Source organism: Wolffia australiana, chromosome 1, assembly GCF_029677425.1.
Source record: "Wolffia australiana isolate 7733 chromosome 1, ASM2967742v1".
Classification (NCBI taxonomy): domain Eukaryota; kingdom Viridiplantae; phylum Streptophyta; class Magnoliopsida; order Alismatales; family Araceae; genus Wolffia; species Wolffia australiana.
In genome coordinates this window covers 20073402-20144631 of record NC_135835.1, presented here as the reverse complement: position 1 = coordinate 20144631, position 71230 = coordinate 20073402, and the positions used below count along the sequence as shown (strand labels likewise).

The 71230-nt window shown below is 42.4% G+C and overlaps 5 protein-coding genes across 6 annotated transcripts; 2 read left to right on the top strand and 3 right to left on the bottom strand.

Moving 5' to 3' along the window:
* Positions 1-11531: 11531 nt before the first annotated feature.
* ABCC4 (multidrug resistance-associated protein 4) lies at positions 11532-19077 on the bottom strand. The gene is made up of 10 exons (XM_078583604.1): positions 16401-19077; positions 15616-15936; positions 14819-15529; positions 14578-14742; positions 14191-14485; positions 13596-13810; positions 13219-13524; positions 13083-13146; positions 12742-12981; positions 11532-11925 (listed from the first exon to the last, which is right to left on the bottom strand). Exons 1-10 carry the CDS (start codon positions 18444-18446, stop codon positions 11825-11827), a joined length of 4464 nt encoding a protein of 1487 aa, XP_078439730.1. The 5' UTR covers positions 18447-19077; the 3' UTR covers positions 11532-11824.
* Positions 19078-36959: 17882 nt separating this feature from the next.
* LOC144709914 (nucleolar-like protein) lies at positions 36960-37837 on the top strand. Its single transcript, XM_078583592.1, has 3 exons — positions 36960-37342; positions 37407-37528; positions 37611-37837. Exons 1-3 carry the CDS (start codon positions 36997-36999, stop codon positions 37722-37724), a joined length of 582 nt encoding a protein of 193 aa, XP_078439718.1. The 5' UTR covers positions 36960-36996; the 3' UTR covers positions 37725-37837.
* Positions 37838-40236: 2399 nt separating this feature from the next.
* Positions 40237-56314, bottom strand: KINESIN-13A (P-loop containing nucleoside triphosphate hydrolases superfamily protein). Of its 2 annotated transcripts, XM_078583580.1 has the most exons (14): positions 56172-56314; positions 55671-56061; positions 55229-55263; positions 55042-55163; positions 48280-48459; positions 47315-47419; positions 42884-42961; positions 42732-42813; positions 42186-42348; positions 41728-42054; positions 41092-41310; positions 40835-41021; positions 40707-40772; positions 40237-40627 (listed from the first exon to the last, which is right to left on the bottom strand). In XM_078583580.1, exons 2-14 carry the CDS (start codon positions 55766-55768, stop codon positions 40445-40447), a joined length of 1845 nt encoding a protein of 614 aa, XP_078439706.1. In that variant the 5' UTR covers positions 55769-56061; positions 56172-56314; the 3' UTR covers positions 40237-40444. The 2 variants fall into 2 exon arrangements, with proteins under 2 accessions (XP_078439706.1, XP_078439701.1); XM_078583575.1 differs by having other exon boundaries at positions 55042-55263.
* Positions 56315-64445: 8131 nt separating this feature from the next.
* Positions 64446-65963, top strand: LOC144709894 (Adenine nucleotide alpha hydrolases-like superfamily protein). Its single transcript, XM_078583548.1, has 4 exons — positions 64446-64697; positions 64832-64926; positions 65210-65331; positions 65773-65963. Exons 1-4 carry the CDS (start codon positions 64454-64456, stop codon positions 65852-65854), a joined length of 543 nt encoding a protein of 180 aa, XP_078439674.1. The 5' UTR covers positions 64446-64453; the 3' UTR covers positions 65855-65963.
* A 67-nt stretch (positions 65964-66030) lies between these two features.
* Positions 66031-68878, bottom strand: LOC144709897 (translationally-controlled tumor protein homolog). The gene is made up of 5 exons (XM_078583562.1): positions 68735-68878; positions 68031-68104; positions 67813-67941; positions 67589-67746; positions 66031-66266 (listed from the first exon to the last, which is right to left on the bottom strand). The coding sequence occupies exons 1-5, from the start codon at positions 68760-68762 to the stop codon at positions 66149-66151; spliced, it is 507 nt and encodes a 168-aa protein (XP_078439688.1). The 5' UTR covers positions 68763-68878; the 3' UTR covers positions 66031-66148.
* Positions 68879-71230: the final 2352 nt, after the last annotated feature.

The following is a 71230-nucleotide window of genomic DNA, read 5'->3' as shown; positions in this document are numbered from 1 at the left end:
ATTGCTTGCGTACTACTCATTGAGATGAATCTTCATCATTATTTGTTGTCTGATGCTCTCTTTTTAGTCATATATCTACAAAATCGGCCTCCTGCTCCACTTGGGCGAAAAATTCCACTTCATCATCTTTTGGAGACTCTCACGTTTCACCCTATCATTCCTTATGTTACTCATGTTTAGCCCTCCGATCTTCAAAAATAATATGTCCTGGTAGAGCTTTTCTCCTGTTTTCTCTTATGCTTATAACTCGAGCTTAAAGTCGTGAATTCAAATTAAGAGCAGTTATTTCGGGTGTGTTCCCTGAATCTTCATTTTTATCCTTACCCCAAACGTCTTTGGATGCATTGTTTTTGTCTAAGATGACTCAAAGGGTCTTTTTGGGCTACTTACAAGCCCAAAAGGTTGTCGGGTCTATTTTCCTAATATTTGACACAACATGACATAATGATATTGGACGTCGTCAATGACGACGTTCGACGGATAATTCCCTAAGGAGATGTAACTATGTGATGACGTGAATCCTACATGGAAGTACGTGCATGCCCTGACTCATGGGGAAATTCGTCGAGTTCTGAGGTCCGGGGTGGGTGACCGATGACGATGAAGGTGACCTCCTGACCCTCGTGAGAGTGACGACGACGACTACAATATCAAACAAAGGAGTTCCGTTGACACTCACACGTAACGAACGGGCTCGGCCCATACCTAAGAATTCACTCGTGAAGTAGTTTTCTAGATATATAATGTCTCACCTATTTATAACCCGAGCGCGGTAGAGTGCAATCCTAAATATACTGAAAGACGTAATGTAACGAACAAGCAGGGAGACGACGTACCTCGTCAGTGACGGTGTTCGTCGTTAGTGTCTTCGTCTGTGCACTGATTGACGCAGGCCGATAGGCGGAGGCGTGCCGAGGACGGATGATGACTTGCAAATTAACATCATTAATTGATGAATTTTACATTATATTTATGTGTTTTGATGACTATATTTGCATGTTATCATATAAAAATAAAGATAAATGACTTATACTTTGATTTTATTATTATTTCTAATTTTTTATCATTTTTTACATGGAATTTAGCCTCATTTCCATGAAGAAATATTTTTTATAGGGCTTTAAATACTTGGCTAAAGGTTTGTAAGGGCTTTCATAATTTTTCTGGAATTTTCCCATATTTTCATATAATTTTTTGACCAATATTTAGCCAAGAAATGATTTTTTATTTAAATAATACATTTGCTATTTATTTAGCATCTTTATAATATATATATATATATAAAGGGGTATCCACGTCATTTGCCCAAAATTTGGGCAAATACGTGGATGTGTCTTTAATATATATATATATATATATATACATTATTAAAATAAAAGTCGGTAAAGTTTTTTTTAATTATTACCTTGTTGGTTAGCTGCGTGCATTAAATGCACACGGCAACCGACACGCATGTGCATGGCATATGCTAATTGTTTTTAAGTTGTTAGCGCGTGCATTTAATGCACACGCTAACCGACATATTTTTTAAAAAGAAATCAACGCTCAATGGCGTCGATTCTCCGCGTGCATTTAATGCACGCGGAAATCAACACTGTAAAACGTAAACGACAAACGATAAGCTTACCACTATTTTTTTTTAAAACGACGCGGTCAAAAATTGCATCTCAACGGGAAAAAAATAATATATAAAATCTTTTGTTTTTTTTATATATAAAAATAGGACGACGTGCCATTCTCTCAACCACTCAAAAGGGTGAATTATTTAACAATGATTGCGCGCCGATGACGCGGACAATCACGTGTCAGAACATGATCCGGGAAGGCGTAAAATGAGAAAAGCATCCGGCAACCAATAAGAAAGCGCCATTTCCAAGCTTCTTGGAGGAGAGATAAATTAATCCAACGGTAGACATTAAGCGCCAATAAAATGACGATATCTTGAGATCTAACCGTCTGATCAAGCTGAAATTTTGAGGGCATGTTCGTCTTTTCTCCCTCTACAATCTAGATGGTTGGATCTTTAAATGAAGGTCTGGAAATGGGCGAAAATGACTTTTTGAATCTCGCTCCAAGGATTTGGCCAGGAAGGACACAAGGGATGCTTTGGAAGTCGACAGTTCTTGATTCTGCACTCAAAGTTGAAAGTTTCTGATTTGTATTTCAATCTTCTTCTCGAACAATTCTAAAACACCAAGGCATGGGCGAAATGTACATGCCCTAGAAGTTGGTTTTGAATGAAATTAGCACTGCATTTTGATTCAATTTAGAACATCTTTGCATCATTAGATTTTTAATTTAGGGTCGGATTTCATCTTTTCCCCAAATTCTTCACTTTCTCTCTCTAGGTTAATTTGTCTAGTTTCTCACTCCATATTTTGATTTTTATTGTTTAGGAATTTAATTTAATATATAAAAAACCAAAAAATAAAATTTGATTCGAAAATTCATCCATCTTGAAGTCCAATTTAAAAGTCCCTTTCTTGATTATTTAATTCCCAATTTTAATTCATAAAAATTGTCTTAAAATTTTATAATAATTGGGAAATTAATAATCTGAATTAATCTGATCTTAAAATTGAAATATTTCTATCTTGAGCTTTCTGACCAAAATATTTAAACTAAAAATTAAGTCTTACTTTATTTTGATTAATTAAAAACATTATTAAGCATAATTAAGATTTATTAATTACAAAATTAATTCATCTTTGAATTAATTCATTGAAATTGGAAAAAATTCTTATTTGTTGCCTCCCTATGGTTCGACCCCTTACTTGCTCTATATTCTATATTTTGTGATTAAGGGAAATTATAAATTTTTTTGTATAAGTCAAAACGCTAAATCAGCGACATATTTACACGCATTTTTAGGCTTATCAACAGACACGGCTTGGCTCGACTAGTGGTGGCGACGCGGCGTAGGAGCGTTAGTCGGGGCAGAGGCAAGGAGGAGAGAGAGAGATGGAGGTTCAACAGCGGTGGCACGAGCGAGGAACCAAGACTCCAATGCGTGACCTAGTTGGAGGTCAATGTAGTTGTAGCGCACTGAGTACGCAAATGCAATGGTAACCTTAGGGTCGTAGTGGCACTATTACCAAGGGTGGTCGGAGTGATAGTGTAGGTCTCCAGCGAAGGCAACAACAATGTCGATTGGCCGTAGAGGCAGCTATGTCAACGGGCACCCTGTTCGATGTAGTGCGGAAGCCTGTGTCAGCAACTGCGCGGTTGTCGTCAACGACCGCCACATGCAAAAAACGTCCAACACAGTTCAGTGATCGACCATGTAGCGGCTCGCGTATCGCGAGTCACAAATTTGTCTCAGAGCCTCCTTGGCAGTCGTGGATCAAGATGACCAGCCACTGATAGATTCACCGATATTCGCCGCACGCACGTTCAACCCAGAATGCACCCAGAAGTATCTACGAATTAGTCGAATCCCTCTTAGGAGCACTAGACCAACACACCGATCACACGAATGAAGGGTCACCGGCTTGTCGGCATTGATGAAGAAGAGCTGACGGCGGAGATGGAGCCGGCTTGGGACTAGAGCACGCAGTAGGCCACCCGTTGTCGGGCGGTTCCTGAAGTTGTAGTTGCCAAAAGGCATTTCATCAAACGTCAATGGTCAGCGGAGAGTGTAGCTGATACCTGACCAGGTGCAACTAGGGCGACTGTCACCGTTGGCAGTGTTGCGGGCAGGACAGATCCGTCGATCACTCAAACGGTCAGCGCACGCAATTTGCTGCACGCATCATTCGGGTCAAACGATTGGACTGATGAAAATATATGTGGCCGGCAAGCCAATCACACATTCCACATCTCGTTCCATATTCATTAATACAACATATTCATTATAGTGCACATGTGATGCTTATAATGAATTCCATGAATACAAAGTCAGACTTAGTGAATTATGATGGCATCGTAATACGGAGATCACTAGTCTTTAAGCACGTGTTCTAAACATTCCTATTCAAAGGATACTCGAGAAGGACATCGAAGTATCCGGATAGGATAGCACTATCTAACCTCACTCATAATCCCATAGCTATTAATGTGGAGACACTAAAGGATAGATAGTGGGTGCTCTTTAGTGGAAAGAGTTCACTGAATTGATCCGTACGAATCCTTGAATGGTATTATACTGAACTGTCAATCAGGTTGATTCACGTCACGGTTGTGTAAGTGGTCCTTGGACCTGAGACAACAAAGATGTCTTGTGGACAGACGATTGTACTTTGACTATGGCCAACGAGTCTCTAATCATGGGATTCTAAACGGTCTTAGTTCTTGTACATCAAGAAGTTCACGAAGATAATTGAGTGGTCAAGATGGGATCATCCACCCTTAGTATAAGAGGTTGCAGCTCAAGGAAGACGATGCGATGAAGTCCTTGGCCAAGGCAGTGAAATATCAGAGAAGAGTTCTCCGATAATTTCCTAATGCATCAATACGAAATCGGATGACTGATTAGGGTTTGACAGTTGACCATACCCTAAGTCATCAAGGAGCATCAAGTGGATGAGGGATTATACGTACACGGTAATTGATGATGAACAGTTTCCATGAGTGAGTCGATACACACTCCTTTGTATCTTCTTGAACATGAGGTGTAGCTTGGCAACCCATGTGTTGGAGACTCGACCTATCGATTGGGTTAAATCGATCCAACATTAATTAATCTATATGATGATATAGTTAATTAATTTGGAAGGCCACTAAAGCTTATTGGGCCACTAGAGTCGTTAATTAGACTGATACATGGGCCTAGAGGGTCACACTTAAGTTTTGGGGGTTTTTATGAAAATACCCATTTAGTATAAATAGGGGAAGGCCCTGAACAAAATTCACCTAGGCCATAATTTTTCAGGGGCCTTTCCCCTTCTTCTCCCTTCTCCCCACAACCCCTCTCGATGTTCGATGCGACTAGGACGGCATAACGACGACGGTGGAGGTGGAATGGGGCTCGTCAATGAGAAGGAGGAGATTGGACGTGCTGAGGATCGCGTGGATATGTCTAGAGGCTGCACATGTGAGCAACTCGACTCGTCTCGCTCCGAGATCCAAGAAATCACAGATGCGATCCGTGGAAAGGTACTTCGTTCCATGGTTTTAATGATGCAATTTTGATTCCGTTCAAACAGTGGAGATCGTTGAAGGGATGTTTCGTGCCCGCAAGGGTACCCGCTCCCTTCAGGAGTTCTATGCCACACTGCGCTCTCTCCTCAACCAACTTGAAATCTATCAGCCCTACACGCCAGATCTCACCGTGCAGCGTCGCTATCGCGAGGAGACAGCAGTTGGACTATTTTTGGCGAGCATCGACCCCACCCTCGGTGCTCAGATTCGGGGCCCTATTCTGAGTTCGATCACTCTTCCGACGTTGGGCGAGACCTTCTCCACCGCTCTGAGGGTTAGCTCTCCGGGGCCCGTCCCCACCCCTCTCTTGACCGACTCCACCGCCCTTTCCTCGGAGACCCGCCCTCGCGGGCGCGTCTCTGATAACGGTGGTCACGGTCGAGAAAAGGGACGCGGGAGCGATGGCAAACTCTACCCCCCCTGCGTTCATTGCCAGAAGTTTGGCCATCGCTCCGACAAATGCTGGCTGAAGTTTGGTAAGCCAGACCAGGTTGCCCACTCCAGCACGACGGACTCCGCCTCGACCTCGGACCTCCTCACTATCTCCCGGGAGGAATTAGCCCGCATGCTTGCCACCCGCGCTCCGACGGATACCTCGAGCACCTCGGGCTCTCATACTTCTCACCTTGCGTCGACCTCCACTTCAGGTACCGCTCTACTTGCATCTTCTTCGGGTCCCTGGATTATCGACTCGGGAGCCTCTACACACATGTCAGGTACCTCCTCTCTCAAATTTCCAGCCTTCCTCACCCTGAGATGGTCACCATTGCGGATGGTCGTGTTTGTCCCGTTCGGGGCAAAGGCCGTTCCCTACCGACCCCCTCCCTTCCCCTTTCAGATGTTCTATACGTACCCAATTTTCCCGTTAACCTCCTCTCTATCTCTGCTATCACAAAATCCCTATTTTGCTCAGATCTTTTCCCTTACCACTGTACCTTTCAGGACTTGCGGACGGGAAAGAGGATTGGTTTGGGACGTGAGACCGGCCGGGGTATCTACGAGCTTGTCCCTGATCTCCCTTCGACTGGTTTTTGTTGTCTTCTCTCCCAGTCGGACACTTCTCTACAATGGCATCGTCGTTTGGGCCATCCTGGTATTACCAAACTTCGACAGGCCCTTCCGTGGCTAACATTATCTCCTTTTGAGTGTGAGTCTTGCCAGTTAGGCAAGCATTTTCGTTCTTCTTATTCCCGCCGTGACTCTATTCTGTGTACGAAACCATTTGATCTCGTACATTGTGATGTTTGGGGACCGTCTCATGTCTCCTCCCCTTCCCACTTTCGCTACTACATCGTCTTCGTCGATGATTTTTCTCATCTATCATGGGTGTACCTTCTCCATGATCGCACTGACGTTGTGTCCTCCGTTCGTCAGTTCCTCCAAGAGATCTCCACTCAATACTCCTCTACCCCCAAAATTCTTCGCACGGATAATGCCTTGGAGTTTGTTCAGTCCGCCCTCCAGGACCTTTGCTCCTCTCGCGGCATTATCCACCAGACCACTTGCCCCTACACCTCCCAGCAGAACGGTGTCGCTGAGCGGAAACACCGTCATCTTCTGGATATGACCCGCACCCTCCTCATCGAGATGGGTGTCCCACACTATCTCTGGGCGGATTCCCTCCTCACCTCTGCCTATCTTCTTAACCGCTTACCTTCCTCTCCTCTAGGTGGTGAAGTCCCTCTCCGTCGCCTACACCCCGATCGTGAGCTTTTTACACTGCCTCCTCGGACGTTTGGGTGCGTGGCCTTCGTCCATGACCACTCCCCAAATCTGTCCAAACTAGCTCCTCGCTCCCTCAAAGGCGTCTTCGTTGGCTACTCTCGTACTCAAAAAGATTATCGTGTATACCTTCCTGATCAGCGCAGATATCTTGTATCGGCCGACGTCACCTTCTTTGAGACCATTCGCTACTTCACCACCACCCCGTCTGTGTCCACCCCTACACCTACTTCGTCTACTCTGACACCCTCGTCTCCTTCTTCCGTTGCTCCTCCGCCTATCTTGGACGTAATACTTGCGTCACCCTCCTCCTCCCCCTCTTCTCCTCGCTTGGGACCGCTCGCTCCATCAGTACTTACCCAAGAGCCGGACTCCGTCGAGCCACCAGGCGGGTCCTCGCCCACGTCCGCAAGTTCGGCGCCCCTTGCATCGGCACCGACAGACCTACATCTCCCCATTGCTCTACGGAAAGGTACTCGCTCTTGTACCCTTCACCCTATCTCTAAATACGTACACTATGACCGTCTTCACCCCACCTATCGTGCCTTCGCCCTCTCCCTCACATCCGAGTCGATACCGAGGACCCATGTGGAGGACCTGCGCAGTCCCCACTGGAAGGCGGCTATGGATGCGGAATATGCGGCCCTCACCGAGCGTCAGACTTGGATACTTGTTCCTCGTTCGCGCAATACGAATATCGTCACCTGCAGATGGATATTCACGGTGAAGTATCACGCCGATGGCACGGTTGATCGATACAAGGCCCGTCTCGTGGCACGCGGCTTCACCCAGACCTACGTCATCGACTACAAGGAGAAGTTTTCTCCTGTGGTACGTTTGAACTCCATTCGAGTTCTTCTTTCTATTGCAGTGAATCAGGGGTGGCCCCTCCATCAGTTGGATGTTTCCAACGCCTTTTTATACGGGGAGCTTACCGAGCGGGTGTTCATGGAGCAACTGCCCGGATATATCACTCCAGGCTCGGCCGGCAAGGTATGTCATCTACAGCGTGCTTTGTACGGCCTCAAGCAAAGTCTGCGTGCATGGTTTGCCAAGTTCAGCAAACTTGTGCTTGCCTTGGGCCTCACCCCATGCACGGTGGACCCTACTGTGTTTCGTCGGCACGGATCCACTGGCACGGTCATCCTTGCGGTCTACGTGGATGATATCTTACTTACGTGCAGTGATCATGCGGGTCTTGCTCAAGTGAAAGATTATCTCCATCAGCACCTGACCATCCGGGACTTGGGTACGCCCAAGTACTTTCTCGGCATAGAGTTTGCACATCAGCCGGGTAAGCTGATCCTGAATCAGCGAAAGTACATCCTGGATATGCTGGAGGAAGCGGGGTTACTCGGGTGCAAACCCCGAAGTTCCCCGATCGACAGCAAACCTTGCTTCTGGGATTCTACTTCTCCCCTACTTACTGATGTTGAGCCTTACCGACGCTTAGTTGGGAAGCTTATTTACCTCACTGTTACACGCCCCGACATTGCATATCCAGTGGCACTACTCAGTCAGTTCATGCATGCTCCCCAGGACATACATTGGCACGCTGCCCTCCGCGTGCTTGCCTACTTGAAGCATGCCCTGGGCCGGGGGCTACTCTACCAGCGCCATGGCCATTTGCGTGTGGAGGCCTACTCGGATGCAGGCTTCGCGGGCGATCGGGGGGATCGGAAGTCCACTTCGGGCTTCTGCACCTTTGTTGGTGGGGACCTCGTTACGTGGCGGAGTCAGAAGCAGCGGGTCGTCTCCCTATCTAGTGCCGAAGCTGAGTACCGCGCTATGACGCACGCCTCTTCGGAGCTTCTGTGGATACGCTCTCTCCTTCGCGAGCTTGATTTTCCTGTGCAGGAGGCTATGCCAATGTATTGTGACAATCAAGCCGCTATCTTCATCGCCAGCAATCCCACCTTCCATGAGCGGACGAAGCACATTGAGATCGACTGTCATGCGATTCGTGATCGTGTGCTCGCGGGACTCATCACTACTCCCCATGTGGGATCATCGGACCAGTTGGCGGACATCTTCACCAAAGGACTGAGCACCACCTCCTATGACGTCATCTCTCGCAAGCTGGGCATGTTTGATGTCTACGCTCCAGCTTGAGGGGGAGTGTGAGTGAATATACCCCCCTTCAGGGGGATTACTGTAATACTCTCTCTCTCTCTCTTGTAGGGTTCTCTCCTCCTCTACATAAGGAGGAACCCCCCCACTCCTTTTATACTCTTGAGATTATACCATTCTACCTTTCCACAGGTGAAATCTGAAAACGACGAATAACTGCAACAAATAATTTCCAGATCTCATAACATGTTGCACCCATCATGCCCTTCTATAGGGCCATGATGGGCCCTTACAAAGAGTTCAACAAGAAGGGGTCCAATAAGAAATCCCTTTTACAACATAATTAAAAGAACTAGAGAAATTATTGACGCGAAAGTAAAACGATATGGACGGATACAGCGATGCGTATACGAGAACACAACGATATGGACGACGAAACAAAAACATGATAAATTGGTGAATGAAATGGGCACGAGCGGCGAGGAATTTGAGTCAGTCATTGGCGTGGTCGTGCTTCTCTCCCGGGGTGTTAAACCCGGGTTTCTTCACCGTGTCCTTGGCGTGCCAGTCAAGCGAGATGCGAGTCAACAGGAGTCAATGAATACGATGATGATGGGTTTCAAAGACTCGACGGCAATCTCGGGTGGCCATTATCCATCACATAAACTGTTATATTTTTCATGAGGAGAGTCCCTTCTTCTCTCTAGCTTTGACTCCTTGATCCGCCGCATTGTCACCATTTTTTTTACACCTTTGGTGGTCATTGCAGATCCCTTACCTAATATTCCTACTTATCTAGATTCTCCCTCATCTACTCTCCTTAGGCACCTCAGGCTCCATTCCCATCTGAATCCTCTACATTGAGATCCTATTTTAATCATACGTTGATGAGCCCCCTCTAGTCACCACTTCTGACATTAAGGTTGATGATGTTTATCTTCCTATTGCCTTCCCCAAAGCAACGTATGCATGCACCAAATATCCCACTTATCACTTTGTTTCTTACTACCACTCTTTTCATTCCTTTCTTACCTTTGCATTTTTTGTGGCCTCCAAGTCAATTCCACAGTCATGTGAAGAGGATGGATAGGTGCCTGAGTGGAAGGTGAGTATGGAATTTGAGGTGGATGCCTTGGTGTCTCAGCAACCTTGGACACTCGTATCTTGTTCACACTATGCCAACATCATCACATTCAAGTGTGGCTTCACACTGAAGTATAACCCAGATGGATCCATTGCATGACACAATGCTCCCTTAGTTGCTCATGGGTTCACACATGCCTATGATATAGACTACACTCATAAATTCTCTGTAGTGGTCTGACTAAACTCCATTGTTGTTGCCTTTATCAAAAAATTTAAAGCTTAAACATCTTTGCGGCCCCATTTTTTGTTAACTTGAAGTCTCAAAATAATCCAGTCCTTTGAAAATTTCTCACACTAATTTGAATGATGACCACACATTGATGACCATTATAATGCCTAGATAAAATCAGGTTTACAATCACTTATGACACTATTATTTTTGGAGGAAGCCATTTACTTATTTAACGATAAAAATTATGCTGGCATTAAAATTTTGATCATCTTTTTGGATTGATCACTTTAAAATACTGTTTCTTAAGTTATTAAACATCCTGCTTTAAAGTTGCATCAAAACATACTGCCTCCATATCAAATATATAAATCAGTATGATTTGAAAAATATACCTCGACGAAAATAATAGCTTAATAAGTCATGTTAACTCATATATATCATGATTCTCATTTTGATTTGATGCATAGTTTGTCTACTTTTTTTTAGTTATCAAGATATATATATACACACTTCTTGTTTTGATATAGAGGCATCAATACATATAGTATTTAGTATTTTTAGTGTCTTTATCCAGTGCACTCATGCATTTGATTACCGTAACATGCAACACTAATATGGTTTCCTCCACACTTTATGGTTTCACTATATTGATTATCAAGCAACAAAGATTGCTGTCGTGCAAATTCCATGCGTCCAATAAGGCCCTTGTTTATTATATCTAATTGTTGATGTAGTGAAACTTGAAAAAATTTGGATTCAATATAATTATAGTTGTTATTTATTCCAATTAACACATAATGAATGATCAAGATAAATAATTTGAAACAAAATGAAGTATTATTTGAACAAACATTTTTATAAATTTGATTACGTTTCTACGTTGGATTCGTTTTATTGATAAATATCATCGTGACACAATTGTTTAAGATAAAAACTGTGCTGTCATTTCTTTAAAGCTTGATCTTTACCAATTCAGATTAGATTTATCGATTTCATGTTAGTTCAGCATTAGTGAACACCTACTTCTTATCGCATGCTACGGTTGGAGTCCATTTCAAGATATGAGAAGTAACCATGAATGCGCAGTAAAATAAAACAATTGAATATTTATTCATTTGCACAAGGTTACTGTTCATCGCTGTGAAATACTCGAGATCTTGAGCAGTACATCGCTGTGAAATATATTAGAGCTTGCAAAACAGTACACGCCGTATCAAATGATCTTCGACAGCGAACATAAATTTCCGAGGAAAATGGGACTTTGGCGTCTGGAAAGCAGAAATGCAAGACGAAAACAAAAGAACAATCTTTACATATCTCTACCAGAGATATACAGAGAAAAAGAAGGGAAATAATAAGGTTCTTATGGTCAATTCTGAGTCGACGCCAGAGGATCTTGAGCAGCGGTTACTACTAGTCTCACGAATTTCTAATCTCTGGATTCCAAAATAGTCCGGCCCAACCGCATCCATTGGCCGAGTCTCTAACAGAGCGTTTACAGCCCCGGATGAGCATAAACGGGAGACCAATTGTCGGCTATTGTCTCACAGAACGAAGTAATGTTTGCTTCAACGACTAGATACCGGAGGATCGGTTAGCGTACTCCTGCACCAAGGCTCCAAAGAGCGATGGGCGCTCTATCAAGCTCGCCGGTGTGTCAAATTCCGCCGCTAATCCTGCGTTGAGGAAAAAAACCCATTTGTCATTTACTCTGAAATCTCTCTCTCTCTCTCTCTCTGTCTCTTTCCCTCTTCCTCTCTCTTTCCCTCTTCCTCTCTCTTTCTCTCTCTCTCTCTTCTTCTTTCTTTCTCTCTTCCTCTCTCTCTCTCTCTCTCTTCCTCTCTCTTTATCTTTGTCTCCTTGCTCTTTCCCTCTTCCTCTCTCTTTCTCTCTCTCTCTCTCTCTCTTCCTCTCTCTTTATCTTTGTCTCCTTGCTCTTTCCCTCTTCCTCTCTCTTTATCTTTGTCTCCTTGCTCTTTCCCTCTTCCTCTCTCTTTCTCTCTCTCTCTCTCTTCTTCTTTCTCTCTCTCTTCCTCTCTCTGTCTCCCTTGCTCTTTCTCTCTTCCCCTCTCTGTCTCCCTCTCTCTCTCTCTCTTCCTCTCTCTCTCTGTCTCCCTTTCTCTTTCTCTCTCTCTCTCTCCCTTGCTCTCTCTCTCTCCCCCTCTCTCTCTCCCTCTCTCTCTCTCTCTCTCTCTTCTTCTCTCTCTCTCTGTCTCCCTTTCTCTCTCTCTCTCTCTCTCTTCCTCTTTCTTTCTCTCTGTCTCCCTTTCTCTCTCTCTTTCGCTCTTCCTCTCTCTGTCTCCCTTACTCTTTCGCTCTCTCTCTCTCTTGCTCTCTTCCTCTCTGTTTCCCTTTCTATCTCTCTGTCTCCCTTTCTCTTTCACTCTCTCTGTCTCCCTTTCTCTTTCTCTCTCTCTCTCTCTCTTCCTCTCTCTGTCTCCCTTTCTCTTTTTCTTTCTCTCTCCGACTTCTGAAGGGGCTGTGAAACGTACCAGCGTCGATGACGAGGACTCGGTCGCAGTCCATGACGGTGGGTATCCTGTGAGCGATACTGATAATTGTGCAGGCGGCGAAGTCCTCCCTGATGATCTTCTGGATCATCGCATCAGTCTGGGAATCAACCGAGGCAGTGGCCTCGTCCATGAACAAAATCCGGCTGCGCTTAAGCATCACTCTGCCCAGACAGAAGAGTTGCCTCTGACCCACGCTCCAGTTCTCTCCGCTATCGACCACTGGAAAACAACAAATAAGCCCGGTTACCCGAATCAATAAATTGAAGATTCACATCGGAGCTATAGATAAATCTTTATCAGGCCAGGACTGCTTATAATACCCATGGCATCGAGTTTCTCAGGCTTGGCGGCGACAACATCCTTAAGCTGGCATCTTTCCAAGCTCTGCAGAACCAGAACAACCATGAAAATGTTAATCTGGTAACACGGACAAGCTGCTATTCTTTCTCTTCGTACCGTCCAGATCTCGTCATCGGAGTGAGCGCCCGTTGGGTCGATGTTGCTCCGCACCGTTCCTTCAAAGAGAACAGGCTCCTGCGGAATTATTCCGAAACTCGAGCGTAGATCGTGCAAACCCAGCGATGAAATGTCGATTCCGTCGATGATTATCTTCCCCTCGCAAGGCTCAACCACGCGGAACAACGCTTGAATTAGCGTAGACTTTCCACTCCCAGTACGGCCAACAACTCCGATCTTCTCTCCGGCTCCGATTCTCAGCGAGATCCCTTTAAGAACCATTGGAGTGTTGGGTCGATATCTCACCTGAGAAATGGCTCTGAGTTTCAGCGAGGTTTTTACGCAGACCCATTTGGCTGAAGGAAATTATTCTTTACCTTAAGGTTTCTCAGTTCGATGTTGCCCTTTGCTGGCCAGGTCGTGGAGGGCAAGCAGCCCTTTATTCTCCAGGCGGCTTCTGAGGGGATGTTAGTGAACTGCTTGATCCTTTCCACAGACACCATCCTGTTCTCCACCATGCAGCTGATCCATATTGCGAAGAAAAGCGTCGTGTTGAGAGACAACCCGTATGACAGAGACAAGCCCACGTACTCTGCATCATCATTGGTGCACCATAAAACAAAATCAGTCGTATTGAATCAGAACAGTGAATGTATTAATAACTCGGTTAAGCCTTCCGTATCTGTCCATAATCCGTCATTAATTTGGGTTTTAGTTTAGATATAGATAGTGTGTTTGTGAATGGTTGAGTGCGAGAGAAATAGATAGATAGATTAGATAAATAGATAGACAGATAGAGAGAGAGAGAGAAGGGGATAGAGAGAGAGGAGAGAGAGAGGGGGGAAGAGAGATAGAGAAAGGGAGAGAGAGAGGGGGAGAGAGGGGGGGAGAGAGGGAGGGGGGGAGAGAGAGAGAGAGAGAGAGAGAGAGAGAGAGAGAGAGAGAGAGAGAGAGAGCTTTGGGTAGGGGTACCTGGCTTGACAATGTTACTGGGTAGTATGACCATGAAGAAAGCGGAGAAGCAGAGGATGAAGCTTCCCAGAAGCTCCAAACGGAAACCGAGCCATTCGTTTGAACCGTTGTTGTGGAAATCCATTGTCAGATTGCAGTCAACTCTCTTGAGGTTTTCCTCACAGAAGCTCTCCTCCTTCCCGAAGCACCGGATGGTGGCAACGCCGGAGACGCTCTCCGAGAAGTGATGGATGACGGGGGCCTTGGTGATAGAGTCCAAGCGGGTCAGCTCGCGAGCCGAGGTTAAGTAGTAACCCTGGAGAAACATTCACCGTTAGCTAATTCATCATGCCTTCAATTTTCGCAAATGGTTAAACAGTTGTTAATCGGGATGAGAGAGTACATTACCCTTAACCAGAAATTCAGCACTGCCAATGGGATGATGATTATGATCGTCGGCCATGCGACCTGGCAAGTGATTACCAGGATGCTGAGCACGGTCATGAACATGGCCACAGTCAAGGTCAGGAAAAATGGAAGAAAAAGGTCGATGATGGTTTGATCCGACGACGCCTGAAGCAAAAAAAGAAGCAATTGTTAGTATCCAGAAATCTAGATTTCAGCGAGTCGATATCGCCTGAAAGCTTACTCGGCTCAGAATCCTCCCCGAAGGCGTGGTGTCGAAGAAGGACATGGGCGCGTGGAGTATGCTGTTGATGATCTGTCGGAAGAAGATCTGCGCCGTCGAGAGCCCGAGAGACGTGATAATGAACGTCCTCATCCCGACGAGGACGATGGAGACGCCTGCAATGGCAGCGTAGACGCGGATGAAGACGGAGGGACTGAAGAAACTCTCGTTCTCCGAAGAGGTCGTAAAGGCCAGCCAATAGTCTCCAGCAACAAGGGAGAGCTGCCACACGACGGAGGCGACGAGCACGGCGACAACTCCCCACCATCCCCACGCTTCTGTAGAGTAAGTCTTGTACACGCCCAAGCCGATGCGGCCCGTTTCTCTCTGCTCCTCCTCTATGAGCTTGGCCGTGCCTTTACTCTTCTTCTCATTGTCCGCGGTGCCGTTTTGGGCGTGGTTCTCCTCTGTCTGGCGTTTCTCTGTCGGCATTACCTCCGAGCCATTACCGGCGCCGGAGGCGGCGCCTTGTTCGACGAGCTCCATGGAGTTATCGTGGGCGGCAACAAGCGCGCCGAAGTCTGTGCCAATATCCAGTAGCTGATTGTACTTCCCTGACTGCACTATCTCTCCATCTCTCATGACCAAGATGAGATCAGCATTGTGGAGGAAATCCACCTGATGGGTCACCAGTACCACCGTCTTCCCTTTCAGCGCTCCTCTCACGCATTCCTGCACCAAAAATCTCCCATCAATCTTAAATCGATAGATAGACGATTCAGCGGAGATGGATGACAAGGACGAGAATGGAGCTTGACCTTGAAGATGAAGGAGCCGGTCTGGGCGTCGACGGCGCTGAAAACGTCGTCGAGGAGATAGACGTCGCAGTCCTGATAAACGGCCCGAGCGAGCTGAATGCGCTGCTTCTGCCCCCCGCTGAGGTTGATACCCCGCTCGCCGATCTCAGTCTGATCCCCAAACTCCATCATCTCCAGGTCTTTCTCCAAGCAACAGACCCGAATCACCTCCTCGTACCTTGCTACGTCCAATAGCGCCCCAAACAGAACGTTCTCCTGTATCGTCCCGTTCTGTATCCATGCCGTCTGTGGCACGTATGCCGTCGTTCCACACATTCTCACCTGCCCATCACCGGAGATTTAGATTGATAGATAGATAGTTCCGTGAGTATATAGATTTAAAGATAGCTAGACAGAAATCAAGTTAGGTAGACACTAGACAGAGGGATTTGAAGATAGAAAGATCGTTGAATAGGTAGATAATATAGATTAAGAAAACGATTGATAGATAGGTTCCCAGATATACTTAAACATAAATGGAGGGAGATAGATAGATGGATAGATAGATCGAGAGATGGAGAGAGATTGATAGATAGATAGATAGATAGATAGATAGATAGTTGGATAGATAGATGGAAAGATGGATTGAGAGAGAGATAGATTGATAGATAGACATTTGGATAGATAGATAGACAGATATTTGGATAGACAGATAGATAGATGGATAGATGGACAGACATGTGAATAGATTGATTGACTGAAAGAGAGTTGGCGCAATTTAGTGGGAGAGAGGGAGAGAGAGAAACCTTGCCGGAGATGCGATGCATCTCGCCAAGAAGGCAGGAGAGGAAGGAGGTCTTTCCCGAGCCGACGGTCCCGACCACCGCAGCGAGGGAGCCCGCCTTGATTTCCACGTTTACGTTGCGGAGGAACCCAGAGGAACCCACACCAGACTCGTCATCCCATCTGAATTCGCCATCACGCACCTCCACCGCCACGCCGTCGCTGCACCCGCCGGGAAATTTCTCCACGGCAGCATCGTCAAGCTCTCGGCTCGTCATATACGCGTCGAGCCTCTCAAGAGAAATCACCGCTTGCGAAGACTGTATCAGCGCCTGCGGAAACATGCGCAGCGGCTCCTGCAAGATCTTGAAAATCGCCGTCGCCGTGAACACCTTCCCGGCGCTCAGCTCCACGCCGGTGAGCAAGCACGTCCCGAAGGTAATCACCGACACCAGCGCCGGCGCGCTCCACAAAGCCACGATATTTCCGCCCACGGAGTAGAAGAACTTGGTCAGCCACGCGAACTCCCCCTCGCGTTGCTTCAAAATCCTGCTGTTGAAGTGCTCTTCCCAGGCCTGGAACTTGATCACCCGCATGTAGTTGAGCATCTCGTTGGTGGCCTTCATTCTCTTGTCTCGCATCATCATCAGGTTGAACTGGTACCTGTTGTTACGCTGGGCCCCTAGAACGACGATCACGAGCAGCGCGGCGATGGTCATTGCCGCGGTAAGCGCCGCCGCGCCGAGGCGGATGTAGAGCAAGACCACGGCGGTGCCCACCTGAATCGGCATCAGCCAGAGATAGTGCAGCTGTAGCATCATGTCCGAGAGCTGCTGCGCGTCCACGGCCATGTAATTGACGATCTGGCCCACGCCGTAGGACTGGCGAGAAGAGCACGAGAGCCTCAGCCCTTTGCGGTAGAGCGAGGTGATGAGAGTGGAGCGGATGAGCATCCCCAGCTTCTGCGATTGGAAATTGTACTGGTGCGCGCAGAGAACCTCCACCGTCTTCGCCGCGAGGAGGACGAGACAGAGATAGAAGCCCTCGAAGTAGGAGCGGTGGCCTTTGGAATTGGCGAAGTCCACGAACCGGGTTATCAGCAAGGGCCCGACGTACATCACGCTGAGCCGCACCACGGCGAGGCAAGCGGTGAGCACGAGTTTAGGCCAGAAGCACCGGAGAAGCGCGGTCCGAACCGGGTGGTTCGACCGGTGCGCCGGGCTCGGCCAGTTGGACTGGAAGAGCTCGTACATTCGCTCCGCCCTGTGGTCCGGCGCCAGCGACGGCACGTCGGGGAGCTTCAGCGGTGCTCTGCGGCCCTTCTTTAGCACCGGGTCCATCCACAGGAAGGTAGCCCGGGAGAAGAGAGAAGCCTTTGCGAAGCCGGTGACGTTATCTTCCGCGAGCTCTGCTTCGAGGGAGACGACCAGGAGAATGCCCGTCTTTCCCGTGATCCCCACGTAGAGGAAGAAGAGGGAGATGGCGAAGGCTGCGACGGAGAAGACGTCGTCGAGGAAGAGCTCCGTCGCGAGGGAGCCATGGCTGGCGAGGCGGGCGACGGCGGACGCGGCGAGAAGGGCGGCCGTGAGACAGCTAGCGATCCAGTAAAGACGCAGGGTAAGGGCGTGCTTTACTGCTTCGAAGCGTTTCTCGTGGGCAACCAGGATGAAAGCTGCGAGGCTCGCTAAGAACTTAGACGCTAGGAAGAGGAGTTTGGGCGGGGCGCGATCGGTGTAGCCGGCGGCGGAGAGGACGAAGAAGGCGGCGGAGGAGAGGGAGAGAACAGCGGTGAAGATGAGAGAAAGCTTGAACAAGAGATTGGTTTTGACGTCTCCTGGTTTGCGATCCGTGATCAGCGGTTTTTGGAGGTCGGAGGTTGATGTTCTTCCTCTGTGAATTCGACTCCAGAGTCTATGGAGGGAGATGAGGAATAGAGCGAGGAGGAAGACGACGTCGACGGCAGAGGAGAGGATCCGCTGAGGGCATGGCGAGAGGAAGAGGAAATCTAGCCATTCAGAGAGGGAGGTCGCTTCGGTAGTGCAGGCGACGGTTCCGCCGCCGTTAAACATTTCCTTCTCGATAGGTAAGAGAAACGCGAAACGAGGCTTTATCGAGGGAGGTTGAAGCTTGCAAGACGTGGAATCAGGACACCGGGAGGAAAATTAATTCGACAACGTCCGGAAGACGAAATCGGGAAGAATTGGATTGATGCGGGTTAAGATCAGACCGAAGAGTTACAAGGAGCTGTCAAAGGTAGAAATTCCGTCTGGGAATGTACTCCTCTCGAAGGAGAAATGATCAAAATATGGACACCAGACAAGATAATGATGTTTTGGGATGCGACGTTCATTCCCTCCACACAAGTAGATACTCTGCGGCGTCGAAAGTTTCTTTCTTGGTTCCTTTTTGTGAACGATGAAAGGCCACGATCACAAGAAGGGCCAAAACTTACGCCTCTTTTTCTTAAAACCAACCCTTCTCTGCTTTGACCGAGAAAAACGGAGGCCGGAAGTAGGCCTGCGAAAGAGAGATCTAAACAAGCCAAGGGACAAGAGGGCGGTAGAGAACGACGTGGCTGAACGAGAACTTTCTCTTCCGGCTTCAAGACACCTCCGACTTGGACCGAATCCAAGGGGAAACGCTCTTTACGGCGACGCAAACCCAAGTGCAGTCGTGGAGCGATTCTCCTCCGCAGTCCAAGAGATCTTGGATCAGATACACAACAAGAATATATAAAAACAAAATAAAATAGGAGACGTCATAATAAATTCGACACAATCCATCGTTCAATATTCACTTAATGTAACCCGGTGGAATTAGTTCACCGATGACGTATCTCGCTCTATCAGCACCGTTCGATTGTTGGTGTTATGTATCGGCCCAACAAATGATTAAAACTGGGTTAGGGGAGAGGAAGGCTTTTCTTTCACTCGGGTATACCTTCTTTTTACTTTCGCGTAGTTGCAAAAGGAGGGGATATCAATTGTATTTATTAATGTCATCGGCCTGCCGGTGGCGAGAAGTGTGTTAGGTGTAGTAAGCTTCTGGGGCATAACTCTCTGCAGCTGTAAAGCTGAGATAGTAGACAGGCAGGGTAGGCTCAACGTAAGGTCACCATAGATCAAGATCCAACGCTGCCTGCTTCCACGGAGCCAAGTTGCTATTTACTTTGTCTGCTACTGACGTCCTTCTGGTACAAACGCACTGTACAGACCGAGGATTAAACAAGCCCGAGTGTTACACCCAGCAGACTCGGCTCTGTCACTGTCTCTGTTTCTCTGTCCTCATCTTCTTAAACAAATAGCCGGGTATAACTCTTCTGAAATAATATTCTTGAGAGAGTAGATGAATAGCTCTACTTTTATGCTCCTTGTGAGGATATGGGATTAGATTGACCTCAGTTTTTATAATGGCTGGGATTTTAATTAGTAAATGGACATCGCTGTCTGTACATCTATCAGTCTCTCTCTCCCTTTGGTCCTCGTTTTCCCATCCCCAGACTTCTGAGGCGTCTGCACCCATGATGCAGTAGTTCGCGTTGCACCGCTACCCGTCTTGGATGATCCAAGCGTCGCCACGTATTTTTTTACTCTTTAGTTTCCAGCCGCTAGTCTAACCAATAAATTTGTCCAGTTGACATTAATGCACGGCCCCCTTATTTTGTCGGTCGATGTCCAATCACGGTTGTTTTTTGGTGTGACGAACAAGAGGTCTACGGAACCAAGATCCTTAGCTTCCCTGTATAATGCGCTCCACGTTTATACTGAAGTCCACCGATTCTCATTAATGCACAGATGGGGATAGAACAGTCCAAGAAATAGAAATACGACGAAGAAAAATAAATGCAGACTTCCAGATTTACATGCAGTGAATGCGTCGTCCTCCACAATCCACAACCATCTTCGATCACCCAACCAGTACGACCTTCATCACACGTTAATGTAATATTCGAGTTCTCACCCTTGCCGTGTAAGTTAATTTTCTTAAATCTTATTTCAAAGCAGCATTAAAGAGAATAATTTGTGTAACTACTATGCCGCCGTTAACAAATTACAAAACCACTTTGCTTCTCATTCGACAGCAATGACAATCGTAGTCTTTTTTGGACATCAACTCGACATTTGACACTGAGATGGTAGAACAATGGACTGACTTATAATATTCCACATAGCTTTGGCCACAAATTGATATCACAATTCTCTGACAATACATATATTCTTACCTCTCTTATTAATCTTTGATCTTGAACATGCCCTCAACACTAATAATCCTCGGATTATCATGTTACTACGTGGTAATTCCATATAAAATTAAAGTAAATATATGTCCATAATTTTAACTTGAGAACCAAATAGAAAGAATTTAAGAAACTTGGGCCCACAGTGAAGAGAAAATAATTTCCGTTTCTCTTACATGCAAATATTGTTATTTTCCGAGAGTCAATTCCAGTGGTTTAAACTTAATAAAATGAATGTCTATTTGAATTTTATTATACAAATATATTTTTATGGAAAAAGACTTCAAAGCTGAATCATAAAAATGAAGAAACGTATAAACTAGTGCAAATCCCGAAACACCATTCTACTCAAACGAGACCCATACATAAAGAATCACGTCCCTTAATCAAATATACAAACATGTTCAGATTTCAGAAAAAAAACCTTTTGAACAGTAAAATCCCAATGCTCAGAAGGACAAATTTAATCTTCTTCATTGCTATGTGGATAATCAATACATTATTCACCCTTTATTTTATTTCATTTTATTATTACTAATTTAGATTTCAAACCAGTTGCTCAATCATGAAATGCAAAAGGGATTGATGGTAGATTTTGCATTTGGTTTCTTGATTTTAAGGAAATTCACATATTGTTAAAGATTCTCGTCTAGAAAACACAATGTTTAACAGGATAATGTTTTTTTCAATATACCATTCATAATATATATAAATACTAAGATAATCAAAAAAATTAATCAGAAATATTCATGAATGGGATTTTTATTTGATCCTTTCATAATGTTTAGAATAATGATAAAAGCAATCTCCCATTTGAAATTTTCATTTCTATCACTTCTGCTGATGTACATTCTATAACATATGATCCGTTTGTAATCACTGGGTCTTACAATCATCCCATTAAAATCCTCTATTTAAAAATACATAATGGGCTCCTATAAGATAGCTTATCCCACCAATTTTTTCTAGATAGTTGGCACGTTAGTTCTGTATCTTCTCATTTATGTATCATGATACTTATTTAATACATATAGAATTTTAAGCACCTGAACTTAAGAGTCTAGTCCTCTTCACAAAGCATCACCTCTCCACGTAGGTCAACATTAAGATCATTGATCATCATGTAGAGGGTGCAAGCAACACCCTCACCCCTCATTAGGAACCTGCCTCCAAAAACATGGTACCATTCAATGTTTTCATGTAAAAGGTCATCCCTGACATTGAGCCATCAAGAAATTTTTTTTAATATTGGCAAAAAACAGAGTATCGGGTACGGTCAACCCAAGGATTGTGCCCGTAGACTGATCCACCCGTGCCTTGGACACCTCACGGGGACGTTTTATATATGAAGTGGTGTGTTTATAAGTGTTTATTGGCGTGGAGTGAGTGTCCATGTCCCAATTATGCACGGACCCTACTCGCCCACAACCATGGTACAAAAGGAAAAAGATACAAGAGATGATACCAAGGCTGCTCTTGGAGAAGGCCGGAGGCTTCCATGCCGTGCGCGTGTCCCTCAGAGTTAGTGCTCCATGGAGTATGAAGGTCCTTGCGCCATCTTCGGATGTGAGCATGGAGTTGCGGTAAGGGACATCAGTTTGGCAGGAGGTCACGCACTCCCACTACTAGTGCTCCATGCGAGACGCCACTTTTGGGGCCTAGCCTTCGACAGGAGGCGACGCGTGTGAAGCAAAGGCAAGCCAAGGTTCTCAACACGATGATAACCACGAGCCGCACGGGGGAGGTCATGCCAAGTAATGAAGAGGGAGAGGTTGCGGGAGCATACCACATAGTTGGCGAGGGCATCTGTCGTCTAATTCCCCTCGCATAACTGGTGGCAAATGTTGTTCATGCAGGGGCAACACCACATGATGTCTTGCCATATGTTCTGGAGACACTATTGTGAGCATGAGCTTGCACGGAGCGTGTTGACCAACAATTGTGAGTACGATTCTATGATATTATGAAGGTAGCATTCCTCGTTGTGCCATAGCCTCGACTGTTGTGTTAGCTTGGAATCCATATAAGTATGAAAAGACAAAAATGCTACTCCCTGTGTGGTCTCGTAGAGTATCACCTCCCTCGGCTAGTCCCGTATTTCTTTTAGCCCCACCATCCACATTGAGCTTTAGAATGACCACTAGCGGTGGTTGCCAATGGACAATCTGTAGCCGAGTGGTGATCGTGGTCAAGGCCACCGAGATGCCCCAAGTGCGAAGTAAATCAAATGTAACTGGGGAGCTTTAGGCAATGGGTGGTACAAGGTGGTGAGTGCGCCTTAACCATTACTTAACTCATCGCATAACATCACATGCTCGCATGGGGAACCCTACAAAATGAGATGAATTTTGCCATTTTCATAACTCCCATAGTAGGTAAGCTATGGTTATGTGTAGATAGGGGCTTTGCTTAGCGCATGTTGACGTGATAAAGATATTGTCAAAACACTCTAAAGGTGTTAGAGGAGGGGGTGCGTAAGAGTGAGCACCGATGATGAGTTAATTGGCTCCAACATTATATAGTAATCTCACTATGGAAGAAAATGTGTTCCATAGTCTCAACCTAAGGAGAGACGGGGCAACAATGGCAGAGCTAGTCAACAAATGAAGGGAGGCCACAGTGCATGAGCCTCCAAAGGAAGAACGAGACGCGAGTGCTAGTCAACAAATGTCATATGCGGCAAACCCAACTCTGTATAGGGAATCTCTCTAAAAATGGTCCCAATAGGACCGACAAGAGAAATTTCCATTAATCGTGAGCATCAAAATTGGGTGATCGGAAGAGGTCCCTATGGCAGTAGATCATTGCCTGCGGTAAGGCATCTAACGAGAGACCATGCTGCTCCCATAGGAGTCACGTGTTCCCCGTTAGCAATTGTGTCACTGTCAACCATGGTCGATGATGGAAAAAATGAGGGTGGCATGCTAAGGGTGTGTCGGCGAGCCAGGTATCATACCACTCTCTAATCGTGCATGGGCCGACATGCAAACAGGTCACATTGGATATCTCTAGCCAATGTCGCTTCCAAGTCTGCCATCTTTTGTGGCCCTTGATATTAGACTCCCTACGAGCCCACTCATCATACTTGGATGAGATGAAGCTCCCTAGAGGGGAGCTCGTAGTACGCATACGCAACACAAGCTTCTTTTTAAGAACGTCTTGGGAGTCTTAAGGGTACCTGATCCCTAGATCCCCCTCTTCCCTTAATATAGACATAAGAGAATGGATATTAGACACTTCTTTTGCTCGCGCTATGCATTAAAATTTCACAAGAAACACTAATATCACTTATAAGTTAATTAACCCCTCACTGAATGGTCGAGGGCACAAATGAACTCATAGAAGGCATGGCTGACCCAATTGCATAGGCCCCATGATTATGTTGTTTAAATTTTTTGGCTATTACATAGTCTTCTTCATTATGCCACAAGAAACAACTATACCTTTAATAGATAGTGTAAATTACATATTATTTATGTTTTTGAGATCTCATCTAAGATGATGGAGACCTAGGTGAGGATCAAGTATCCAATTATTGAGATAATGAGCTAATTTATGGATATCATATATAATTGAGCTACATGGTATGTTATTGGTGGTTACTATGTGGCCTTTAAGCCAATCATATTTCTAAGTCTTTAGTTAATTTCATTTTAAATAATAATCAATATTATTATTATGAAATATGTATAATGAAGTCCTAGAATATATGTAATGACTAAGATTGTGATGAGATCATAATATACTCATCGATACTAAAACATGAAATCAAAACATTCCTATTCCAATGATTCTCGAGATGGGCATCAAAATATCCAGATAAAATAACACTATAAACTCCTCATATGATAAGTATGGCTGATCATGTTGGTGTTAGTGAAGGTCAATGAAAATTGAACGGGGGGTTCCCATTAGAAAAATATTTAAGTTCACCGATCACTATAAATCCCTGATTTTATTACTCAACTATTAAGCTTGATAATTCACGTCATGGTCGTGTAAGTAGTCCGAAGACATACAACACCAAAGACATCTTGTTCACAGATGTTTGTGTTTTGAATGTGACTTGAGAGTTTCCAATCACATTATTCAAATTGGTCTATTACTGGTGTTTGATGAAAAATGATGGATTCATATGAAACATATTATGGTCCATCATCCACTCAACCATCCTATATGAAGTTTTGACAGAAGAAATGGGTAGAAGAACCTCAAAGGAGATAAAACATGATGAATTTACAGTATGAGGGCGTCATGTAAAATGATAGAGGGGTCCAACGGGATGACGTGATGGGACACATATTTCAGAAAAGGAAAAAAGTCAATCAGGTAGTTTTTTCTTTGATGGTAGTTTTTTTCATGATGTTTTTTTTTCTAATGAAGAAGAAGAATATGAACCAAGTGTTTCACCGTGGTACAATTAGACATAGACTCTACTGAAACCACATCATCAAGATCCTACTACTCTCATAGGATAAATAATCTTACATGAAACATACCACAACCGTTATGGTCATCCACACTTTTCCAGTCTTCAAATGTTTCATTGAATGCTTTGGCCTAAATATTGGGTTCAGAACGCCTGGATCTGGATGAAGACCTCAAAATGATTCACAACAGAAAACTTAAGGAAGAATCGTAATGACATCAATAAAATATTGAAATAAATCACTTGTACACGGATCACATCCGTGATTTTGGATCCTCGAGATAGATGAATTGAGTTTCTCATGTGTGCAGCCTCTAGATACATCCACACAATCCTCGGCATGTTGAATCTCCTTCATCACCTTCATGAGCTCTATTCAACCCCCAATGCCATCATTACGTCGTCTTGATTGCATCAGGAATGCAGTGGAGATGTGGGGGAGAAGGGAGAAGAAGGAAAAGGCCCCTAAACAATTTTTTCAGTCATTCATTCCCAAATTTTAAGAATTTCTTTTGACATCCAAAATACCATGTGCATGTGACCGTCTAGGCCCATGTATAAGTTTAGTTAATGACTCCAACATCCCAATAACCTTTATGGGCCTTCTAAATTAATTAACTATATAATCATATTGATTAATTAATGTCATATCAATTTGATACAATCGATAGATTCTCTAACCTGTGGGGTGCCAGGCTACACCTTGTGCTCTATAAGATGCAAATGTGTGTGCATCAACTCACTCATGGAGCATGTTCATCATCGGTTACTATGTACACATAATCCCTCATCCAATGGACACAACAAGGACAACTTAGGGTATGGTCACTAACAAACCCTAATCAAGCATTCGAGTTAGTATTGATGCGTTTAGAAATCGTAGGAGAACACTTCTCTAATATTTCACTACCTTGCCAAGGACTTCATTATATTATCTTCTTTGAGTTGCCTCCTCTTGTAACAAGAGTGGATGATCTCATCTTGACCACTCAATCGTCTTCATCAACATCTTTATAAACCTGAACTAAGACTATTTAGAATCCCATGACTAGAGACACATAGGTCATAGTTAAAGGACAAATGTCCGTCCACAAGATGTCTTTGGTGTCTCACGCTTAAGGACTGCTTAAACAACTGTGAGATGAATCGACCTGATTCAAAATTTATTATTATAATACATTTAGGAATTTGTATGGGTCAATTCAGTGAACTCTTTCCACTGAAGACCACCCACTATATATCCTTAGTGTCTCCACACTAATGGCTAGGGGATCGGCCATACTCATCATATGAGTGAGACTAGACAGTGATATTCTATCTCAATACTTTGATGTCCTTCTATAGTATCCTTCAAAGGAATATTTAGAACACATTCTTAAATACTAGTGACCTCTATATTACGATCTCATCATAATTCACAAAGTCTGATCATGTATTCATGGACTTCATTATAAGCATCACAAGTGCAATATAATGAAATATATATATATTATATTTATTAACATGGAACGAGATATGGAGTGGGTGATTGGCCTGCCAGCCACATATGTTTCCCTTTTAGTATCACTCAGTACATAACCTATCAAAACATCCCAAATCATCAACGTTGGACTAGAACACAAACTCTAACATTCATCAATACAAGACACCAGAAAAGGTTGATGGATCTCAAAAAAAGATATTTTATTTGGTTTTAAAAGTAGATCAGTTACATAGAGGTGTTTAAAAATAATCGAAATTTGAAAAATATATCTCTAAAAATGGAAGTTTCAAACTATGTATTATCACTAGTTATAATGTGCAGTGCTCTTGCATCCATATTTGTCATACATGCAAGCATCCTAATTAGCACTTGTTCTTGAGATGGCTGATTAAGGTTAGGCATGTTGGATGGATGACAAACTGTCATTCATCTGTCCATTTCATCATCCATCATCTTATAGAGCCATGAATGAATGACTGAAAAAATTGAATTCAGTCATCAGTCACAGATGACAAATGACTGTTGATGAAAATAATGGAACAAATGACGAAAATGACTGATGATGCTTACAATGACCAAAATGTGAAATAATATTTAATAAATAAAAATAAATTATGAAAATAAAAAATGAGAAGATGAGGATTATGACCATCGATGATGCGGTCAGTTGTGGACGACGAACATCCATGATATGGATGACGATCGACGATGGTAAGGATGAGGATTATTGATGACATTGGCAACGACCAACAATGATGACTAAGACAACTTTCAACAATGGGAATGATGAACATGGACAACATGGACGACAACTCTAGACAATGCATACCATGGCCGATGCCTGTTGGAATGGCTGGCATGGACAATGGGGATGATGACCATGAATGACACATGTGATGACCACCAACTATGGGAAAAATGATGTGGATGATGGGAGGATGATTGACAAAGACAAGGATGAGGACCCTTATTGAAGGAGATGACAATTTGTGTTCGACGAGGAAGAGGACCATCGTAGACAGGAATGATCATCATCATCAATAGGGATGGTGATCATTATCAGTTGGGGCAACAACCATCATCCACAAGGAAGACAACCATCATCAATGGGAATGGCGGTGATCGTTAATGGAGACTGCCACTATCAACAGATTTCTGTTGACGTCTCTCTCTCACTATCTCTCGCTCTACCTTTATCTCTCACTTTCTCTCTCTCCCATTCTCTTTCTCATTCATTGTCTCTTTCTCACTCTCACGCTGTCTTTCTCCCTCCCTTTCTCTATCTCTCTTGCTGTCACTCTCTCTCTCTCTCAACCTCCCTCTCTCTATCTCACTCTTGATCACTTGCTCTCCCTATCTCTCTCTCTCAATCTCTCTTTTTCTCGCAAGTGCTCACTCAAAGTCTTTCTCACTTTCTCACTCTCGCTTATTTTGTCTCTCATGCATTCTTGCTCAGTTTCTCTGTCTCTAGAACCCTCTTTGAGTATTTAGTCCATTTCATCATCCACTCATCTGTTGATAAATCTATAAAGAAGGAAAGGTCCTTTCATGTGACTGGTGAGAAAACCATACGATGTGTTGTCTAGTTTGAATTTGGACCACACATCAAATAATTTGTGTTAAATCACACTGCACATCCCACATGGCCTTGTGTGGTGCAAATGTACAAATTAGTAGGAATATTTAAGTGAAGGGAACAAAATTTGACAAATAGTCAAATTGGTGTCTGAACTTTGAAATCCAGCATGGCTTCTCTAGTTCTTCTTCGATTCTTCAAAATGTGGATTCTTCATCTCCAAATGGTGCTGGATGTTCAAAGAGGTTGTGCGAAGAGGGGGCTGCCTACTACCTACGCCTCCTGTAGGGCACCTGAAAAGTGCTTCTTTCAGTTACTCCTAGAGGAAGGGGTTCGATAAGCATGGTCAACGATAAGATCAGATTCCTACCACTCCAACTCTCTCATTCTCTTGCTTTATATCTCTCTTAATTTTCTCAATCTTTCCCTATATCACTCTCTATCTCTTAAAATATCTCAATCTCTTGTTCTGTTGATTGCTACCTATCAGAATGGTCTCAATCTTTCCTTCTCTCACCCTTCAACTCTGTCAATCTCCCTTTCTCTTGATTGTTACCTCTCTGAATTTTCTCAATATCTCCTTCTGTCATGTTCCATCTTTCTCATCTCTCATCCTATTGATTGCTACCTCTCTGAATATTCTTAATCTTTCCTTATCTCACAATCCATCTCTCTCAATCTCTCAATATAATTTTATCTTGCTTTATACTTCTCTGAACTTTCTCGATCTTACCTTATTGCACTCTCCATCTCTCTCAATCTCTCCTTCTCTTGATTATTACCTCTCTTAATTTTCTACATCTTTCCTTCTCCCACGCGCCATCTTTCCCAATCTCACATTCTATTGATTCCTACCTCCCATGAATTTTATTAACCTTTCATTATCTCACTTTCTGTCTCACTCAATCTATCAAGCACTCTCCCTTCTTTTCTACCTCTCTGAATTTTCCTAATCTTCCCTTCTCTCGCTCTCCCAATCTTTCAATCCCTCTATCCTTCATCCAACACTTAAATTTTGTTATTAAGCACAAGTCTGGAGTCTCCAACAAGGTTGTTAATGCTTTAAGTCACAAGACTACCTGTTCGGTAAGTCTTCGCACTTAGGTGTTTGGTTTAGGGCACCTGAAGGAGGTGTATACATATGATGATGATTTTTTCATTACCTGGAGGGACTTCGAGGAGGGAAATACAAATAATGGTTTTCATTTCATTACAATTTCTTATTTTTGAAGAGATTAGTTGTGCATCCCGCGCACTTTCTTGTGGGAGTAACTGTATAAGGAATTGCATTCGGATGGTCTTGGTGGACATTTTGGACGTGAAAAGACCCTTCAATTTATTAAGAGACAATTCTATTGGCTATATATGAAAAATGATGTGGATAAATTTGTTTGGCATTGCAGCATTTGCCAAAGCATCAAGGGACAAGTTTAGAACCAGGCCATACACTCCTTTATTGATTCCTAAACATACATGGACGGATATATCCATGAGCTTTGTGTAGGGGTTACCAAGACACAATGATGCGTAGACTCTGTTTTTGTTGTGGTCGACAGGTTTCCCAAGATGGGACATTTCATACCGTGCAAGAAGATGAATGATCGGGTTCAAGTGGAGAATCTTTTCTTAAAAGGGTCCTATGTAAGGTTCACCATTTTTACTGACTTTTGGTAAAACCCGACCGAACCGATACCGTCGGTTCTGGTTTCACTGTATTACCGAAAGTTACGTATAGGCTTTGATTTGGACCGCAAACTAGATGGAAAAATAAATTAGCAAAATATTGTTTTTTTGTTGGAACCAGGATTTGAACCGTGGTCTCCTTTTTCTCAGCGCCCATACCTTTCAACCAACTCCGCCATAGCACTTTTATGAATAAGGTAATAAGTAAAATATATAACCATATAAATATAAATGTATTAAAATTGCAGATCTGAGAGGAAATAGTTTCCCAACTTTTTGGCTTCTAAGGGAGGATCTTGCATGGGTCATTGATCAATGTCCTCGCCTGCATTTTGTGTTGCTGCCACCAGTTACGACCGCTCACAATAGTGTCACCATCAATGTTGTCATTGTTAAATCTCTTGTCAAAGCCTCTTGTTGTCCATCCTTCAAAATATCACCAACTTTTTGTTAGGTTCTAGAGGCCTTGACATGGATGAACAAAACAAAATGATTCGCAGTGGAAGAGTTGAACGAATCGAATGGCATCACGTGTGCAGAGTGAGACGAGTCGAGCTGCTCACGTGTGCAGCCTCTAGACATATCCACGCGGTCCTCGGCACGTTGGATCTCTTCCTTCTCGTTTATGAGCCCCGTTCTTTCTCTGTCGGCGTCGTTACGTCGTCCCGATCACATCGGGGAGGGAGCGGGGGTTGAGAGATGGGAGAAGAAGGGGAAAGGCCCATGAACAATTCTGGCATGGGTGAATTTCGTTCAGGGCCTTCCCCTATTTATGTTAAGTGGGTATTTTTTCGTAAAAACCCCGAAAACTTAAGTATATCTTCCGATGTCTAAAAGACCATTTGCGTGTGACCCTCTAGGCCCATATATCAGTCCAGTTAACGACTCTAGTGACTCAATAACCTTTATTGGCCTTCCAACTTAATTAACTATATCATCATACAGATTAATTAACGTCAGATCGATTGAACCCAATTGACAGGTTGAGTCTCCGATGCGTGGGGTGCCAAGCTACACCTCGTGTCCTAGAAGATACAAAGGAGTGTGTATCGACTCACTCATGGAACCTATTCATCATCAGTTACCGTGCATGTATTGTATAATCCCTCATCCACTTGATGCTCCTTGGACGACTTAGGGTATGTTCAACTGTCAAACCCTAATCGGTCATCTGAGTTAGTACTAATACATTTGGAAATAATCAGAGAACTGTTCTCCGATATTTCACTACCTTAGCCAAGGACTTCATCGCATCATTTTCCTTGAGCTGTCACCTCTTATACCGAGGGTGGACGATCCCATCTTGACCACTTAATCGTCTTTGTGAACTTCTTGATGTACCCGAACTAAGACCATTTAGAATCCCATGATTAGAGACTCGTTGGCCATCGCCAAAGTACAACCGTTCGTGCACAAGACATCTTTGGTATCTCACGTTTAAGGACCACTTACACAACCGTGACGTGAATCAACCTGATTGACAGTTCGGTATAATACCATTCAGGGATTCATGCGGATAAATTCAGTAAACTCTTTCCACTAAAGAGCACCCACTATCTATCCTTAGTGTCTCTACACTAATGGCTACGAGACCCGCCATACTCATCATATGAGTGAGGCTAGATAGTGCTATTCTATTCGGATACATCGATGTCCTTCTCGTGTATCCTTTGAATAGGAATGTTTAATACACATGCTTAAAGACTAGTGATCTCCGTATTACGATCTCATCATAATTCACTAAGTCCAATCATGTATTTGAAGATTTTTTATTATGAATTTTTATAAATTTCAAACATAGTGAAGAGTCAATATTTAGGTGTAGGTTAAAAGAGAAATAAAAATACAATTTCGTTTTAAAATGCATAAGTTTCAATTTTTGTGTCTAGTTTACCATCAATGAGAAATTACGGTTATGGTAAGAGTTGCAGGGATATTTTAGTAAAATATAGAAGTAGGCACGAAATAGAAATAAACGATTTGAGTGCTCGGGGAGTTTTTGGCATAGATTGGTGATTCCTGGGCAAACTTGGCAATCCTGTGTGGCGACTCTGATCTTGGAAGTCTTGGCAATCCTATGCGGCGACTCTGATCGATCTTGGAAGTCTTGGAAATCCTGTGCGGTGACTCTGATCAATCTTAGAAGTCTTGGCAATTTTGTACGGCAAATCTAATCGAACTCGACTATCTTGGTGATCTTGGACTTTAAACGACATTGGCAACATTGGTGAGTGTGACGATTTTGAATGACCTCGACAATCCTGGTAAGAATAGAAATTGAAATCATTGGCGATTTGAGATCTTGGCGAAATTGGCTATTTGAAATCTTGAAAATCACAATCAGGTTTGCAATTTTGACAATCTTTCTCTCATTGGTGATTTATTTTGTTTCTCTCTCTTGCCTGTGATCTTGTTACTTCTCTATTGTTATTGCATTTTCGATTGTATGTCTCTTTCTGGCCGAAATTCTTAATCACGATAGAAAGAGATCTAGGTTTGTTTTTTTTCTTCTCAAATTGCAAGATTTAATCTCTGAAGGAAATTCAATTACCTACTGAAATCATTAGTTGAAAGAGAAAGAGAATTGGGTGTCTATTTCCCTTTTCTGATTGCAAAATTTTAAATCTGAAAAAAAAATCTTGATTACCTGATAACACTGACGATAGAAAGAGAGAGATCAGACTTTCGATTCTCTTCTTTACTGGGTTTGTTAACTAAAGAAAACATTGTTCTTATATTTTCAATTTTATTCTTTACTGAATTTTAAATCTGAGAAAAATCTTGATTACCTGATAACATTGTAAATAGAAAGAGAGAAATCAGATTTTTGATTCTCTTCTTCGAACAGGGTTGAAAATCTAAAGAATAGGTAATTACCTGCTGACATTGCTAGTAAAAGAGAAAGAGATTTATATTTCTATTTTTTCTTTTCTAATTGCAAGGTTTGAAATCTGAAATAAATTATTTTTCTGTAATTGTTATTGTAGCTGCATCATCGAAAGGCTGAGAAATATTACTTAAAGGTTTAAGATCTCTAATATTTTGAAATTCATCTTGACTCATATCTAACAACAAAAAGTTGATCTTCAAATTAATTTTTGTGATTTCAAATATTCATATTGAAGTGAAATTTTTTTATTGAAATATTTTTACTCTTGAGATAACATTTCAGGAAGATTGAAGACAAGTTTCTTTTTAATATTTTCACAAGTTCTTTCAGCTCTTGTGAGAATAGAGATACTACATTGAGCAAAGGCATTTTGAGCAGTTGAGAGGGACTTGGGTGGTCCATTGGAAGAAGTGAAAGCGCGGATACTTTTAGAAGCTAAGGGAGCTCTAGGTCATTTACGATTTTCAAATTCTAGATAGGAGATATCCGTGTATCCCTATTACTAGGATGTTTTAGCTTGGGGGGCTATAAAAACTTGGTTAGGGACATATTAAAACTCCGGTTGGATATTCCGGGACGGGAGTAAGGGACTAGCCCTAACCTGTATAAAAATCTTGGGTGTCCTCTTCTTCTTTCTTTATCATTAGAAAATAGGTAGAGAAATTAGGAGTATAATAATACAAAAGTAGATATTTTAAAGGGAATAGTCTAATTCACCCCCCCCCCCTCTTAGACCATTCATAGGATATTAATCCAACAGTATTCATGAACTTCATTATACACATCACACGTGCACTATAATGACTATGTTCTATTAATGAACATGGAACGAGATGTGGAATGTGTGATTGGCTTGCCGGCCACATATATTTCCATCACTTTTGTCCATGAATTTGAGTGGAGACAAGGTAAATCCCATATTTTTTATTTATTTAATTTTATTGATTTTGAATGTTGTTAGTTTTTTCATTATATAGGTCCCATGCACAAATTGAAACTAATTTGGCAATGACTGAAGATGAGAATTCTCACCGTAAGAGAGTTTCACCTGTCTTCAAATACTACAAAAAGAAGAGTAATGGAGATTATTGATGCAAGCTTTGTAAGGCGAAGGAATTGATTGTGAAAAAAGATAAGACAAGCAACACAATAAGGTTATGTACACACTTGGAAAAGTTTCATGCCATAGTTCATAGGCAACTTAAGTCTTCATCTAGTCAGAAACTTGTATCAGAATATTTTCACATGAAAACATAGTTTACAGGTAGAACACTGGAGAAAACAAATGCAGAACTATGGGATCCCATCATCAGAACTGATATACCATTCTCAATAATTCAGAAAAATGTATGAGTACTTTGCACAATGTAACTTGAAGCTTCCAAGTGCCAAGACAATACGACGTGCGGTGGATGAAAGATTTAAGGAAGAGAAATCATAGGTTAAAAAGGAGCTTAGCTGTGTTAAAAAATTCTGAATTACAGTGGACACTTGGACTACTGCCAACCCCGTGGCTATTTTTGGGATGACATTTCATTGGATCTATGCGGAATGGAAGGTCCATGAATGAGTTCTCAGCGTAAAGCAATTAATTGGATCACATGAGGACTCATATTTGGCAGAGATATTGCACTTAGTCTTCGAAGATTCAAATTTGATTCACAAGGCAACTGATGTTTTATTACCTTTTTCCTCTTAATCACTAAACAATTAATAATATTTTCCTCCTTTTATAGGTATTTGCCCTCACAACTGATAATGCTAGTAATAATACTACAATGGTTGCAACCTTAGAAAGGCTATTGAAGGATAATGGCTCCAAGCTCAAAAAGAAACACCATGCACCATGTATGGCCCATGTTTTAAACCTATATGTGCAATGAGGCCTGAAGGACCTAGATATTTAATTATAATAAACTTTTATTTCATCGATTTTTTACGAGTTATTCTTTTCAAATGTATAACAGTAATTTTTCTATTGATATGTAAGGGCCAAAAATATAATTGAAGAGGATAATGAGAAACATGAAAGTACAATTGAAGAAAACATTCTAAGATCATTCAAAGATACTCTTTATAGACATTGAAAACAAGTCAAAGATACTCTTTATAGACATTGAAAACAAGTCATTGCAATTGGAGCTTCACCGCAGCGACTTCACCACTACAAAAATATATGCGAGAAATTGGGATGGAAAACTGTAATTTACTCATTGAAGGTGTCCCTACATGGTGGAAATCAACATATGATATGGTTGAAGCAGCTTGGGAGAAAATAGGAGTATTAGAGAAAGATGGAGAGTGACTATCTCAACACCAACAAAGTGAACTTTTTCGTCAGTGATCGAGAGTGGGATCTCCTTAAGTTTTTTTGAGGTAAACTTCAAGATTTTTACAAGATAACTGAGGTAATTTCAAAGTTCAAGTCTGTTACATCATCAACAGTTTTAAGAGCGTACGAATTTCTATCAAGAAAATTGCAGGCATTAATTGAAGGTCTAGGCAACCCACTTCAAAGTGAAGTAAGGGTATCCCTAAGCTTTGAACAATCAAGATCACTTAAAGGTGCATATGTTGCCACAAAAGATAAATTATTAGATTATGAGGTTCTCTCAAAGCCTAAGCCTATGCTGTATATTGCTACAATGCTCGACCCAAAAATGAAGTTTGTGTTTATTCCAATAAGTGAGCAGAATTCTATCATCCAGCCTGTACTTAGGTTGCTTGAAACTACTTTGTTGACTTAAAACACATATTCAGTTATTGAAGATAGACCTATTCCACGCGCCAAACGATCAAAGGTATATTGCATTGATGGAGCTAGCGCAAACAAACACTACAATGGTACCAATATCTACTAGAGATGAAGTGGACGGTTATCTAAGTCAACCCCGCATTGGCGCTGAGGATGGCATCATACTGGATCTAAAAGATACCCACGTCGTGCTATCCTTGCAAAAAAATTCTTATCAATCTGTGCATCAAGTGCTCCATCAGAGCGTCTATTTTCTGCAGGGCGAGGAATTGTGACATTTAAAAGAGGAAGGTCATCAGCTGTCCTCTTACTCATATGTTATTTTGATTTTTATTTGTGACATTTATTATTTTGATTTGTATTGTCGTACTCATTTATTATGATGCTTTTGTATGATTTTTACAGGTTGAGAAGATAGATCATGACTCATGGTTCGAAGCGATGTAATAACACATTAGAGTCAAAGCAAGAAAAGTTAGGAGCAAGCAAAGATAAGGAGCCACGTGTTGTGGGATCTCTTAGAACAAAAAAGTAGCATATTTAACAACTCAATAACTTATCTTTCTTTAGTAACTTTTTCCTTGTAAACTTTTGAAATACAAAAATGTTACATAAATCTTCTTTGATTGTGTGGTGAATCAAGAGAAATTTTTTTTGCATTCTAAATTTTTTTAATTAATCATTTTACCTAAATTTTGATTTTAATTTTTTAGCTTTGATCTTATTTTTAGTTGGTATTCATGACCGAACTATAGGCTTTTCTTTGACCGAACCGGGACCGAACCGAAGTTTAGGTATAGGTTTAGGTTTTTACAAAAAACCGGTACCAAGACCAGCACAGGCATTCCCTAGTTCGGAGGTAGAACAATGGCAGTGTCACAAAGAAAGTACAAGAAGTCGCGGCCATGAGTCTGCTGCAGTCTGCCAAAAAAGATTAATCTAATATTTCTGAAATATTAATCAAAATGTTACTAAGGTTGAATAATTTTGTAGTTACTATCTACAAAGGGATGGAATTCAATCTTTATGAAACTAATTCACAGCAATAAATATTTATTAGCGTAACTATCCAGGGGGATATCAGATTATGGTTACTTAAATATTTCTAATTTGGAGCAAAAATTATAATTTTAAAACACAATAATGACAATAATGGTTTTTGGACTGCACGACCTTCCCCACTATAAAGAATCCAACCGGCCTAAAACCCTACACTCGGAGCTCGGAGCTACAACAATGGCAGTGTCATGGAGGAAGTACAAGAAGTCGAAGCCACAAGTCCGCTGCAGTCTGCCAAAGAAGATGAATCTGATGTTTCTAAAAATATTAATCATAATGTTACTTAGCTTGGATAATCTTATAGTTATTATATACCTAGTGGTTGAATTTAATCATTAAGACATTAAATATTTATTAGCTTAACTATGGGGGGGGGACATCAGATCATGGTTGAATAGTTTTGTACTTGGAGCAAAAAAATGTTATTTTTATGCACAACCTTCCCCACTATAAAGACACCCACCCACCCGGCCTAAAACCCTACAATCGGAGCTCGGAGGTACAACAATGGCGGGGTCGCGGAGGAAGCACAAGAAATCGAGGGCAAAAGTCCGCTGCGGTCTGCCGAAGAAGAAGCCCGGCGTGTTCAAGCCTGCCTTCTCCATCCCAAAGGAGCTCCTCGGCGGCGATGGCGAAGAACAGAAGAAGGAATGGGACGAGGAAGGAAGCGTCTTCCAGAATTACCGCAGATTCGGCGTCGTCCCGAACCCTAATTTCTTGGGAGTTCGCTCCCGCACTCCGCAAGTCCTCCTCTGCGCGCCTCTCCAAGTCCCCGACCCAGCCGCGCGCGGCGGCGGAGCGCCGATCTCGGAGTTCGATCCAATCGACGGCGGCAGCGATCTCGAAACCGACGGTAATTCAATCGGAAATCGCCGGTTTTGAACGAATCCCCAAACATTATCCCCCTTTTTTTACAGATCTGAGGTCGGCGTTGGGGAAGAAGAGAAAAGACGGGAAGAACGCGCCGTTGAAGCCCCTGACCAAGATCCAGCGCGTCCATATCAGCCGCTTGATCGCCACGCATGGCGAAGATTACCAGGTAAGATCGCCTCTTCCTATACCTCCGGGTTTATTCCAGATTTGGTGGTTGAATTTGACGATTCAGACATCAAATTCAACAGGCAATGTTCTCGGACATGGAGTTGAACGCCATGCAGCACACCTTGGCGGAGCTGAAGAAGCTCTGCCAAAGATTCAACGTCCCTTCCTCGACCAGGGTAATCCTAGGATATTGAATAAACCTCAGAAGATTAGCGTTTCTTGTGGAAGATAGAAAACCAATTACTTTTTTCTTTATTCTATTGCAATTTATATAGAACTGGATGCTACTCACAGTATCGTTATCCGATATGCTATGACCTAGGATGATCAAGTTTACGTTTTTTTGGTGGAGAACTGATAATGATAATGGATATCTTTAAACAGATAATGATATGGGTAAAGGTAAAGATAATTAACTCATGTCCGTTCAGTCACTCGTCCATGGCATTTCATTTCGTCCAGATCGACATCCATCCCTGATTTGTCGTCTTCGCAGTTGACGGAACAGAAGAGTGACTGATGATTTGTCGTCCCGTCCCGGAGTTTGTACCAATGATGGGATGTAGAATCATCAGCCGGTCTCCGGGTAGTCAAGTAGGAGCCTGAGAGCTTCAGCTGGCCGACGTGCGTGTGGTGCCTCGGGAATGGCATGTCTGGGACGTGACGCCCCGGACGTGACGCCCCGGACGTGACGGGATGGATGACGATCTGTGACGGACGGTAATGTGACGAAAGTTTCGTCACGTCACGGTCTTGTCACACGTCCTAGGATTTCAGAAAAATCTGTCACGTTCGCGTCACAGTCATGGTTTGAGGTGTCCCTGTCACGTCCCCGTCACCAGACGGCGTCACAGTCACGTGTGACGGAAAAAACGACCATGCGGAGGAGAGAATTGGAGAGGCATATCTCTAATTATCTTTTTAGGGGCATCCTTTTGCACGCATGAATTAATGCAGGGAAGTTTCTGCAAAATGCCAAGAAATTGAGTTGGCGACACCAAGTGGCGAAATCTCGGCTGTTTAAAAGCTTAAATCTAACAATTTTTAAGCTTTTTTGGTCGTTTTTAAAAACCCGTCATGGCCATCATCCGTGATGGCCGTCACTTAACGTCACTCGTTTGAGGCCCTCTGTCATTGTCGTGTCACCACCACGCCCAGTTTGTCCTCCGTCATTGTCACCGCCATGGGCCCCTAATTTCGCCACTATCACGTCATCCATCACGCTGCTGTCACCGTGATGTGTGACGTGACGGATGATGGCTGCCATCCCTAGTGATGCCACGTGTCAAATTCTGAGTGGCCTAATGCTGATGCACGATCGAACATCAGACGTACACACTGATTCGTCCTGGACTCAGACGGGACAAGAATGTCTTGGACGGGATGGGGGGGCAGTGGACTAAAATATGTGGGACAGGATGATTAAGACTGACCTCTAAAAAATGGGATATAGGACGGGATGATCTTCTTCCCGGCCGGCCTTCGTCCCCCTCCTGGATGATGGTGCCCTATAACTACTATCCCACCCAAAGTCCTCTTTGTCACTACTGCCCAAACACCTATTCCACTCCTGCCTCAGTGCCCTCAACTTGTTCACCCGCCTTCAAGCCATGAATCATCAGGCTGCAAGAAGCGTTGGAGATGCTATCGGATTTGCTACCTAGCTCTTTCTTTGATGAATTGATCTTATCTCTTGATGATTCTCATGTTCAATGGATGAAATGATCATCTCTCTTGTTGGCTGCCTCACTCAGTTGTGATTGTGAGACTATGATTCGACAATCAGACGACAATCCTTGAGAATCCGGCTAAATTCTAATCATCTGATGAAGACTGTTAAATTCTCCCTAAATTGTAGCTTTTTTAATCACCGTCATCATCATTGTCTCCTAGACTATTTATAGAAAAATCATCACCTCCTAGAGCCGAAATTCTGTCAACAGTCAGTGTCCCTGTCCACACCAGTTTTACCCAGCTTCAATGGTCATCATCCCCGGTAGTATTTGTCCCTATCTGATGTTTTTCGATGTCCCCTTTCTTAATGTTGTCATCTCCATCCAGAATGATTGTTTTTGTCAGTCGTCACCTCCACTACGGTTCTCGCGATCACGACAGTTGGCTTTCCCTGGCCACAACAATTTTTGTCCCCATCCACAATGGTCCTCATCCCCATCGACGGTTGTTATCACCCTCATCAAGGATGACAATTGAGCTCACTGTTTTCATGTTTGATGATTGTTTCTGTTTCTGTCAACCAAATCATCATGTCATCCTCTGATGGATGACTGATGTCTCATGACTGTAATCATTCCGTTCAGTCATCCATCCATCACTCCGGGTGATGACAGATGATGAACTCAGAAAGAACGGATGACGGTCTGTTTGTCCAATGCACATACTCTATCTCTCTCTATACTCCCTTCTCTCTATCTTTCCCTCTCTCTTGTTCATTCTCCTGCTCCCTTTCTTTCTCAATCACTCTCTACCTCTCTACTTCTCCCTCACTATCTCTCTTGTTCTCCTACTCTCTATCTTGCTCTCCCTCCCTCTCTCTCTGGTTCTCTTGCGTGCCCTCCTGCTCTCTCGATCAGATTTCTCGCTGCCCTGCTTCAAGCTCAAGGCCTGATTGACAAGTCGACTTCTGATTTATTTCGCTTGTAACATCGACATACATATAGTTTGAGATATGGGAATTATACTCTGATATCAGGCATCAAAATATGAAATTCAATAAAAATATGGAATGCCGTCCGATAACGTACTGAAATTTTCTGCTAGCCGTTATTGATATCGTATATCGGAAATTGGATATTGATAACCAAATCCCAGATTACGAACGAAAATGGAACAAAACCCTCAATGAAATCGTTATCCGATATCCAGTTTCGTATCCGGTACCTGAATGGTAGCACCCTCAACGGGGGATCTTCTTGGTGGAGAGGATCTCTTGCTGTTTTAGACGGTGCTGGAATCTGGCAAGGCAAGCTTGAAGCGTCACCAATCCTGCCGCCTTCCGGGAGAGGACGAAGCTCAGCTGGTTAACATAGTTGTCAATCAGGCTGCCCGGCCGGTCAACCTCGGCCAGCAGCTTCATCTCCTGGAGATCAACAAGGATCACCCAAAACTTCATCTCCTGAATTGGAAATTATGTTGTTACCGGGTTCAAAGATAACCACCTCGCGGACGATCTCCATGGTATCTTCGATTTCCTTTCTGTGTGCTGCAATCAGAGCCTCCTCTTCCTGAGGAAGCCTCACCAAATTCAGAACCTCACAACGGCCATCAGAGCTCCAACAGACAATACCTCGAGGAGAGCGGTGATCGCGTCTTCTGCCATGGAGGGTTCTTCTTCTTCTTCTTCTTCTTCTTCGTCTTCTTCTTCTTCTATGGGGCGAGTTTCACAGGCCAGGACGGGAGCTACTCTCGTCTCCTCTGGCCGCTTGCTCGGTTGGTGGTCTCTCTTTCCCACTCCCTGGGAGAGGCTCTTCACCCTGGGGCCAGTTGAATAAACGAGACCGACGAGACAGTTGGGAATTAAGACTTCATTATTAACTAGATTACCTGTCGGCGTAGCGGAGGGTATTGAGGGTGTGCTCGCAAGAACCGGCATTGGGGGAGATGCAGGAGATCATAATTGTCCTGGAATTTCCAACGAAGGAATCTCGGAGCACCTCTGTAAGCTTGCTGCCTCTAAAGGGGATGTGGCTCTGGTCGTTGTCCAGTGCTCGGATGCACTCCTTCAACGCCAACAAGCTCTTGTTGATCTCTGCCCCCTCTATCCTGAAACCCCAAAAATAGACTCAGAAAAACCATCAGTTTGATTCATAATTTGACATATTATGTCTCCCGAGTTGCAGGAATCTCTGCTGATAATTTCATATCCTCATCATTTATAAGTTGCTAATATCATCATCCTACGTCCAGGCCCAAACATGGATGACCATGACGGCAAGACAATGATGATGACTAATCTGCCTAACTCGGCAATGAAGAGTGGATGACAATGATGATAAATCCATCAACATCCTCATCCTCATAATCCATTTGCCATCATCATCATGACAATGACAAATTTGTCATTGCCTGCCAACAGCAATTGAGCCACACTGGGTCTGCCGATCTGACCGACTGGATAGGCAGTTGGATCAGATCGTTCCGTTAGCTGAATTGGGTGGGTGTGTCCGATCTGGAGCAAACCTGGTCTGACGATCATTGTCAGTGGTGTCGGCACCTCGCTCACTGCCAGCAAGATCGATGAAGGAGATCTTTCCGACAACCTCGACGGAGGCCTTGGCATCACGGCGCCGAGAGCTTGGGGCGACCGCCTCTTTGTGCTTCTTAATGACAAGCTGCAGGATGGCATGGGACCTGGACGACTCTTCGTTGGCACCGGTGGAACCGGTGCTTCTCGCTGTGTTCCCCTTCTCTATGTACTCTCTGACGATCTGCACGTCTGAGACCTCGAATTCTTGCAACCCTACGATGCAAACCTGCTGCCGCCCATCTTCCCTCATGCAGAGCTTCCTGTGGGTCATTAAAAAAACCCCTCAAGTTTATTGACCTAACACATCGTGTCAACCATCCTGTTTAAGACATCATAGTTTGTACGTCGACAACGGACTAAAATTACTGGTTTACGAAAGATACTGAATGACCTTCTTTCACTGAGAAGGTCGAAAAGCTTCCCCCCATATATCTCGAAGTAGCTGAGCCACAGCCTAAGCTTTTGGTTGCGGTGGATGGGCTGATTTAGAAGCCTAAGGATGTCATGTGATGCCCTTAAGGGCAAGGGCTGCATGGTGAACGTCTTCCCACTGCCTGAAGAGCAGGTATAAAAATCGACAAAGAATTTTAATAGATCGCATTTGAATATATTATCAAATCTTTGAACCGGAACGTACAAATCTAGTAAGCTGTTAAACTATTAAAGGTCCTGAACATAAAAAACAAAAGGGACCAACTACTAGCAGTCCTTATATAGTTGAAAAAATATTGTGTGAAGAAAAATATATTCGCTCAGCTGACTTTTTTGCCTTTGGCACTTTAAAGCAACAAATAATTCATTCATTCATGCCTTCTGGAATAAGTATGAGTTACTGCACACGAAATCCATGTCTAAAACATCAGGGCCGTGGAAAAATAATCTAACAATATGAACGAATTGGATGACAAAACTAATATTAAAATGAAAGCATCAGCACCTGTCTGTCCATACGCAAAACATGTAGCTTTCGTCTTCTGAAAAAGAGTAGGAATAATGGGCTCCACAGTGACACGATACACCTGGCGCAGCAATTTTCAGAAAAACCAAAAAGACTGCGCAAGCAGGTGGGCCCTATGAAGCGGACATTACCTCGTCATTGCTCACTTGTTCGTCAAGAACAGCATCAAAACAGAATTCATGATTCTCGACGTAAGCCGTTAGGTCCACCTGAAGAACTGACGACCAGTGATCATTACATAAAAAGACATGTTATAACAAAAAAGGATAGGATTAAACAAACTCCAGAGAAAATTTTCCGCCACGATAGAATTTATGCAGCCATTGAAAAAAGAGGTTATTTCAGAAGTTCAACATAGTTTACATCCTCCATTGACACATTCTACATAATAATTATTATAACATGTCAAAATTAATTTAGTTTCAGTTGACCCCAAATAGTTATCGGACATCTTTGTATGTCACTCACAGGAATTTACCATGGGAGTGAAACATGATAAAATGACAATTTTTCTTGAACTCCATATTTATGCTCAGAACCAGGTGTAGAGTAACTATGATTCGGGTTATAGAGGAGCAGGAAGTCAATACGAACCCCTCAAAGAAATATCTGAAGGATATACAGAAGCTTCTCAGCAGGGAGGAGCATACCACATAAGGACCATTTAAACAGGGCTTTTAGCAGGAAGGTCATTTTATAATTAAGACACCTTCCCCGAAAGAATCAATGAGCCTTAATTCCTGAATTCGCATTGGTGAGCTGCTGAACCAGGAGATAGTCTGATACAAAAAAGAGAGTTCCGGATGAAGAGGAGAACAGGAATGGTCGAGCAGAGGCCGAGTGGAGGGATAGGGATCAGCCCAGGACGGGCCACCTGGAGATGCGGTGAAGAGGAGAACAATCATGAGGGACTTCATTGGATCAGCCCCCCCTCGTTTGTGGTCTTGTAGAGGCGATTCCATTGGAGTGAGCCTGCTGATCGTATGTGGCACTGGGAAGGATCATGCCTAAACACTCCGTCGGAAGTGAACTTGAGATTTTTGTTTCTCGAGAAGAAAAGAGTCCATTATAGAGAGACATTTGTGCTCATTACAAACTCAATACTTCACGTATTTCAATTTTATTGCCTTCTAGCCTTGGATGGAACTTATATTTACAATATAAAGAATAGGTTTCTCCATGGAGACCTTAATGAGGAGATTCATATGCAACTGACACCTTGGTACTATGGGAAGGAGAATGGATATAAAGTATGCTAGTTGAAGAAGGCCGTGTATGGCCAGAAACAATCACCCCATGCTTTGTGTCGAAAATTTTCCTCAAATATGAAGAATATGGGTTATCGCCAGATAAATGCGGACTATACACTGTTTATAAAGAATTCTGAGACAAGAAAATTCTATTTTACCTGTATGTGTGGATGACATAATTATGTTTGGTGATGATGAGGGTGGAAATAATCATCCGAGTGTCAAGCTATCTCAAGCATTTGAGATAAAGTCCTCGGGAAGGCTGAGATATTTTTTGGGCATAGAAGTTGCCTACTCCAACGAAGAGAAGAAAATGGCTGATTGTAAACCATCCTCCGTGCCTATTGATCCAAAAGTCAAATTGGGTGTAATTGAAGATATGCCCATAAATTGAGAACAATATCAGAGCTTATCTATTTACATCATACATGGCCTGACATAGTGTTTGCTGTTGGGCTTATGAGCCAATTCAAGCAAGACCCCAGGAGACTCATTGGCAAGCAGCCTTTAAGGTTCTTTCGTGCTAGAAAGCAACTGCAGGTCGTGGACTTTACTTCAGGAAAGAGGGGGAATTCATTTGGAAATGTATCGTTGCAGATTACAGACGCTACGTCGTTCACCAAAGATCTACTACAGGCCACAGTTCAGATGTTTATGGAACTAATAGGCCCAGCAAGGACCACTCAAATAGAATGACGAACATTGTACCCTACAAAATCTAGTAGGGAACTTCTTGCGAAGTAAAGAGATGAGTTAGACCTTTTTCTTTGCTGCCAGCTAGGGTTTCTGAAAGTGGCCCAACGAAGCTAGTGCCAGAGAAAGCAGAAGACAACAGAAGTGGATGGCAAAGTTACTTGGTTTTGATTTGACATTAAACATGGAAGCAGGTTCCTTGTTCTGGTCCATTGGAGAAGAGTGTGTCACTTATTATGTTATTTCAACTGTTCACTGGTTTGACCAACCTGTTTTAATCAAAGAAGCACCCATACTATTATGTACAGCAAGACCTCCTATTCTACAAAAAGAAACTGGTCATACCCAAGATAAGTGGGCATGGGGGTTTCAGAAAACATACAAAAGAATATCTCAAGGGCTTGTTTGGACAGGAATGGAAAAGCAAGTCAAGTCTTATGTCCCATACTGCCAAGTGTGACAGCTCTGCTGATCTGCTACACCCACTACAAATCCCAAGCAAAATATGGGACAACCTATCGATAGACTTTATCGAAGGTCTGACTAACTCCAGACGCTACAATTCTATTATGGCCATTGTTGCACAGGCTAAGAAATTATTCTCATCATATCGTGTCATGACTATACCCAGAACGTACGTGAGGATGAAGCATAACCAACTCGCATGTGCAGATTCAAATCACATGTGGGGTAACGATGAAGCGGTTGGAATCAATCACTATAAATAAAAGGGTGAGGGTGAAACGGAAGGGCCAGAAGAAGTTCCATTGCATGATCGGTGGGGGCCCGAGGGGTGGGAGATCCTCCTGATCAGCAGCAGGCGCTACCTTTCTGGTTAGCCTGAGTTCTTCTTTCTGATTCTTGTCCATAGTTATTTCCCTACATTTGTTCTTCCCTTGTACGGCATCCAAGACTTGGAGAATATTACTACATTTGGCAATTCTTGAAGATCTTACCTGATTAATCTTCCAAGCCATCTCAATATCCATCCTGTTTTCCATGCTTCAACACTCAAGAAAGCTTTGGTAAATTTTCCTAACATTCATCTCTCTCTTCAATGCTTATAAGTGAGTGGGAATGACAGGTTTATCAGGAGGCTGTCATTTATACAAGATCTACATCACCGTGCCCAGAAAAACTGATCAGATGAAAGAACCTCTCAGAAGCCAAAGACATTTGGGAGCAAGCGGATTGTCTGTCCAAAGCCTTTCCCGACTTCAGACTTGAGGACCAGATGAATGTCCAGGGGGGAGTATTGATACGTTCATTATATGAACATGCGGAAGGCTGTCTAAGCAGACAGTGCAGGGACCAGAGACATGTGCAGGGAAACGGTGCATGTGGCCGAACTCATATGAATACAATGGGAGTGGAAGAAAGCAGGAAAAGAATATTTTCACAAAAAAGTTATTATTCAACTGAGAGCAGGCATGGTTGAGGGCTGGAGTATGATATAGTTCTTCCAAGAACATATGATTTCAATAATTGGAGGCACCATTTTTCACTTGTCACCGAGTCAGCACGTGCTAGTTCAAACGAGTGGAGGGAGCATTCTACGAAAAAGAGGACAGACATAAAACAGAACAAACTCATTTTTTGGTTTCTTGAAGAGGAGCTGTGGTACTCAGGCGAAGAAGGGAGATTCTCTCAATCTCGCAAGGCACGTCTAATCGATCCAATTATGCCTCTGATTCTCCATCTATTCCTCCTCACCACATTCTTGTGATCCACTCTATTGTGCTAATTGGACGTGAATTCTTGAAGATTTCCTTTAGTAGCAATTTCTTGGTGTTTTTCATAACAGATCTCTTGTCCAATCCCTAATTTTCCCAGGATTGTAACAGAGTGAAGGAGAGGACTGCCACCAGGAGGAGGGAGGATTTGCCTGATCCGTTCAACGGTTATCCTCTCAAGATTCTCCCTGATTCCATCGTGCATCGGATCTTGAACGATTTGGTATCTGGTGAATTCTCATTGGGTGTTTTGATTCTTTCAATATAATTTTTACATGAATTTCAAATAAAATCCCTACTTGATGCTCTGATGGTATCAATAGGTCAGTGGGAAGAAAGAAAAATAGATCAATGATGGAAGAAATCTTCCAGATTAATAGTCCTGTCTGCCGTGTATTTGTGTAAGTGCCCCTATAAGGCCATACCTTGTGTCACATTATGGACCCACTTATTATGAGTAGTCCACCCTACAAAATCGTGGGACCTGACTTTTGAGAAGATAAGTTATTTTGTCCAAACCCTATTCGTTAGCTAGGCTTTCCTCGTGTTCCAGCCCGGAAGGTTGCAGAGATTCCACGCTCAACAAGTCCCATTCTCAATGACCCTTCAGAAGATGTCTCTGCCCTTTACGTACCACGCCAAAATGGGCTTATAGGGCTCGTCCTTGGGGCCTGCATCAGTCCCCTTAATAGAAGGCCACGATAAAATGGAGATATGGTAAGAAATACAGGAAAGCCTACTTCTCACGTACTAAAGTTATCAAAGACAACGTGACCGGGCAAAATTGAGAGGAATAAACTTTCCACGTATCTCACTATCAACTTTTTTCTTATTTGTCCAGCATTTATATCAGAAAAAATGATTAGGTCAAACGATAGAAACTGACCTTCAACTTGGGCTCATGGACAGACAAGGATGTACTGTCATGCACGGACACAATATCATCCTCCTTTCTAGATATCTCCTTTTTGTTCAGTGGCCTTTTACGAACCTGAAATAAATTATTTCAGTGTATGCTGCATCAAATTTAGAAGATATAATATATGTGGCGGAAACCTCAAGTAGAGGATGTTCTAGAATATTCCCCTAAATGGGTGTGAGAGAAGAATTCGAACGGATCAGGCATAACCTGGCCTTATTCAAAGGTAGGAAAATAGAAAATAATAAAATTGAGAGAAAGAGTCTTAGATGACTGAAATTTCAGATCCTGATCATATCTCATACGCAAAACAATATGTACGAAGAAAAAATGTAAGGAAGATGACATAGCCGCTTTCTGGAAACAGTTTCTGTACTTGAGAGTCCGTCTGCATTGTTAATTAAACACAAATTACCGTCATCAAGTTTCTCAGAGTATTGGGATAAGTTTAATGCCGAATGTATAAAATAAATAAATCAAAAACATGATATACTACAACATATAACTTCGGATAGAAAGGTCACTAGCAAGGATTCATAAGATTCACCAGAAGCGATCCAAAACTTTTCACGCTTAAATTTTTTGATATTTTTTAAGCTATGTCATTAGCAAGAACATTCTACGCTAAAAAAAGGCCCAAGGTACAGACTCTAATTCAACCAGGTTTATATGCCAGGAAATCAATGCCTTTTCACGCATACGTTTTTGATATTTTTTTAGCTGTGTTACTTGGGAGAATATTCTACCACAGAAAAAAGGCCTACGGTACTGAATCTATTTCAACCAGGTTTATCTGCCGGAAATACAAGCCCTCGGGTCCATTTGAAATTACCGCCAAAGAAACGTTATAAGCACAAATGAAGTTATGGAAATCAGTATCTTGTAAGAGCATAGAAAACTCATAAATTATGCAAGAGAACGGCTTAACATACCACAACTTTAATCTTCGCAATGTTGGTTTCCTTTACACTCGGCTCTTTCTCTACAGCTGAGACTCCAACGCTAGCCTCAGGGTGAACTTTGCGCGCCCTAGATGAAACTATATCGAGGTCTTTATCCAAGTTTCCACCCGAGAAGAATGATGATGACTCAAGGGCTAGTGACATCCCATGCTGCGAGTAAAAAAAAAAGTCCATAAAAAGGGAAGAGTTGATCATCAAGCATTTAGAAAATATGTTAAGACCAATTTCTCTAGATCATTGAAATATAAAATCATGAACAACCTCCACAAATCTCTATTACTGAGAGTTTACAGGAAAGTGAGGAAGTTATCATTGAAAACAGGACTAACTCTGAAAGATGAGGAAAAACCAAGGCGGTAAGAATGGTGAATCATCACACTGCAATTTTCTGCTCGTAATAATAACATGAAAGAGTAGCCCTATTAGTTTAAAAATGTCCGACCATATGCCCTCACTTTTCCCGAGAAAAGGAAACAACCGCCGAGACTGTCAAGCTGTGTTATCATAACAATATACTTAGCTTCAAGTCTTCCGGACAAACGGACATCTGATTATTCAAGATACATGTTTCAAAACTTTTATCGATCACCATGGTGGTCGACTTGATTATTAGATTGGATCGAATCTCTCTCCTTCCAGATTGGCTCTTCAGAAGGTATTAGTTGCAGGATGTCAAACTGTTAGATACAAGCATTTACCAGCAGTGTTAAAAGTTATAGCTGATAGCAAAAGGCATTTCTTTTCCTCTTTAAACAAGATGTTGTGTTTCAACACTCCTCTACAACACCTGCCACTGGCCTTCTTTTATGGCCCAAGTGTGCAGTGTTTTGCTAGATTCAAGAGCTTACCAACAGTGGTAAAGCCTATAGCTGAAAGCAAGGGCACTGCTATTTCTCATTAAGCATAATGTTGTGCTAAAACACAAACCGCACTGTTTTGAGCAAGGAGAACTTAGTAGATAAGTCAAAATGAATGGTTGCAATCTTGTTCTCATCTCCATGAGCAGAGATCAACCCTATCTGACTCGGATAAGAAAACGATGGATCTCAGCAAACAGTTTTTGCAGTTAAGGCAGGGTACTCATTAGTCACAACTACAAATAACGTCAGAAAATTTTGGAAGAGCCGAGGACAAAAATCAAATGTTAAAAAAACTCGCTGTCCAGGTCTTGTGGATTCCAACACCTGTGTACCAATTAGAGGTTCATGTCAAGGGCCTTTATATTAAGGATCTATACTGTTTCTCAAAGGCCATTGTTTGACTCTGGTTACTGTCTCCCTCTTTCTCTCTCTACTTCTTGGATTGTTCTTGTCTAATAATCCAAATCAAGAATCTTACTTGAAGTTCCTCAACAAGCATAGTATCAGTGGATCATCCTCCAGATTGAGCTTGGCTCTCTGAAGAATATCCAGGCATGTTCCGATGGGTTTCAGAGCCACGGTCCATTTGGGAATAGCTTCAAGCACTTAAAACAGATAATGAGACCTTGAGAGGTGAGCATCAATGTGACCACGATGAATTTCAGAAATCAATAAAGAAGATGACAGAAATGATCTGACAGGAAATGAAAGGTATGAACGAGGGATTTATGTCCACATTGCTACCGTTTCTCCACCAAATCCAAATCCGCTGGGATTGCACACTCAGCCAGCCGATGGAAAGCAAGGATGAAAGGATCAACAGTGACTACAGAACTACAAGTCCTATAACTCCTATACCCAAGATTTCCAATAGAGAAAATTGAAAGAGAAATACAAGGAGCATTGTCAATATTTTGGGATGGGAATTTCGATGGCTGTCAATGTACCAAAAGAGAAGAATTCAAGATGTACAATATTTTTCAGAAAAAAAAATCAAGTTACTTGTGCCAAATATGGATGAACCACTTTGGAATAGTTTTATTGGACAGAGAATAGGTCTCCATTTTTAAACTGATAGGAACACCAAACTAAGAATTCGTCATCAGAAACTCCATCAGAAAGTCACGAGTAAAAGTCTTCTTAGAAGGCCAAAGACCATTCAAAAAGAGTGGCCCACACTGTAACCCTATATAACAGTGTGTTAGGTAGGGTTACAGTGTTTCCCAGAGAAGCACACCATAGGTGACAATTCGGCGGCAAAACTTATAGGCCATGAAAATCACAAAAGTTAGATTTTCTGGTGATTGGAAGAACTGAAAAGTCTTGGAACTGACAAAAGGATAACTTATGACATCCGCTGCAAAGCAGAAACAATCCAAGGATGACTAAGAATAAAATGTCACTCTTCGATTACACCACACCAGCTTAAATAGCAGCAAATAAAACAGAGCATATGAACCCCACTCGCTAATGTGACTTACTCCAAGAATAAGTCATGCGGGCTGCTTATAACAGTGGCCAACATACAACAATTTAAAGAAATAGAAACAAACTATATGGGTCACTTATAACATGCGGCTCACTAAGAAGAATAAAGACAAGAAATAAAATTTAACAAAGGGCAACCAGAAGTGTCTCTATTCAACTAAAAAAATTATTTTAATTAGATATCCAGCATGAGGCGAAACATTCAGGTATAGCGGGAGAAGAGGAAGTTCAAACTGAGGGTGAAGACTCAGAAGATACATAATTAACAATCCACATGTCTCCGTGGTAGGACTGAATCAGCAATGTACTATGAAGCTCAAACTACAACTCTGATTAATTCAGGAGAAACTCATAATTTCTGCTTCCCAATTTTCTGTATTTGAATCTGTCAATTATCTGATCGTCCGAGACAATGGCCATACCGTATCAGCCCACGGACTCTACAAAGTCATCACCATTCATTTCCAAAGGTTTGCAGCGACCTAGACTACGTAACTCTTGATCTCAGTAGCATTGATGTTGTTTCTGGCATGCACTGCCAATAAATTCTGGGATATGTCCATGCTGATCATGTCTATTGTGAAGAAGCTTGATATGAATGGTAAAATGCAGAATATCAGGGAAGATCCAAGTCTGACCAGTATAGTAATTTCATTAAAAATGATGAGCAAGTAGTAGATGCAAGGGCAAACTTCTTTGTTTCAATTGCATCAGGTTATGGTCTGGATACTCCAGATAGAAAGATCCCTTCAGAATCCTGCGAGGAAGTCTTACACCAACTATTACTTTGTGTTTGCACCTAATGCTTGAGTCATAGGCCCTATGGTTATTCCATGTCTCAGAAAGATGAGACTGAAAGTCTAGTCAAAGAGAAGTGAAAGGCAGGAATAGTCAGTCAGACTTACTGGGGCCAGTCTTCTTTTTGTGTTTCTTCTCTTTTCAAGCATACACTGATAAGATCCCTAGCCGTCCTGAGGGGCAGTTTCGTCTCTACCTTTCCTCTCTCTCTCTCTCCCCTGTTTTCCTTTAAATAGCACAGCCCTCCCATTAGGAGGGCAGACTGGAAGTTGTTTCTTAAGTGACTGTTGGTTTTCCTCCTCTCTTCTCTTCTTAAATCCATGCTCCGCCTCCCTCTACGATCCCCATCCTCATGATCGTCTCTGCATCACTGCGTCTTCAGGCAGGTCACCCCCGTCCAATCCCCTACCCCCTCTGCGCGGCCTCTTCCCCACCATTCCCGTTATATTCTTCACCCCCTGAACTCTCCTTATCCTCAAATTACACCGGAGATGATACGCCCTTAGCAGGATCGTATCATACACCCACTGGAATTGGTGGGTCACCTACCTGATCTGACAGATGAAACGGCTATGAATGCCCGCTCAAAGTTCTCCATCCTATGCTTCAAGCCAAGGTCTATCGTGCTCATCCCCAGTCCATCGTGGAGTTGATTGACTGTGCTTTTGAGGTGGAGCCCACGCTGAGCGAATTGGAGGGGCAGTCTGACAGGCAGGCTGGACGTCCTTCCCGGACTGGCAAGGCCATGCCACCAACAACAGCCCCTCCCACACAGCAAAATTGCCAAGATCAGAAGCAAGATCAGACTTTCCTCACGAGCTCCTCCCGCACCACAACTCTTACCATTTTACACTGGGCCGGCGTTGCCAGAAGGACTTGCACATCTGATTGCCACTCATCAAGCGAACCGCCCTGATCCCCTGGGCAACAACTTTGTTTCTACTTCCAACGACAACGTTGAGACAGTGTAAGACAACTTGGGGGTTGTGCAAGTCACCCTCACCTGATTCCCTACGAATCCAAGGCATCATCTTGGGACAAGACGTACAGGTAGTCATCAACAGCAATGTGTCAGCCAATAGCATCTGTTGCCATCTGGCTTGGGAACTAAAGCTTCCGTCCGGTACAGTCCTGCCTTAACAAATTTGCTACGGCAACAGTGGTGTCAAGCGGGAATAAGCAGATTGCAAACCTTGCTGTCCAATGATAAGGCTACGCAGCAATCATCACCTTTTTTCCTGTGACGCTTCAGCATGGACATTTTTTTGGGGTATTCTTGGCTGCATGCACTGTGGAATTGACACATGTTACATTGAGATTGACAGCAAAGGCTCATCCTTGACACTTCACTGTTGCCCATATCATTATTCCCACTTGCAGAAAGTCGAGTTATAGAATTCCTCGTCCACGAACAGTTGGATGCTGGACTCATCTAGCCACTGCACTCCATTGGTGCACAAGAAGGGTAATGCTTGGCTCTGTTGCACTGATTTCTGGGCATTCAACAGGATTACTGTTCCAATCTGATTTCCTATTCCAATGGTAGAACGAGCTTCTGGATGAGCTTCTTGGCACTTGAATTTTCTTGAAATTGGATATGAAGAAATCCAGTTACAACCAGATCCCTATGCATGAGCAAGACATCAAGAACACTACGATCACTTTTGGACTCAAATGCATCAATGACTTTCCAGAGACTAATAGACCACATCTTTCAACCCTTCTTACCCAGATTTGCACTCATTTTCTTTGACAGCATTTTAGTCTAAATCTGACCTCAGCACTAGCTGCACACGAACCCAAAGAAATGTTATTCGCAGCCTCAGATTGAATACGTCGGGACAGTAGATCTCGTCCGTAGACCTGCCTCCGACACTGACAAGGTTTAGGCACCATTGCCTTGCCGCCCACACAGCTACTGAAGAAAGACATCTTTATCTGGAACCCAGATGCTAGTGTTCGCCCGTCCCGATACCGGTACCGGATGCCGGTATTGGGATGGAAGCTGTATCGGATACCGGAAAGGCAATTTCCGGTATCCGTTCTTTTCGATATCCAGATATCAGATATCGGTATCGGATATCAGTTGCTTCAGTGCCGATATCCGATTCCGATATCCGTCTCAATGTCGGCATCCGTCTCCGTCTCAGGGGGGAGGATGACGACATCAGATATCGGGTGTAGATATTGGTTTTTGATATCCACATCGAAAGGATACTTTACAATATTTTTAAATGATAATTATAGAGCGATTAGAATGGTTTCAATGTGGGCAAGAGAGTAATAAGAGAGCTTCTGATTGATTATACATCTTGTTTAATATATACAGCCAAATATTATCAATTTTTTCCATATGGGATAACAGGATTCGGGTTTGGTGTTAAACTCCAAATCCCTTTAATCCCATATGGAAGAAAATAGAACTTTTCACTTCTATTTATTGGACGCTGTGATATTATGTTAAATAATGAACAAATATAAGGGCCATTAAATATAGCGAGTATAGATTAAAATATAATTTTAACATTTAATGTGTTGTCAGATTCATTTAATATATACAGAGAAAGATTTCTAATTTCTTCCATGTGGGATAACGGGATTCTGAGTTTAACACCAAGCCCGAATCCTGTTATCCCACATGGAAAAAATTGATAATTTTGCACTCTATATATTAACTGAGATTGAAAATAGAATAAAATCATTCGATGCTAATGTACGTAAGTCATAGATTGATATGAAAATTATATTTTTTATTGTCAATACCTGTTCCAATATCCAGATACCGGTTCCGATATCCGGATATCGAAACCGATATCCGGCATCCGGTATCCGTCGCGTCCCTCTACCTACGGTATCCGGTACCGATATCCGTCTACCCCTCAGAGACGGATATCGTCCGATATCCGATATCCGGCATCGTCCCATTTTTCCCCCGATATCGGATATCGGTTGTCCGATACCGGATGACGGACGGATATCGGTTGGGCGAACCCTACCAGATGCACAACATGATTTTTATCAATTGAAATCGGCCATGTTGTCATCCCTGGTCCTTGTCCTCAATTTTCAAATCATAACAATTATATACCCGAAAGCCAAAAAAGTCAAGGTAACTGCTTCCCATAACACCTCAATGCACGACATTCAACTCAATTAGACAACAACGAAGGAACGAAATTTAACAATTGTGCGTAGAATTAAAGTAAGTTCAGCAACAACAGTGCCAAACTGTTTTGCCAACCTAGTGAAATGTAGCAAAAGATAAACCCTGCAGAGATGAACAAGGAATAGGACACAGGAAATAGAGCGACTGTAGGACTATTAATATGTTTCACAGTCCACTGGACAAAGTGGAGAAACAGGCAAAAACAGTTGAACACGTTGTCATTTCTTGGAAGGAGGACATCCATTTAATGAGGAAGACAATAAAATGTGATGACTGAACGTTGAGGGAAGAATAAAACTAAGCTTACACCGCTGGTGATAAAAAATTAAGACGAAAAAATAGGTCATTGGAGGGAGCTGTTTTTAGGTACCATCACATTGACGTAGATTGATACGTAATAGGGCACACAGCCACACGTACCTCTGAAAAAAGTTCGGTATCATCCATCGCATTGAGATCCAATAGCCCTGCCCCTAACTCCCCCCGTAGATCGGGTGAGTAGAAGCCCTCACCGCCACCAACTCCCCCAAAAGCCTGTGTTTCTGGCGCGAAAGTTTCCGATTCTGAGTCTCCATTGAAATTCAAGTTCTTAAAAACCTTTAATAACCTCTGTTTCTCTTCTGCAGGCTGCCTTCCATAGCCCTAAATTTAAATATATAGAATTAGACGGATGGCAAGCATAAACACGATAGAAATTTAGCGGAATAATAATTCAATCAAGAAAATTTTCATTATAGATTGAGCTAAGCAAACTAAGTACTGATTTCTCACAATCATCAACACACCTAGACCGACGGCACATCATTCAAATAAATCACGTGTCTATGTGAACTGAATACTGGGAAATATTCGACTCAACAGAAACACAATCACTTCTTTGGGTTGAAAGTTCAAACCGTGGGACCTTTAAGAGCACAAAGTATCGATACAATAAGCTGATCAATCACGACACTACGAGAAGAAGCCCAACATCTGATGCAAATAACAAAACTGAAAGCATGTTCTAGTCGTCAAATTTAAAGATGAAGAGGTGTAAACCAAATACAAACCTGCATTGCGTTTGAGAAGAGGCGATAGTCGGTAGACGCCACTGGAGAAGCCAGATGCTGGAGTCCAGCAGACTGGAGCCACCGGGCCATAACCGCATCTCCAGAGTCGCCTACAAGCCCTACACCAGCCGCGTGGTTGTCGCAAAGAGCAGCCGCCGGGCCAACATTGCTCTGCTGCCCCGGACCACCCATGTGGCGCTAAGATCGACCTCACCGCGCCAACTTCAACAGATCAAACAAGGAAGACAGCTGTGTTCTAAATAGAATAAAACGCCATACACGAACTTCGAGTTACTGATCATCCGAGATCCGGAAACTGGAAATTTTGAAGAAATCCTCTGCGGTGCACACGAAAACGAGTGTAATCGCCGACGAAATCGGCCTTGCGATCCTAGAACAACAAAAACAATGTCATCGTAAGAAACTAGCCGATCATCACCAAAATCCACTCGCAAGATATTCTACAGAGATTCGAGAAACAAAAATTAAAGATTAGGACACCAGATCCGAAGCCAATTCCAGATAATGCGACTCCAGATCGCGCAGCACTTCTGTTTCTTGGACGTAACGGGAGAGACAGGAAACGAGACGCCAGATAGAGGGAGAGAATCAGCGAGAGAGATCACTCCCCGTAATGAACGGTAACAGGCCGTATTTAAACTCTGGGTGATTCGTTGACGGATTCTGCGTTCGTCACCTTCTGCAAGCGTCATCATCTGTCACCGTGACGGGTCCGTGCGGATGACGTTTTAGCCCCGCGACGGTGACGGATGACATCGGCAGGTGACAGAATTTTAAATAAAAAAAGGGGGAAAATGAAGAAAAGGGAAATAAATATGTTTTATGTTTAGAAGGAAAGGAGAGATACGGTAGTCAGAAATTAAAAAAACAATAAATAATTATATTGTATAAATGGAGAGAAAATAAAGAATGAGAAAGAGATTGAGACTTAGAGAGAGGGAGTCTGACATAGAAGAAGATCGATCGACCCATTGATCCAGAGAGAGATAGAGGAGGGAGGGAACAAGAGAGAGGGAAACTGAGAGAGAGGAAGACCCATAGAGAATAGAAACAATTCAAAATAAATTATAAACTTAAACATGTAAAATTAGAAACATTTGATATGTCATTTCGTCCCTGCAACTAGGATGTCGTGCGATGAGGTGATCATTGTAGACCAGAAAGTGCGGTTATAAATATCATGTAAGGCATCTGGTTTATGCAACAATATTTATATTTTTTTCCTATGATCACATGGCGAGCTAGGGTCGAACCGATAGGTAGCAAGTATTGAATAAGTGAAATACATATCTAATTTCTATTTTTTTAGATTTTATATTTATTATAGGAACTAACTATTTTTTTACGATAATAACTAGTGAAAAGTAATTCAAAATAAATCTAGGAACCTCAGAAATTATTAATCTAATTTAATCAAAATTTATAAAATAATACTGGGATTTTATAAAAAGGTTTAATTTAAAGGAAGAATTAAAATACCCTAGTCAGAGCTATGGGGGGGGGGGGGGTGTCGGGTGACGATTGGTGATGGATGTAAGTCGAGTAAAGCGGATAAACAGATACAATAGATGATCACAATGGAGATGAAGATGGCTACACGTCTGAAAAATGGAGTGATGATGATTTTACTGTCATCGATGTGACAAATATGTAGGGGACACGTGACGATGAGTGGCAGAGCTAGTGGTGGCATGCATGATAGTAGAACATAGGCCACCAGATATGCTAACCAAGGAAAAAGGCCAACAATATGAGGAAAAAAAAAGGAGGATCATGCTTACCTTATCGTCACATGCCCAACTGACCGAGTGGCATTTTTTATTCACGTGTCTTGATACAGACATCACTCCTTCAATCGTTCACTCTTAGACTACAAGAACAGAGCCAAATGAGACTTTGAATGGATAAATCACTACACAATATTAATTAAGAACAAAATTTAAGGGTGCCTTTTTACACTGATATGGGGTTTTATTTACAAATCTAATATGGTGAATGGATAGAGGAGGGAAATATGGAACTTCCTTAAAATTTTAGCTCAAAATTCCTTGTAGATTGTTAGATATCATTGTTTGGATTTGGAGTAATCTGAGCCGTCTAATTTTTGCCCTCCTCCAATTTTCACTCTCCTACGACTTGTACGGCAGATTGCAAGATTGACACACACTCCTACTGGGGGAAATGTTGATAAAATATTTGAATAAATTCATAAATGTAATTAATGACTTTTGAAATTATTTTCTTCATAATTTATCGTCAAAAAATCTACTAAAATACAAGGAAAAAATTAGAAGATCATTTTAAAATATAATACACCACTTAAAATATTTTAAATCAATTTAGATAAATATTCATGGCTTTTAAATTCAAGAAATCCAGCTCATAAAATTATGTTAAAAATACCATAAAATCAAGAAAATAATGGAAATTAATTTGAAAAGTGAAATAAAGTATTTTAACAAGCAATAGCATGAATTTTATGATAATATCAATGAAAATAAACCTATAAAATATAGGAAATGATTGCCTAAAAGAGTTTATGATTATCAATGAGGATGGAACAAACAGTCTAGTGGTGTGAGACAAAAACACAAACCATTGACACGTGACAATCAAGATGTGTTGTTCCCTATTATAGGTTCGACTTGTTGAACAGATGATGAACTATTATCTATTTCGTCTCAATCAATCATCAGTCATCATCTAGACATGTCGGCAGATGAATCATGATTTTGGATGACAATAGCGTGACATGAAATTGGAAGAAAATAAAAAAATCATGTTGCATTTATAATTCCAAGTATCTATTCTATATAGTTCACAATTAAATATTGATGGACTTTTCTGCTGATGGACAAAGGTGGCTAGGGTTTTGAAGAATAAGAGAAAACAACACACTAACTAAGAAAACGTTTCCCCCTTTTATAGGGTTACACGCAGGCCCGAATTTAAAAACTGGGCCCGAAACTTAAAGAGAAGTGGGCCTAGGCCCGAAACTTAAAAAAAAAAGAGATAAACAAAAAATAACGGTTGCTTCTAACACTCCCCCTCAAGCTGGTGAGTAGATGCTTCGAACTCCCAGCTTGCTCAACAACCGGTCAAAGATGGATCTGGCAAATCCCTTGGTAAGTATGTCTGCAGTCTAATTAGTCAACTTTACATATTGAATATAAACATGCCCTTGGTCTATCTTCTCTCTGATCCAATGCTTGTTCAGCTCAATATGTTTTGTTCTATCATGTAAGACTGGGTAATGAGCAATGTCGATTGTTGCTTTACTATCACAGTAGACTACAATGGGTTTGTCTTGTGCCATCCCAATCTTTGCAATAATATTTCGTATCCATAGAGTTTCACTGATACCTTTGACTAGAGCTCTGTATTCAGCTTCAGCCCTGGATAATGCAATTATTGGTTGTTTCTTGCTCCTCCAAGTCACCACATTTCCTCCTACAAGTGCACAATATCCTGTTGTGGATCGTCTATCTATCAGTGATCCTCCAAAATCTGCATCAGTATACATCTCCGCATCAGTTCTTCCATTTCGGCTGAAGAGAATTCCATGGCCTGCTGAACCCTTCAAATATGCTAATACATGGAATGCTGCTTGTAAATGAGGCTGGCATGGACTATCCATAAATCTGCTCAACAACCCAACGGCAAAAGCGATATCTGGTCTTGTATGATTCAAATAGATTAGCTTTCCAATCAACCTCTGATATTGCCATTTATCCACTTGTAGTTCCTCTTCACAAGCACCCAGTTTCGTATTAGGATCGATAGGCAAAGGTGATGGTTTGCATCCACTCATTCCTGCCTCTTGAAGGATATCCAGAATATACTTGTGTTGGGAGATGAATATTCCCTTGGAAGAATAATTAACTTCAATACCAAGGAAATATCTTAGTTTTCCAAGTGACTTAATTTCAAATGTTTCAACTAACTTGGAGCTCAACAATCGATTTTCAAGAGAATCATCTCCTGTAATGATAATATCATCTACATAAACTAATAAGATTGAAACTTTACCAGAGACGGCATGCTTCAAAATAGTGTATGGTCACAATTACTCTACACATAACCCATGGATTTCATGCAACATGAGAACTTCCCAAACCATGCTCTCGGAGACTGCTTCAGTCCATAGAGTGTCTTCTTCAATTTACAGACCTTCTTCCTTGATTCAAACTCATAGTATCCGAGGGTCGCTCCATATAAATCTCCTCATTTAAATCACCATGGAGGAAGGCATTTTTTACATCATACTGTAATAGTGGCCAGTCCAGATTTTCTGCGAGGGAGAGACAAATTCGTACTGTGTTTAGCTTGGCAACTGGTGCAAATGTCTCTCCATAATCGATACCATAGGCCTGTGTATATCCTTTAGCTACTGACCTGGCTTTATACCGTTCCAAGCTCCCATCAGCATTATACTTCACAGTGAACACCCATCTGCAACCTACAAGACGCTTGCCAGGTGGTGTCTGAACAACTTCCCATGTGTCATTCTTGATTAATGCTTCCAATTCCGTGTCCATTGCCTTCTTCCAATTCATATCCTTCATTGCCTCCTGATAAGTCTGAGGGATCATGATTGAATTGATGGCTGCAATAAAGGATCGATAGTCTTGTCCAAGATGAGAATATTCAACCACATTGGTGAGTGGATATCTCACTCCTTGGGTGAATTGTCTTCGGCCCTTTCTCAGAGCAATAGGCCATCCACTACTTTCATCTTCTTCTCCCACCATTGTCTCACTCTCAATCTCATTTGTTACTCCCATGGTGTTGTCAACTTCATTTACAACTTCCTCTCTATTCAGAGAAATTGGGAGAACTTGAGGTGTCTGATTGTCAATTGTAGGTACTTCCCAGATTTCATGCTGAGAATTCAAAATTTCTTCAACTGATATAACGCCTGCTTCAGTTTCATTCAGTGGTTGGCAACCACTGTCCTTGACTCCTATTACCTGCTGATATATATATCAGTAGAGGTCCCTTGTAATGCCTTGAAATAACTTTCATTCTCATGAAACGTCACATCTGCTGTCACAAAGAATTACCTTGTATTAGGATGGTAGCATTTGTACCCTTTTTGGGTAAGTGAGTAACTCAAGAAAATACACTTAGCTGATCTTGGACTAAATTTGTCTTCTGGATCATGCAGATGTACGAAGGCTACATAGCCAAATATTTGGGGTTTAAGATTTGTCTTCCACCGAGTGTGGGGATAGAATTTCATCATTAGCTCCACAGGGCTGTTATAACCTAATGACCTTGATGGCAATCGATTAATTATATGCATAGCTGTTAAAACAGCTTCTCCCCAAAATTGCTTGGGCACATCATTATGAATGAGTAGTGATCTGGCAGTAGTGGTCACATGACCTATGCGCCTCTCAACTACTCCATTCTGTTGTGGGGTATACACACAAGAAGACTCATAAAGTACCCATTGAGTTTTGAAATATTTGGAGGTTGTTTCATTAATGAAGTCCCTTGCATTGTCAGAACGTAGTCGTTTAATGGCAGCATCAAACTGATTTTTCACCATGTGACAGAATGTTTGAATTATTGCAACAACATCTGACTTGGATTTTAGTAGATACACCCATGTTAGTCATGTGCAATCATCAATAAACACAATAAAATATCTTTCACCTGTTAATGCTGTAGTAGATGATGGACAAGCGCGAATGGTATTTCACTTCGCTTACTTTTTCCATAAAACACTGCACGTTTATGCTTGGCAAACTGACATGTATCACAATAAAGATCAATAATATTCAGGTCCTTGAACAATAATGGAAACATATATTTTAATAATTCAAAATGACGGATGTCCAAGACGACAGTGCATCAACTTGATCTGCTCCATTCGCCCACCCTCCTTTAGCTCTCGTGTAGTGTAGCATGATGCAGGCTCTCCACCACCTTCACTGTTAACGTACAGGAGCCCACCCTTCACTTTAAAAGGTGAAGTCCTCCAGTTTTGTAACTTATCATAAATTAACACATTTGTCAGGAGTTATGGAAAATATAAGATCCAAATCTCTGACAAATTTCTGTGGAGATAATAGTTGAGCTTTGAGGCCAGGGACATGTAGAACATGTCTAATGAGCCCAAGACCTCTTATTTTTATGTCCCCAATTCCTGTGACAGGAAGGGCCTCTTCCCTTGCCGTGAACACCCTTCTTTCTCCTTTATACGGAGTATAGTTATGAAACTTAGAACAGTAGGGAGTCATATGATCTGTTGCACCAGTATCTATTATCCAGTCAGATAAAATATGATCAGAATAGGTAGGTAGCTCACCAGATCGAGCCATGGATGTAGAGCTTATCATGGTCTTGAGCTTCTCAAATTCTTCCTTCAGAGCGGTAATCTTAGAGGAAGTACTCTTTGGGGCTTGCCCTTGCTCTGCTTCATCATCTGATTCACTTTCTCTAGCATCAGAGACATAGGCCTGTGCAGGTTTGGGAGGACGACCATGTAGAATCCAGCAGTTGTCCTTGGTATGATTCTTCCTTTTGCAATAAGAGCAATATAGATTAAATTTACCCTGCTGTTTGCTCCCTTGCCCTTTCTGCTCTGGAGCTTCATCTCCTTGCTTCTTCTGATATTTTAAAAATTGGCCCTCTAATGTGCTCTTATGCTGTTGCTTTGTCTTCACCATAAGCCCTGCTCCTGTTTCCTCTTTATCATTTCCGTAAGCCCTTCGCCTTTCCTCATCGATTACAAGCTGAATGGCTTCCTCCAAATCTGGGATATGTTCTCGGTTGAGGATCTGACTTCGGAGTCCTTCATATTCCTTGTTTAGTCCCATTAGGAATCTAAACATACGATCTTGTAGTGTGGCCTGCCACTCCTCTGGATTCTTGATCGGTCTGAGATGATCAATCTCTGGCCAGATTGCCGGAAGTTCTTCTGCAAATTCTGTAGCATACATTTCTCCTTGCACCAATATGGTTGCTCTAGTAACTAGCTCAAAAATTCTCCAGGCATGACTCTTCCTTACATTACTCTTGTGCAGGTGATCCTCAATCTATCTCCAGTCATACTGCCCAGTAACCATGCATGTACACCTGCATCCTCCTTCTTCCAGGCTCTATACTTTGGGCTCTTCGGGTCTATTTCTTCTTTGAGATGATGGACTAATCCCTTACTCTCAAGGATTAGTTCAATATATTGACTCCAATCAAGTTGAAGCCATTAAACTTAACCACCTCAGGAACAACAGGGAAGAGTACCTGGCTGAATGTCGCCAGCTCCTCTCTGTCCATTCTTGGATTTTCGGATTTTTCCATCAATGCTGACTTGTCCCTCCACTTGAGTCCGCTTCGATGTCCTTGGTCGCGGTCGCTTCTATGTCGCCGTCGCCAAGCTAGAGTTGTCTTGGTGCTGTTTTCATCCTCTCTACTAACCTTGTCGTGTCAACTCTAGACTCTTCAAGGCTCACGAGACCTGCTCACCTCTGCCTCATCGCAATAGATTGTTAGCTTGAATGGATGCCAGACAGATCTGCTGGAGATTCAGATCGTTGAGCTCCCAGGTCGCTCTGATACCATGATGGACTTTTCTGCTGATGGACAAGGGTGGCTAGGGTTTTGAAGAATAAGAGAAAACAACACACTAACTAAGAAAACGTTTCCCCCTTTTATAGGGTTACACGCGGGCCCAAATTTAAAGACTGGGCCCGAAACTTAAAGAGAAGTGGGCCTGGGCCCGAAACTTAAAAGAAAAAAGAAAAAAGAGATAAACAAAAAATAACGGTTGCTTCTAACAAATATAAACCTGTTTAGTCCAAAATTAATAGTCATGAGATGACAATTGTTACCATGATGACTACAGAAGATATATCAGTCATTAAAAAGGACAAATACTATTGTTGACAATGGATGTGATTGCCGTTGAGGACAAATGGCTTTGATGGAAATATAGTGCAAGGACGCGGGCGCGACGGTTTTTTCATCCCAAGATGAAAAATTTGTCCTATCCGCGAGATTGGACAAAAACCGAGACGAAAATTCATTCCAGGACAAACGGACGGGACAATTTTCCTATCGTTAGACGAAAAAATCGTCCTGTCTGGAGGTCTTGGAAGATGGATGGTAAAGGATGGACGAAAATCCGTCTGATTTGCTTCCAACAGTTGAGATCTTGCCGCATGGCATCACTATATCAATTTATTGACATTTTGCATCAAAGTCTGGGCTTTTTTTTGCGTGTCCAAACTGACGCCCCCCAAAAGTAATTGTACACATGTCCCTCTGCTTTCTCTCTTCTTCATATTTCCCTAAAAAAAACTCAGAAAAGTATATTGAAATTTTAAATAGTGATTTTTTCCTTCCGAAATGAGGGACGGGACAAAACTGGCAAAGTTGTGACCCAGGCAATTTTTTTCTTCAATGGATGAATCCCTGGACAGGACGGTTAGAACGAAGTTGAAATATCCGGACGTCGGACCGAACGATCTTCGTCCCGTCCTGTCCATTGTCCATGTCCTGGAAGATCCGGAACTATAGTTGTGGATGAGGAGGATGACGCGTGTTGCCTTGGATGACGCCATGGACGGATACCGCAACGGACGGCCATTCAGACTGCCCAGTCCGTTCAAAATCGTCATCCGGCACTCGTCAACAAGCCCAGAAACTCTGCTTCGCACGTGCGAGCATTTTCTGCTCTCTTTTACGCCGTCCGCCAAGTGGCAGAGGCGACACACGTGCGACAGCCATACTATAAATATCTTCATCAGTGGCCGATGTCACCAAGTTTGGAGATGGCGTCGGAAGCTGCGGGGTCTGAGACTGAGAGGGCGGAGGCCATCGCCGCCGCGACGCCGGTGGTTCTGGTGGCGATCGACGAGAGTGATCATAGCTACTACGCGTTGCAATGGACTCTCGATCGATTCTTCGCGGACCCTGGCCGACGATCCGCGGTTTTTTCACTCATCATCGTCCACGCCAAGCCCACCCCCGCCTCCGTGATCGGCCTTGCTGGTCCAGGTTCGATCGCCTGATCAATTTGATCGGAGTATTCTTTGTATTTCATCATTTTGATGACATTTCATCGATCTCACCGTCATTTAGCTGAATTTACCTGTTTTTTGCCCTTTTTTCGTCCTGTTCCTCTATTCCAGGGGCTGCGGACGTGTTACCTTTCGTTGATTCGGATTTGAGGAAGATCGCTGCTGGAGTGGTGGAGAAAGCCAAACAACTTTGCCGTTCCAGATCTGTAAACATCTCCCGCAAACATTGTTTATTTTTATTTCCTCGTTAACTCCGTACTTATGTCTGTGCCTTGGCTTTGCAACGCTTCTGTTGGTTGTTTTCTACTCAATCGTCTGCTTGATTTAGTGTCATGATCGCAGAAGTTCCCAACCTTATGACACCCTTTGCCGCCAACCTTGTCTTTTTTTCTCTTTCAATGCTTGTAGTACATTTCCATTGATGTTTGGGAAGAGAAGAGCTTCATCAGTTTATCATTCATTTATTTTTTCATATTTCATTGATCTTAGGCGGACAATGTGCTCATTGAGGTGGTCGAAGGAGATGCTAGAAATGTTATCTGTGAGGCTGTAGACAAGCACAGGGCCACCATGCTGATTATGGGTAGCCATGGTTATGGTGCCATCAAAAGGTTCGTCCTACTTATGTTTCGTGCCCACTGTCGCCAAATATTCAGCCTTAAAACCCATGAAATGACTCGATGTAGGTGTCTTATTCCGTCTCGTGTAGAGTTATTATACCCTTAACAAGGTTTATTTTTCTCTCCTCGGTTGAAATCTCGGTAATCTTAGCTGACAGTAATTACACTTTGATAGAGTTATTTTACTTCAGTTAGTAGATCTTATCCATAAAAACTCAGAACACCTCAAGCTAACAATTAAATTCTCATTATTGGGATTTCATTTTTATCCCAAGCCTAGATCACTTAATGCACGATTTTATCGTCAGGAGGGGAAATTCTTTGTAATTTTTTCTTATTTATCTTTATTTTATTTCTATTTTCAAATGAGATAGAGGAATAAAACTTCCTTTTCGGCTACATCCTCTGGAAATGAGAATTTTCCCCTTTCAGGGCTTTCTTGGGCAGTGTCAGCGACCATTGCGTGCACCACGCTCATTGCTCTGTGATGATAATAAAGAAGCCCAAACACTGATCAACGTTGGGTATGGTGTTAGGTGCAGGTGAAGGCCACTCGTTTCTTTCCTTCTCATCATCTTGAAGTCCTGTCTTTTCGTAATAAATGACATACTTTCTTTTCGTTATGGAGGGCTTCACCTTTAATTCAAATAATCTTGAATAGGCTCAAAGCTCATTCATGATTTACATAACTCAGACTTAGATTCTGTTCACACATATGTCAAACACAACAAAACAGTCACACACGATTTTAGGTTTATATCATGTACATATCTTTTTTCCTTGGTCTTTGGACTGCGTCTTCACCTCCTCAGGCCTCAGTCTCCGTGAGAGCATAGGCCAAGTATAGAAAGGTGGGATCAGTGGCGCCCTCCTTGCAGTAGGCAAACACTGGGCTTGTATTCTCGTGCATGCTCTCCCCCACGAAGCTACTCCAAAAGAGGAAGAAAAAGTCAATCAAATCAAATAGTCAATGGCAATTGAAGGTGCACAGAGGGTAAAGGGATGGTTTTTTTCGTCCGGTTCAATTCGGGACGGATCAAACTGCACATGTACCAGCCTGGCACTGGACTGCCTGGCAGTTAGACATGGTTGTTCTGCTCTGCTTGTTTGAAACAAACAAAAAATTCGCACAAAAGAACTGCACAGGGCCTTGTTCTCCATTCTGTTCTTTTTTTTCTTTTAAACAAACAAAATTCGCACATTTGCACAAATTTGCATATTCGCGCAAAACTAGAACAAAATTCGCACAAAGACAAAAGAACCGCACACGGGTCTGCGCGATGTTCTGTTCGAATTCATTTTTGTTCTGTTCGGAAAACCGAACAGAACGTACAAATTTGCACAAAAAGAACAGAACGACCACATCTACTGGCAGTGAAAGTGAACTGACTTTGACTACCGATTTACAAAGTCTGTTGGTCAGTCGGTCAATCCACCAACTTTGAAAGTCTGTCCATTGGCAGACCAACTCTGTAAGCCAATTGGGTTTGATCGAATTGAAACAGATCGACCGGCCTCCGTCAGGTCCCCAGACATTTGATGTCAGAATGACGAATGGAGGGTTCCAGATATAGTGCATGGACGCAGACAGGATGTCTATTTCGTCTGTGGACTAAATAATTGTCTAGTCAGGGAGTTCGGAATAACCGTCTGTCTCAAGATGGGGCAATTTTTTCATCCATGTACGAAATAACCATTCGTCTGGGGCTTTGGATGGTGGACGGGAATTGGGACGTAGGACGGAACGATCTTCGTCCCATCTTGTTCATCGACCCCATCCTGGACGATCCTGCACTGTAGTTCCGGGATGAGACGTCTTCCGGACAGGACAGTTCCAGGACGGGACAGTGATTCGAAAACCTGATAGGATCCTTGAGAGGTTCCTCAACCTATCTAAGGGTAGTTTCGTCATGTTAGCCCATAGGGGCATTTTTTCATATGCCCTCAGGGCAGCCAAGAAGATAGAAAAAAGAAGTGTTCTTGTCCCCTCTCCTCAATTAGGTTTGGTCTCCTTCTCTTCTAGTCTCTGACGATCCCCGTCCTCGTGATCGTCAACCCTTCACCACATTATCAGGCGGCTCGTCCTTGGCCAATCCCTACCTTGGCCTCCTATTGGATCCTTCCGGTTTCACCTCTCTACCCCGGGAATTTCCACGTTGCCTCGTCCTCTACCCTCCTTCATATACGAGCCTAGATCCAGGTTAGTATCAAAACCGTCCCATTGCGGATGATCGTTCAGCTTACTCACATCTGCATTTTCTCCAGCCTTGACTCTATATATTTGATGGCTCCGTCCATGCGTTGCTTCAGTTCATCTTGTTTCTTCCCATGCAACTTGCTGGCCAGTTTATCCGCGTATTGTTCCATGTAGGCTCTGAACTGGGTCTTGTCAAAGGAAGTCTTCTCCTGTGATGGAGAAAGAGTTTGATGTCAGCCTCATCTTGGTAATCTTTGCATAGAAATAGAGGTCACCTGGAGGAGGAAGGAGTCAACGATGTCAACGACTTTGACCGCCTTATCCTCCACTGTCTCTTCTTCATCACTGCCCTTGGCTGACGGGTTTGCTGCTATGTCAACTTCAATGGGGCTTTTGGTGACCCACTGGAGAAGGATGTTATGATGTCATGATGATCACGATAATCATGGTACTTGATCATCTCACAGATAGATAAAAGTGCTATGGAACTAACCTTTCCGTCAACTTCCCAAAGCATTCCATTCTCGATTTCTTTATAGGGGAAGGAGTCGGACAGAAGCTCATCATCTGCATTTTGCAGAATATTCAATGAGATGAACTGAAATAGCGGATACATAAGCAACCCATTTAAACTAATTTTCTGATTTTTTTTTCCGAGCAAATTTAAGTCGCCTCTACAGTTTTATTGTTTGCAGTTCTCTTGCAAAAAAGTTGCTAAAAAGGGGACGAAAAGAAAGCTTATGTTGAAGCAAACTCGATTATATGTGATGGTAAATGTGATGAAAAGTTTGAACCATGGTAATGTCTAGATTCGAATAAATGTTATCTATGTAAGAAAATAAAACTGTAATTTTCCTGACAAAAATTGAAAGCTATTTTCTTAAAATATGTAGAATTATTATTTTCTGGCAAATTTGTGGAGGTCTGTATCAATTTGGCGTACTAATAAACGTCATAAGACTGAAATGATAGATTTAAAATGACATATTTGTCAATATTCACTGTAATATTGTGGAAAAGAGAAAATGCATTTGTTTTCAGTAAACCAACCCGCTGATCTTATGTCCACTAAATCAGACGCAGAACAGAAAAAAGAGGCAAGCTGTGTTTAACTGTTCTTCCCTCAACAAAAATGCTTGAAACTTGAACGTGATTAGATAAAAAAATCAGTGATCTTCAGAATGGGGATGATCATACCAGTGAGCAAATCCCTGTAAACAAGCATCTTCTTTCACTTCGAACAACACAGTAGGGTGAAAACTCTGGATAGAGATGAATTGAAGAGGAAGAGGTGGGGCAGATTTATACGAGAAGCGTCTTCCAGAAGTTGGCCGCCACGTTTAAACTCGTGGCGACTTTCAGATATGCTTAAATTTTTTAAAATTAGCCCCTCCAAGTTTTTCTAGTGTCACTTCTTTCTCCTGACGGGGGAAAATTGTTTATACGTATTGTAGTGGAGGACCGATATTTATTTTAAAATAAAATTATCGAATAAGAGCGTGAAATTTCCATGTTTTACAGAATTTAGGTTTATCCGCAAGAGAATATTTAGATTACGAATTATAGGATCGATATTTTGTAGGTTAGTTGGCCAAATAAAGTACAATGAAATTACCTCTATCTATTTACTAATAGCGGAGCCTTTACGTTCATCGATAATTCTCTGAGCTTTCTTTTTCCTATTAAAGAATAGCATAAAAGCGATAATAAATTTCGTATTTCACCCTTCGGACTGGTTGCAGCAGAAGCTTCTCATCTGCATAAGGGACATCAAGAGTTATTGTCATATATTTTTTCTGGTGGAAATTATGTATTTAGCATATTGACACAAAAAATGGAAAATAAATTGATGCATTTCAACCACCTGTTGGAAACCCGGAAAAAATGACATTTTGGACGTGAAGATTGACGTTGTTTCATTCTTTGTTTTTAAATCCTGTTTTAGAAGAAGTACTGGAAAAGGTTGAAAACCCACCAAAATTTGACATTATTGTATGCCTTGTTTGTATTTTGTCTTCGAGAATAAATACTGGATCAGGTTGAAACTTCGAGAATTGACATCATGGACATTATTTTCTAAATTTTTTGTGATTTCCTTTTTCTCTCAGCTGACATCCTTATCTGGCTGGCCTAGTCAGCTGCATGACTGGCTTGGTGCAGATAAGCCAGTAGCCTTGGTGCTCAGTGTTGCTGGCAGCACTTGGTAGCAGCCTGGCCATGAGCCCTAGCCAGTCACCTTGTTATTGTAGAACAAACATGTCTGTAGGTGACATCCAGCAAAAGAGATGACATATGCGGTCTGACCAAGGTCAACTAGGGGGACCAGACCTTGAAATGTTCTCTAAAAAGGGGCACAAGTGCCTTTAAGATGATCTCTGTGAAATTAAAAAATGGAGTACCTTAAAAGACTTGAGGGTAATGAGTGATCTTGCAATATGTGTGTGGGACAAAACTTACAGAAGAAAGTCATGCCGCGAGATAACCGACATAACAGCTCAACTAATTTTGAGAGGCACTTACAGAAATGCCATAATTGTGCCTTCAAATACATGAAGGGATTGACGACGAAGCAATGGTCTATGAAGGACATGCTCAACCTATAATTTTGTCACATTTCAACCCTTGCAACATTTGGTTGCATATGATGGAGTTTGTATGACTGATATGCAAACAAACATTCTATGAAGAATGGCCATCAATGAGAACTTCATAGGATGGTCTATGAAGGACATGCTCAACCTATAATTTTGTCACATTTCAACCCTTGCAACATTTGGTTGCATATGATGGAGTTTGTATGACTGATATGCAAACAAACATTCTATGAAGAGTGGCCATCAATGAGAACTTCATAGGATGGTCTATGAAGGACATGCTCAACCTATAATTTTGTCATAACATTTCAACCCTTGCAACATTTGGTTGCATATGATGGAGTTTGTATGACTGATATGCAAACAAACATTTTTATGAAGAATGGCCAACAATGAGAACTTCATAGGATGGTCTATGAAGGACATGCTCAACCTATAATTTTGTCACATTTCAACCCTTGCAACATTTGGTTGCATATGATGGAGTTTGTATGACTGATATGCAAACAAACATTTTATGAAGAATGGCCAACAATGAGAACTTCATAGGATGGTCTATGAAGGACATGCTCAACCTATAATTTTGTCATAACATTTCAACCCTTGCAACATTTGGTTGCATATGATGGAGTTTGTATGACTGATATGCAAACAAACATTCTATGAAGAGTGGCCAACAATGAGAACTTCATAGGATGGTCTATGAAGGACATGCTCAACCTATAATTTTGTCATAACATTTCAACCCTTGCAACATTTGGTTGCATATGATGGAGTTTGTATGACTGATATGCAAACAAACATTCTATGAAGAATGGCCAACAATGAGAACTTCATAGGATGGCCTAGTTATTGTCTGCAGTCCGAACTTCCCATTCCATCATCAATGGTCGTACACCAAAGGGGGATGGAATAGTATACCAAGAGGAATAGAGGCGTGCAAGCTGTTTCCCAGATTGTGGATGCAAGCAATGGAATTATATATGGTATGCAAGCCAATCACACATTCTATGTCTTGTTTAGCATTAATTAATACCAATTCTATTCATTAATGTGCAAGGCGTGATGCTTATAATGAAGTCCACGGACGTGAGCAATG

Coding starts and splice junctions, on each gene's coding strand:
- ABCC4 (XM_078583604.1), bottom strand. CDS start 18,446: ATGTTTAACGGCGGCGGAACCGTCGCCTGCACTACCGAAGCGACCTCC. Junction 15,937..16,400: donor TGCATCGCATCTCCGGCAAG/GTTTCTCTCTCT, acceptor GGTGATGGGCAG/GTGAGAATGTGTGGAACGAC. Junction 15,530..15,615: donor CCGGCTCCTTCATCTTCAAG/GTCAAGCTCCAT, acceptor TTTTTGGTGCAG/GAATGCGTGAGAGGAGCGCT.
- LOC144709914 (XM_078583592.1), top strand. CDS start 36,997: ATGGCGGGGTCGCGGAGGAAGCACAAGAAATCGAGGGCAAAAGTCCGC. Junction 37,343..37,406: donor CAGCGATCTCGAAACCGACG/GTAATTCAATCG, acceptor CTTTTTTTACAG/ATCTGAGGTCGGCGTTGGGG. Junction 37,529..37,610: donor CGCATGGCGAAGATTACCAG/GTAAGATCGCCT, acceptor CAAATTCAACAG/GCAATGTTCTCGGACATGGA.
- KINESIN-13A (XM_078583575.1), bottom strand. CDS start 55,862: ATGGGTGGTCCGGGGCAGCAGAGCAATGTTGGCCCGGCGGCTGCTCTT. Junction 42,814..42,883: donor AACAAGTGAGCAATGACGAG/GTAATGTCCGCT, acceptor TTGCTGCGCCAG/GTGTATCGTGTCACTGTGGA. Junction 40,628..40,706: donor CCATGGAGATCGTCCGCGAG/GTGGTTATCTTT, acceptor GTTGATCTCCAG/GAGATGAAGCTGCTGGCCGA.
- LOC144709894 (XM_078583548.1), top strand. CDS start 64,454: ATGTCACCAAGTTTGGAGATGGCGTCGGAAGCTGCGGGGTCTGAGACT. Junction 64,927..65,209: donor AACTTTGCCGTTCCAGATCT/GTAAACATCTCC, acceptor CATTGATCTTAG/GCGGACAATGTGCTCATTGA. Junction 65,332..65,772: donor GGTTATGGTGCCATCAAAAG/GTTCGTCCTACT, acceptor TTCCCCTTTCAG/GGCTTTCTTGGGCAGTGTCA.
- LOC144709897 (XM_078583562.1), bottom strand. CDS start 68,762: ATGCTTGTTTACAGGGATTTGCTCACTG. Junction 67,942..68,030: donor TTTGGGAAGTTGACGGAAAG/GTTAGTTCCATA, acceptor ATCCTTCTCCAG/TGGGTCACCAAAAGCCCCAT. Junction 67,747..67,812: donor TTGACTCCTTCCTCCTCCAG/GTGACCTCTATT, acceptor TCTCCATCACAG/GAGAAGACTTCCTTTGACAA.